Source organism: Toxotes jaculatrix, chromosome 18 (assembly GCF_017976425.1).
Source record: "Toxotes jaculatrix isolate fToxJac2 chromosome 18, fToxJac2.pri, whole genome shotgun sequence".
Taxonomy (NCBI): domain Eukaryota; kingdom Metazoa; phylum Chordata; class Actinopteri; family Toxotidae; genus Toxotes; species Toxotes jaculatrix.
In genome coordinates this window covers 19,316,494-19,388,161 of record NC_054411.1, presented here as the reverse complement: position 1 = coordinate 19,388,161, position 71,668 = coordinate 19,316,494, and the positions used below count along the sequence as shown (strand labels likewise).

Below are 71,668 nucleotides of genomic sequence, written 5' to 3'. Positions count from 1 at the left end.
AGAGACCATACAATATAATCCAGTTTAATGGTTATTTCATCTTTCAGTGCTTTACTGTGCAAATACATGTACAAAGGTTCATATAATAAATATATATCATAAATACACATGGTAATTTAAGCAATTTATACGCAGTTCATGACCACAATAAGCTCAAAGTGGATATTTAGCACAGACATAGATGGTCTGCCAGCTTTTTTAATGCATTTTGAAAAATAGCAGGACTTGAAAAAACAAGGTCAAACACTGTTTTTTTTTTTTTTTTTTTTATAAATAACCGTGCCATGCATTATGTCTATTGTGTTTGTGATTTCTTCAGTTTATTTGATTAAAATTAAACATAGATCTATTTCTTCTCTCAGTCCTTTCTGATTCCCTCTATTTACCTATATTATATAAGTCAAAGGTGTAATAGTGCATGCAGTTTTCCTTTTCTTTTTCGCTTTAATCAGGCAGTATCAGGCCCATCGGAAAAGGTTTTCTTCTTTACAGTGGTCAGAATCTTATTTTCTCCCACCTCCCTAAACACAGGCTGCAGTATTTCACTCCCTTTGTTTTCACATCTACCTCTCTGACCTTACAAAAATGAGAGAAAAAAAAAAAAGGTCCAAGTAATTTGATGCAACTTCCATTTTTCTTTCATTGCAACATATCCTCTTGGCTTAGCATTTTCAACCTTGGTGTCAAAGGCAAAGTATATTACAAACAATATAAACAGAATTAGATGGTTGCACTTGTAAACATATGGATAAAATCACAAAGCAATGGGGCAGATTAGAAATGCAACGACAAAATATAACAAAAACCCTAAAGAAACATTTTTAACCTCAGAAACCGAGCTAAACTACAGTAAATCGATGAATACTGTAAATTAATACAATGAAATGAAGCATATGTTGTTCTTTATATACTGAAGATACATTTTGTGTATAAAATATCAGCTTGTAAAAATAACGATAATTCAAATGAATGTTGTGGACTAAAAGATTCAGTGATTCCCTCTGAAATGTAAAGTACCACACAGCACAAGCACTGCAACACTGTACTAAAGTACAGGGCCTGAGTTAATGTACTTAGTTACAACCCAGAGCTGTATGTTATATACAGGTATGTATGTAATAGTACAGGAACGTGTACGGTCATACTACAATAACATGCTAATTAGATTATTATAGTAGTCGTTTGTAATCATGACAATACTACTACCAGTAATAATAGCAGCCATGCTCACAGTAACAGTGGTTTTAGTCGTGGGCAGTATTCAGTGGCCACAGCGGCAGAAAGCACGCGCGGGGCAGGTAGGTGGAGCTCGTGCGCAGCTGGTGTCACTCATCAAACCAGAGAGTGAGAGAGAGAGAGAAAGAGAGAGAGAGAGAGAGAGAGAGAGGCAGGCCGTCGGGTACAGATCGGAGGTTACCACAGGACACTGCTGCCTGTACCGCTGCTGGACCTCCACAGTAGCAGCGGCGGCGGCAGTGAGAGCTACACAAAGCCGAGCTGGGATATCTCCTCGACCTACCTACCGCCGACAGTTTTACCTCTGGATATTGAGCTTCTCGGACACATGCAAGTTCAGACTCATACATGTCTGCGTTCATGAGTCAGGGCTGTGTTTTAAGCTGGTGGCACCGGAGCGAGCAGGAGCAGCGCGTTTCCACCGACTGGACCTTTCCACTTTTCGGCGTAAGCTACATTCATTCCCAGTATGTGCGGATTTAAGACCAACGGCGCTGGTTGTGACATTAAAGAGACTGTCAGCGACACGGGTCGTTCGCCTGTCTGGATACGATGATTAGCAACCATATGACAGTTACACAATACGTTTTAGCGACTATAAAAACACAGTGAGGGGGCTGCTAATGCTCCCGACGCAGGACCCGTGTTAGCTGTTTACACCGAGGTCGCTGTGAACTCGAACACTAATACACACCACATGTGTGTGTGTTTCTGTATTAGTGTTTAACATTACACGGTTTCGGTTGCCCTCTTTCTTTCTTTCTTTTGAAACATTTTGTGTCACAGACCAACGAGGGCTGTAACTCCACCAGCACCACAGTTAACTGGTGACACTTGTGGCTTTTGAACTGTAAACAGAAAAAAGCGGCGGTGAAGTTTGACAGTAAACTGCCTGAGCTCCTTCCAAGGGCTGAGAGGTCACCTGGACAGGTCATTTCTTCTTCTCCAATCCTCCTCCTCCTCCTCCTCCCTTCAGTCTGTTATGAAGATGTGAACTCCCTCCCGTCCCATTTTCTCCTCCTCCGCCGTTCAGGACGCTTTGGTTTTTTTGTTTTTTTTTTCCCCCTCAATCTGGTACAAAGGGATCAAACGCGAACCCCGTCCCGGGGATGTACGAAAGTGTGGATGTTGTGGGTTTGAGCCCCAGCCCCAGCCGCAGCAGCCCCAGCCCCGGCTCCTTCCTGAGCATGGACTACTACCACAGACCCCCGGGGCTCGTGGCGGAGAAAGGACTCCTGCCCGGCGTAGGAGGACTCCAGCGTCCCTTCGGAGGGTCCCTGATGACCGGCAGGCAGTGGAGCGGATCCTGCCACTGTGAGTATGATGATTTGAAGTGTAAACAAAATAAGATGTCTTGAATCAGTGCTGATGCTTTGATGGGGCAGTCATCGTTATCTTGTCAGTCTGCTGTTAACTAGATGAACACAACACTGCTCTACACAACATGTAGTGTCATGTGTCATTCACTTTCTTTGACTATTATTTCCTTTCCTATTAGATACTGATGGTGTCTTAAATCAAGTGGGAAAATGGTTTCTCTGTCTGTGTGCTTTGAACAAAATAATAACATCAGTTTATGGCTAAAACACCAGAGCTAACTGCTACAAAGACGGATATTAGGTTTCTCGCACTGTATGCATGTCAGAACACTTAGTTTGAGCCTGTGACTTCAGTTCCTCTTTGCTGATGCACTTTGTTTTTATTTGCTATATATTATCATGTGGTTAGCTGTCCCAGTGCTGATTGCCAGTGCTCTAATATCTGACAAATGCTGCTGTTTTGCATCCAGTTGACCAGCTTTTTTTTTTTTTTTTGTTGTTGTTGTTGATGACAGTTAAAGTGCCTTTGTGTCAGGTCATTAATTCAGCTGGATATCTAAGCTGTCTGTGGTTCACAGCTCAAGGGTTTGGTTTATGTTGTGAATGGAGAAATTCAAATGGCCTCAGTAGGTCAGCAGCTGCCAGCACTCATTTCCCAAACTGAGCCGAACCTGCGACCCAGCTCGGTGCTTCTCCCTGGGTGGGAACGGAACGGAGTGTTTACAAGTAGCTGAGACATTTAGTCGCTTAATAAATAACTCAGCCGGCAGTAAATTAATTGGCAGATACTTTGATAATTGATTAATCCATCAAAGGCCGACAACATAACAAGCTAATGAGCGACTGTACCAATGAACTACATGATTCAAGGGGCTGATAAATGAAAGAAAGTAATTGGGATGCATCTGGCAAATAGTGGAGTTTCTGTTAGAAGTAACAGTGGGTCAAAAATAAACCTGACCATGCTATACTATGAGATATATGACAGAAAAATGCCAGATTGCCACTTCAGGACAGTAACCAATGCATAGTAGCAGCCGGGGTCAGAGTTTATGTAACAGGTGGAGTAAATCCGATGCCATGGAGTCTGATCAGAAACCTGCTTCTTTCTGTCGTGTTATTGTTGGACCAAGGGTTTCTCTCGTCTTGCTTTATTGTTCACTTTCTTTCTTGGCCTGTTGACCTCCTGCCGATCTTATTTATTTATTTATTATTTTTCCTTATAATGGTCAACGTTGTGGTTGGTGGTAGCTCTTCCATTTTCCTCCACTTACCTAGAGGCATGGTACACCTGGGAGAGGTTGTCCGTCTGTCACTCTACTGGCTTGGTTATGTGTAAGTGTATTTTTGAGGGCTGATACCAAATCTTAGTTTTCTTTTGCCCTTCATTAAACGGGTCCCTGAAAAATTACTCACCAATATCTCAGTGCTAGTGTGCTACACCCAAACATTACAAGTTCAGGTATTTACAGTGGAGTAACGTTAAACCGCAAAAAAGCGAAAATGGGTATTGTCGTCAGAGGAATAGGTCATAGTGATGTAATGGTCTCAGCGATGCCTCTCTGCGTCTGTCCTTCTGTGACAGGACAGTGAGCCAGACTACAAGCAGCAACCTTTCAGAGATGGTGACATCAGAGTCAAAGCAGCGTGTTTTTATTACTTTATTATTTAATCAGCAACCAGATCAGACAAAATAACGATTCTTCTCTTATTGGAAAAATGATGAAAATCAGATCCGATTATCGGCCTGGATGGTGATTGGCCAAACCCTAAGAAACACGTAAACACAGGACCATCTAGCTGTGAGTTTAGAGCTCTGCTTTAGCCCACGGTCACATGTTAGAGACAGCTGACCTGACAGTCAGACAGTAACCTGAGGGTGATGTCACTGTGACACGGCCTATGCACAACGTAGGTTAGGTCATAAAGAGAGAGAGAGTAAAGTGAACTCTGGTCGGGAAACAGAGGGAAAGAGAGCCACTCTGTGTGTGTTTGTGTGTTTTAGTGTGTGACTGGAATAAAGAGTGTCAAACAGGTTCGCAGGTCAAAGGCTGTACACAGACACAGGCACACACACACACATTCAGCAACTTCTCCAGAGACATGTAAGCACTGGCTAAGGGAGCGTGGTTCATTCTGTGAGAGAGAGTGTGTGTGTGTGTGTGTGTGTGTGTGTGTGTGTGTGTGTGTGTGTGTGTGTGTGTGTGTGTGTGTGTGTATGTGTGTGTGTATGCGTGTGTGTGTGTGTGTGTGTTTGGGTGTGATCCAGAGCAATGACTCACTGACAATTGGGAAGTGACCTACATCTCTCCCACTCTTTATTTCTCATTCTATCTGCCTCTTTCTTTCCTGTGTCAGCTGCCCAGTCATCACTTCTCCGCACTGAATGACCTCCTCTCTCTGTCTGTAGGAGACGCACACACACACACACACACACACACACACACACACACACACACACACACACACACATAATGATACGCATACACACATACACATTCACTCACACTTACAGTTTGTCTGGGAATGTGAGGGTATACTGACCAAGTTTGACCTGAGTGTGCGAAAAAGGGAGGAGGTGAATAGTTGCGTGTCAGTGTTTGTATCTAATTGATATCTTTATATCTAAATGTGTGTGTGTGTGTGTGTGCATGTGATTTCACTGCCATCAGATAAAAGCTAAAAGTGGCAGAGGAAATATAATCATAAGAGACAGGATAAAGAGGAAGGATTAACATCAGGATTTTTACTTTGACTGCTGTTAAATGGTTCCAGTTTCTCATTCTGAGTGTGCACACGGTACTGATATTACAGAAACCTCGATACACCATCAACCAATCAAAACAGCTCTGCACAGCTTCAGTTTGTCATCTTTGTTTTGATGCACTTGGCATTTTTTCTGTTATGTCACTTATTGGCAAAACCATCAAAATTCAACAGAGAGAACGAGTCTTATCTAATAAACCACATACAGTTGGGATGTGGACCTTTTTTTTTTTTTTTAGCCCCAGTACTGATCCAAGTCCTTTCATATGTGGTGTCTGCCAACACTGAGTCTGATCTGATACTTATATTTAGCTAAATGACAGCTGCCCAGTGCACGCTCAGAACTGCAGCCTGAAAATGTGATCAAACTTTCAAATACACTCTGAAAGAAATGTTTTCTCAGTGTACAGCTACAAGCTAACTGATGCAAATATCGATGGTCCTGATTCAAAACTATTACACTGATAAGATTAAATGATTGATATGACATGAATGAAAGGTAGAATGCGACCCCAGAGACCGACATGATCATCTGATGGTTTTACTTGAGAAGAAGAAACACTCAGTGTGTCAGTGGTTGTACAGCAGTGTTACAGAGCGAAGGTCTGCCCTCACCAATTAGAGTACAGACACAGTACAGACTCAGGGTTGCAGAGAGAAAACAAAACAACAGAGTTTCATTTTGACCTGTGACCGCGTTACTCACAGAGTTGACATTAATTAGCAACTGCTGATATGAAGTGCTGCTGGAGACGTTTGTCATAACTGAACATTTTTGCCTACTGCTGTTTATTATAAAGACAGAGAGAAGAGAGGATCTGATAACTGATAAACGTTTTCTCATTTCTGACACACTCATTTTCACTCGCATGTACAGCAAAATGCTGCACTGTAGAGCCTAGTTGTTATAAGGGAGAGGCAACACTAGCAGGCAAACCACAGTAGAATTCAATGAAAAAAACACACCATTGACATTTTATTGGGCTTATTTTAGCAGAAACTGATCCATTAAAATAAGCCTGGATCTGCCCCGATACCAATCCCCAGGATCAGTTCAGGACATCTCTGATATACAGGATTTCCCTCAGGAAATTGTTTAGCAGTGGTGTAAGCCACCCAGATCCTAACATGTGTTGTCTCATGATCAATTTACTTAGTAGATGACGGCATAAATAATAGACGTGTTAATTGAGATTATGACATTCCCTGTCCAAAGTAGTGTCTCTGCTCTTTTTCCCTGAGTTTTTCCCTGATGTCTGTCAAGGTGTAGTTTATTCCAGGTGAGGTGGTCGACCTGCATCAGTCAGGCTGATAATATTGGCTGGCTGATGTATGTTCTATTATTATTATATTAGTTTATCACATATATGTTTTGGTGTGGGTGTGTATGTCTGCTGGTAAGCAACAAAAAATTGCAGTAACATTTAAAAGATATGTGTGTTTAAAAGAAATGGCATAGTTTGAGAGTATGTATAAGTTTTTTTTTTCCTCTCTCTAAAATCTCCTACACAATACTTGAATTTTGGTCACAATTCTTTAAAACAAAAATTTAAGACATGCCCAGATTTGTTTGTGTTATCCATTTATTTGAATAAATTCAACCTATGTATTGTCGTCTTATCAAAACTAAAACCAGTACTGGTCAAGCTCTAATTAGGACTGTTTATCAGACCATTGATTATTTTCCCGCTGAGTCGATTAACTGTAATCACTATAATATCACAAAACAGTGTAAAATGCCTGTCTCAGAATCTGTCTCAGTGGCGCCATCAAACTTTCTGTTCCTGTACATGAAGAAGCCTTGAAGGGTTTTGTCACATACCATTTATATTATATGGTAGTTCCCTCTTTAGCGTCTCTGGTTGTATTAGGCCAGTGTGAGCAAATCAATCAGCGCTCACTGCTTTTTGGCAATATTGGATTTACTGGATTGTTGCGTGAGTGTAATGAAATATGTGGATTTGTCATGTTTTACTTAATGTGATTAGCTAAAACCAGACATTCCCACGTGCTTATTTTATCTATCAATGATGTCTCAATTGGATTGCGCAAAGGGCCCTGTGAAACCTTTTTTTTATTTATTTCTTTAAATAAGGAAAGCTGTTGGGAGACATAAAGCCAATCAAAGGCTCTGACCATAATACAGAGGAGCCCCCTCCTCAATGGATAGATCGTGTCTTTCTGACCTAGGGAGCCCCCCATGTCAGTCATGTTCTTGGATGGATTTGATTGGCACATTTGCTGCAGCAACCTTCTGATCAGTCATTAAAGTAAGATATGTACAAGCTAGATCATGATATATATTAATATTGGTATCATGATATAAAATTACATGTGCTGTGATAAAGGATTTTATCCATATTGCCCACCCCTCGGTGCATGTTTGTCCCCAGAATGGTACTAGACTGTGCCTGTGTTTAATAGTTGGCTTTGTATTCATATTGTGAGACCATCATTAACACTGATAGGAGATGTTGAGCTCAACAGTGTGTCTAATTCATGAAATTCATGTTTAAGAACTTGTTTCTTCCTGTTAATTGTGCAGGGAGAAGGGTTCAGTGTAGTGATTAGAGGCCGGCCTCTAAGCTGAGAGAGAGCACGCTCTCTATTCAGGAACTGCTAGCTGGCAGAAAGCCAGGGCCGCCTGGGGAGGTCATTCAATGTATTTTACATCAGAGTAAGTAAACGGCTTAGTCCAGCGCTGGCTAGCGTTTAACATTGTCACTATTGGATTTGAACTCAACTGACCCAGGCTTTGAAAGGTTTTAACAACGCTTTGGTTTAGGAAAACCCCAAGACTCAAATTAATGTCTGCTTTTACTTTGCTCTTAAAAATTGTGACCATGCGTTATACTCTTTCACCACATTTACCTCTGACCTTTAAATCCTTACTTGTCTTTTTGCAGTGAATCATTTATTTGCTCTAAAAGTCAGGGGCTCACCAAAGCCACTGGGATACATCATCGTGGGACCATCACTATCTGTACAAAACCGTGCGACCGTCCATCCAGCACATGCTGAGACATTTTGTCTTTGTCAAATGCACAACAATTACAGGCGTGACAGTCATTGCTGGCAATGAAACACTGGACCTCAAGCTCTTTCAAAGGTCCAACAAATGTAAACAACTTGCTGCAACATATTGTGTAACTTTGACCTTGAGGATAAGTCAACAGATCACCAGAGTTATTAGGACTGGTCCTCTGGTTGATTGAGAGCGGTCATATGTGGTAAATGCTGCACTGAAGAAGAACTGAATGAGTTAAATGTATTTACTTTAACTGCAGAGTATGGTTTTATGAACTGACACTAGTACAGTTACTGTGAGAGCTGCACATAAGTCACATGACTGTCAAGACTGGTTCTAACTACTGTCACTGCACCATAAATTATGCTCTTATGTATCTAAAATTAAGTTTCTCAAAAACAATATTTACTTAGGTGACTGTCGATTGCAAAAACACCGTGCCTCTTCATGGTGTTCGTCGATGAGATAAAATTATATAAACGCTGTTATCCTTATCTGATTCAGTTTGGAGGATGTCCCCGTCCTGACACATTTAAAGGTGTTAAAATGCTCTTTCCCCTAATCACAGCCGACAGCTGATAGCAGTGCATTTTGTTTGGACATTTTGCAGCCTTGCGTCATGTCCTGCACACTGAAGCAGAAGCAGGAAGCAGTAAGAAGAGATTAACAACACACACACACACACACACACACACATACAGAGAAAAAACAAAGTGAGAGACTCTTGGAAAGAGAGAAGCTTAAAGGAGGTCAGACAGTACTTGCTACTGTTGGCTAGTGTGTCAGTGAGAAAAGAGCAAAAACAAATAGAGGGGAGATGAAGAGAGGGAAAGATGGAGGGATGGTTTGATGACTGAGGAGGAGGAGGAGGATCTCCTCTCTTTATTTCTCTCGGCCTCTCTCCTGCTCTATGTAAACAGAGCAGACCAGTCGAGGGGAGTTGAATCTCCTCCATAGAAGAATGTCTGGTATGGCTACTAAAGCAGGGGGAGGGGAGAAGTCTCTGTGTGTGTGTGTGTGTGTGTGTGTGTGTGTGTGTGTGTGTGTTAGGGTAGAGGTTAGAGGAGGCAGAATGACAGAGTGAGCAGTGGAGGAGTTGCGGATGGTCCTAGTTTCTTAATCTGAAGGATCAGGATCACGGTCTGTCTTTGGCAGGTCTCTGAACAAAAATAAAACAAGCACACGGACAGAATAAGCCTGGTTAGAGAATTAGGAGCCGGATGTGATGGTTTACCTGCTGCTATCTAACCACTAACTACTGCAGTTCATTCCGTTGTCACTGAGATCGTATTCCCCCGTCTCTGATACCTCTGCTAACCTTGTGAAGATTTTCAGGATAGTACACAATGAGACCAATAGGGCTCCTAAAAGTCAACGAGTCCATGGATCAGTCTAGAAAATGAATGGACTGTCTCTCTATTAATAATCTGTCTACATTTTCGTTGATGAGAAAAGAGGAAATGAAATTACATAGCCTGTTTTTTTTGTTTGTTTCAAATAAAGACATAATCCAAATATCCTTTGAATGGCTGTGCTGCACTTTTTTCCTCCTGCTCATCCAAACCATCTTCCCATTGAGTTGACAACATATGGTGAGGAGAAAAAAAACATGATAATACATTCTTTTGAAAAAAAAAACAGAAGAAAAAACATGAAAAAACAAGTTGACATGTGGGGGGCCCACTTCACATACAGTGCTTCCAGGAGGAAAAGGTGGGTGTGTAGTACTGTCAGGAGAGAAACTCTGTGGCTAAAAAAAACACTGGGAAGAAAACCACAGACATGAAGAGACACCTCAAAGCGCACCACCCACACAACTGAAGTAACATTAAGATGTTAAATAATGTTACGCTCCATTTAAAGCCGCGTCAGGCCAATTACTAAAGGCAGTGCTGTAACGTTATCTGTTAGCATCTCGCCACAGTGGGACTTTGCTACATTCAGCCTCACTGAATAGTCAGAAGCCCAGCCAGCTACGCTGGCTAACATGTTTGTTTATATAGTGTTAAACATGCTATCCACGCTAAAGCACACACACAACTTAATTGTCATACGCATTTGTAGTCAGGTCTTGTTGATTTTGCAACTAAACGTAGTCTGTTTGTGACAAAATATGCATTCAATTATATTACATATTAAATATATATATTAAATGTAAACTAAACGATTTGTCTGGAACCTATAAGGACAGGGTGCGTTGCAGGGCTGTTGTACAGGGTTCTGCTGCGATTGTGCAGTGTTTTCTGTTTTCTGGACACTCAGGGTTTGTGATATTAAACTGCAGGTTAACATCAGAGCAGTGACTGGCTCATATTGCTCGAGTTAGATTGCACTGGATCTGCTAATGTTGCATCTTCTCCAGACTCATTGTTTTTAACCCTCTTTCGTGTCTCACTGCGTGGCTTTAATTATTAACATCAGGCCAGACACACACTCTGCAAAGCTGCCTTCTTAATCACGCAACCTGTCAGTTTGTGGCTTATTTTCATCCAAACTTTCTTTTAGCCTACAATCCACTGGATGAAATCTTGTTAGAAAGCAGTTTGCTGAAGCTCATTCATTTTCATGTCTCGATTAAAACCAGGAACTAAAAATATGTCACAAACATCTTTGTCAACTAAACGTCTGATGACTGAAAAAAAGACTAAAATGTCAAGTGTTTCCGTCTGAAACTAGACGAACAGATTCTTTATAAGAAGCTGGCTTTCAGGCAGCTTATTTAGGATGCAGCTAATGGAACGAAGCAGGGCGGTTAGCATCCAGAACATACTCACACTCAGTCCACTGTGATATTAATCACAATATAATAAAAACACAAGGTCTTTTAACAACGTGTATAGTGTCATCAGTCATGGTGTGTGTAAGTGAATGTAAAGTCCAAACAGGACGGTCCACTCTGATGCAGAACAGGCCGGCAGTAGTTTGGTTTTAGTAAATGGTTCCTTTGGGAACTTGTCCGGACTTTTTTTCTACTTTGAGTTGTTAAGTGTTAGTGTTGATGCTGCCATTTATCACTGATAGCTAGCCTATATATATCCATGCACCTGAGCCAACTCTTCTACAGTGTTGTACCATTACCATGTGGTAAAAGAAGGGGTTAATTTTTTGTACAACTCATTGTCAAATGGTAGAGACGTGGATTTCTTAGCAAAAATGGACTTTAATCACAGTCTGACCAAAATGCTAATCTCTCTGTTTTTCCTTCTTGTCTCACCCTGCAGCTATAGAGACCGAGAGCACGAGTTCAGGGGAGGACCTGCTGGTCCCCAGCCCCCCCTCACCTCCGCCTCCACCCCGCATCTACAAGCCCTGCTTTGTATGTCAGGACAAATCTTCAGGATACCACTATGGGGTCAGCGCTTGTGAGGGCTGCAAGGTAGGCAGCTAAGCGTAGGCATTAGGGAGACTTACACCAGTACAGTGTACAAGCTGCAGCTCGAAAACCTGAAAGAAAAATAATTACAAAGAGCATGAGACTATGGAGGATTTGCTTAATGGGTCAGTGAACAGGTCACAACCTTTACACCTCCCCTAGGACCTGTAAGCCTCTTTGCTTCTTCTAATTCCTCTCTCTCTCTCTCTCTCTCACACACACACACACACACACACACAAAGAATCTGCATGCAGTTAGCGTCTGCGTATGGGGTTTTTGTGTGTTTGTGGTCGAGTTTATGTCCTGATGGGCCATGTACCAGCTGCACAACAACAAAACCAAATAAACTGAACACATTTGACTTGTTCCTTCATCGTGGTGATGATAGCTGTGGATGGTGCACTTTCAGTTGTGATGCCGTGTCATCCTTGTTTTCATTGCAAGTTTAAAAAAAACAGCACCTGCACATGTTCGCGATGCCGTGCTGCAGTCTGTTCACCTGCCTCTGCGTTTCATTCACTGCCTCCCATTTCCCTCCGTCAGGGCTTCTTTCGGAGGAGCATCCAGAAGAACATGGTGTACACATGCCACCGAGACAAAGTCTGTGTCATAAACAAGGTGACGAGGAATCGGTGTCAGTCCTGTCGACTGCAGAAATGCCTCGACGTCGGCATGTCCAAGGAGTGTGAGTACAGTAAATAGATGCAGTCCCCTTCTGTGTGTGTGTGTGTGTGTGTGTGTGTGTGTGCACAATAATAGAACAGAGCACAATAAGCGATTTCTATACTTTGAACAGGGTATACAGTCCAAGCTCAGTTCTCCTCCACAGTGACGTGTTTTAACCTTGATATTTGTCTCCCCCTGGTGGTTTGTCATGGGTAATACATGTCCTGCTAAATCACTCAAACATTAACTGATAATAACCAGCCTCCTGAATGTGATAAAAATGAGTGGAGTCCATTTGTTTTCAGTTGCTGTTACATGTAACATGCTCCTGTTTAACTGATCTACTTCTCCAAAGAGAGACAACTCCAGCTTTTGTTGCTCCAGAAACCACAGAAAGCGTCACACACTTAAGTTCACCCCATTTTCTTTGTTTCTGAAGACTGTGTGATGTGTGTGATGTGTTCCACAGGCGCTGTTAAATGACATGATGCTATGTGGCAGTCTGACTGCCAGTCATCCTCAAGTGTAGTAAGGAGAAGGGCAGAGGTGGTGGAGGCAGAGAAATAGCATATGGCTAAACAGAGACGCTTGAAATCTTGTTACAGGCACAAACACAGACACCTTTTACATCTCATTTGAGTTTGCAGGCGTGATTACACAGCTGTTTTCACAGGCTGAGCAGCACTCCCTTTGACAAGTGAAGCATCTTTAAGTGGTGATTTGAAACTTCAGTTTAGAAAAGACTAGAAAGAGCAGCAACTTAGATATTCAGTGTGAATTACTGCTCAATCTTCTAAGATAAATCTTTATTTTCAGTGGTGCGAAATGACCGAACAAAGAAGAAGAAGGAGGAGAAGAGGCAGGGGGAGGCAGAGGTCTATGTTCTGTCAGCAGACACAGAGCAGATGATTGAGCGAGTTCGCCGGGCTCATCAGGACACGTTTCCCTCCCTCTGTCAGCTGGGAAAATACACCACGGTACTCACACAGACACACACAGACACACACCGTTATTATGTTAACCTGTGATGTAACTCAGTGATCGTACAGGTACAGCTCACGGTTTCCTGAAAAATCTGTGTGTCTCTGCCGTTCCCCGCCCGACCCCAATCTACAGAACAACAGCGCAGAGCACCGTGTCTCGCTGGATGTCAGTCTCTGGGACAAGTTCAGCGAACTGTCCACCAAATGCATCATTAAGACGGTGGAGTTCGCGAAGCAGCTGCCGGGCTTCACAACGCTGAGCATCGCTGATCAGATCACCCTGCTCAAAGCCGCCTGCCTCGACATACTGGTGAGCGTCACACCTTTGTCAGTCAGAATTGAACAATTCAGAGATGCTTTCCACACATTTGTGAATCAAAAGTCTTTAACTTTAAATGTTTCCATCACTTTTTTTTCCTAGATTCTGAGGATCTGCACTCGTTACACCCCGGACCAGGACACCATGACTTTCTCTGACGGTTTGACCCTGAACCGCACGCAGATGCACAACGCTGGGTTCGGACCTCTCACAGACCTCGTGTTCTCCTTCGCCAACCAGCTGCTCCCGCTGGAGATGGACGATGCAGAGACGGGATTACTCAGCGCCATCTGCCTGCTCTGTGGAGGTACTGCACCTGATTTCTTAAATGTGCTGCGATGGAAAAATATGTGTAACTTTAAATGTCTGTGTAACATTCTGCCATTCTACCTGGCATGTGTGTGTCCACCAGACCAGGTCCTTGAGCTGCGTGTTTATGCCTGAGTTGATTTTCCGTGGTGAAGTGTGAAATTCACCTGTGAATGTATATAACGCATGTGTGTATCATGACGGGTTTTCCGGGTGTGTGTGCAGATCGTCAGGAGCTGGAGGAACCAGAAAAGGTGGATGTTCTTCAGGAGCCAATGCTAGAAGCCTTGAAGGTCTGACATTGAATTATTATTATAATAATACATTGTTGGTTTCTGCAGCTGCAGATCACTTAGGTGCGTGTTCCTGGCAGCAGGACATTTTTATGTGGGGAGTCAAAATAAAATACAGTGTGTGTTCGTGATAACATGTCACCCAGAGCAACAGTGTGGCTCACTGATGTGGTTTTGGACAATATTGAGCTCTTTGGCACAGAGGAAGAAGATATATCAGGCTTCGATACACACACAGTATTTGTTGTTGTCATATGTAATAGAATTAGAAAAAAAAACACACAAGCTACAAATTCATTTTCATGTATATTTATTTAGCAGTGATGTGGAAACCAGAAGCGAAAGAAAGTTGGATACTAAGTAGAAAGGCATCCAGACAGGAAGCCGGTGTGCCGTTACTCTCAAGCATCAGTGGTTAATGACATTATAGAAACAGTGTGATCACAGAGCGCATTGACAGCTGCTTTTCCTGTGATGAAATGAATTCTTTCCTCCATGTCTTCACTGTGTGTGTAGATCTATGTAAGGAGGCGGAGACCCGATAAACCCTGTATGTTCCCCAAAATACTGATGAAGATCACTGACCTCAGGAGCATCAGTGTGAGAGGTGAGAGACAAACACACACACACACAGATCTTTATTTGTAATATCTCAGTTTCCAGTAAATTACATTATGTTTTGTGAAGAAGCCTCTCTGTTTTCTGCTCTGTTTCCATTATATTTGTTGTTAATGCTGTTTGCTGTCAATGTCATAATACACTCAATATAATGTACTGTACTCATACCATTGTCACAGTGACAGGTTGTACTCATTACTCTGCTGCTCTGAGTTTCTCACTCATTATTCCCACTCGCTTCCACTTTGTCTTTTTTTGTTTTGTTTTTTTAATCACTGTGAAGTTACCCTCAGTGAAACACTTCCTGCAGCCTCTTCCCATGCTACCAGGAAAGCTTTAGAATCAAGTGAAGGCTTTTAACATGAAACATCTGTGCAGGAAGTGCCTAGTTTCACTGATGGTAGATTAACATTGATCAAAAAAATGGCAAAGTAGATTCAACTCAGTTCTTCAGTCTTATTTATTCTATTTTTTTTTTGTTTTTGATTTGTTTTTTGGTTTTGAATACATTTCAATTCAGTTTGAATACTTGATAATGAGAATGAATGGTGGAATATTTACTTCATTGCAGTGGCAGTTTCAGTTGATGAAGGGAGGTCCTTGTTCTGTTGTCCTCAGCTTTGTTTCTCCACCTCTTTGTTTTATAGGAGCAGAGCGAGTGATCACTCTGAAAATGGAGATACCGGGCTCCATGCCTCCTCTCATCCAGGAGATGCTGGAGAACTCTGAGGGTCTGGAGGGGCATGGGGCTGGGGGAGAGAAAGGAGGGGGAGGAGGGAAAGGTAGAGGAGGAGGCAGAGAGGAGGACCAAACAGACCTCGGGAGCTGTCATCCAAGTCCGTCGTCCAAATCGGTCCCTTCTCCCAGCCCGAGCTCCGCACCCAGCTCCCCTTCTTCTCCCTCGCCCTCTACCTGAAGTTCTACACTCAGCACCTCTGCTCCACACAGCGCCACCCCAGTGGCCATGGTGTGGTACTGCAAGAAAAAAAAAAAAAAATCAAACATCCACATGGCAGACACACACACACACACACAGAATGAAAGCAGAAAAAAAAACTGCACAGATAACAGATAATCTGGAGGACAAAAAACAAGTCTGAACCCATAAACTCTCTTGGTCACAGGTTACAATGGGAGGCAGGCTAAATATCTTTATACAAGTGTTGTGTTGAGTGACAGCAGATAACCTGTGATGTGAGGACTGATCAGATGTCAGTTTCATACGTACAGTACAAAAAAATGTGATCTCACTTTTTTTTTTTTTTTAAATCTTTTTATATAATGCAGAAAATGTTCATTATTTGCAGACTGTGTGAACCTAAATGAAGGATTGTCTGTAGAGTCTAGATAAACATGATGAAGAGGATCCCTCTTTATCACACACTTCCTCCCTAATTAAAGTTCTATATAATATGCAGAAGCTATATAGGAGTGAAGTTCCTCCAGAGGAGGACAGAGGCATGGCGATGCTTTTCTCAGGCTTTTGGTTTTATTTTGGAAACATCATCGAGAAGCTGGCAGAGGTGACAAGAAAACAACAGCAGGTAAATGCCAGGTGAGCCGCTAGCGTGTTGCTCATCAGTCGGGCTGATGATGTCAGCGAGTCCAGCCTATCAGGAAGCTTTACAGCGTCACTTTAATGTCCAGACTCCTTGCACGATGTCAGATGTTTATATATATACGTCACTGTTGGGTCCTTTTGAATGTTCACTGAATCCGTGTCGGCCTGTGACGTCCTCAGCCCGACAATATACCTGAAGCGGTCAGCTGGATGTTTCCTCATCACCTTCGCTAACGGCCACCACCATGCCTCTGTCCTTCTGTGGAATCACTTCACTCTCACGTGTTGAATATTAGTGGATTTCCTGGTATATGCAGAATCATTATGTATAGTATATTGTATATAAAAAAAGAAGGCTGTGAAAGAAGTTGCTGGACTGAGACGGACTGATACAAGAAGTTATTTTCCTAAATGTACACTTGTATGTACTGTATTTCCCCAATTCAGCCGTAAACACATCTTCCTTCATCTTCTATTCACCATCACTAACATCGCCCCCCCCCTTCTCCTCACACACACACACACACACACATCAGGGAAAACTAATGATCCTTGAATCAGTTCCCTTCTCTGGAATCAGAAATGTAAACGAGAATTGCAGACGTTCTGTAGCTTGAGGCAAATGTTTCTTTCTCTGTGTTTTACTTTACTCGTAGTTAAAAGGTGTATTTGGGGGCTGTTTTCAGATGCAACTCAAACGACTTCAGCAAACTGTGAAACATGAGAAATTTTCATTCTGAAATAGTACAACGTCTGCCTGCTGGTGGACGCCTTCAACCAAAGCAAACTGTGACAGCAAACACCCTTCACGAGAGTGTTCCCGTCTTATAGTGACCCTCCACTGTAGCAATAGAGGTGTAAAGCACTGCAGAGTTACGTACGGACATCTCCTCATCGCTGATGACAGGTGCTGCCAAGACGTGTCTCGAAACGTACGTAAAGTCGTGTTTGGTTTTTACAGTCCTCCGAGATTTTAACTGTTATCGTATCGCTTACACAGTGCCACTGCCTACTGTCAGGTACAAATCTTTTGAACTTCAGTTTCAGTGTTGTCCTCTTTAATTTATGGTGAGGTAAAACTCACTGAAAAGTATAAAAAGAAATCCCAGGAGTTAAATAAAGATGTATGATTTTCTTCTTCTATCCTGAAATATGTGTGCTCATGGTATCCACTGCAAAATGTGCAGTCTACTTCAGTATTCATGTTATCTCATAGAAGTCACGGTGAATTGTGTTTTGTAGAGCCAGACCTAAACATGTAAGGCTAATTCCAAATCCTTTTGTACATGCATGTTGAATTCAAGGTCAGTCAGTGTGGATCTGGAATGAATATGTATCTAAAATAGGACTCTGACAGGAGGCGTGTGTTCCTCTGTGCCTGATGGGTCTGTATGTAAGGTAAGTGCTTTTTTTTTGCCAATATACTTATCATCATCAGCTTCAGCTTTTTGTAAATGATATATTGTGTCAGAGCACTTAATTTTATTAAAAAAAATAAAAAAAAAATAAATCTGAACTATCACACCAAAAATGTTTACCCCCTCACCGCTGCCGGACTTGATGGGGTGTTTGAGGGGCAACCACAGCAGATATAGTAAAAATGTCCTTTAAAGTGCCCACACAAAGGAGAAAACACACCAAAGTTCTGTAATGGCTGTTTTAGTCCTGGGTAAATCAGGATGAAGTCCCCTCATGGTGCCCTTTCAGTAGAAGAAAATGGCCTGATGCCCTTTAATTTAGCTGCACAAGTGAGAAATGAAGAAGATGCAGTGCAGGGGCTCTGTGAGTTGACGTTGTAATGGGGTGAGCTGGAAGCTGAATTCATGATAAAGCTGTTCTTCCGGTTTAAAATAACACTTGTGTTAAGTCTGTTTAGAGCATAGGCGTAAATTTAAGTACAGTTGGTGGGGTATGTCCCAACCAATAGTTTTACCTTCTCTGGAGTTGGACACCTGAACTGAGTCACCTGACTGCAAACCCACTGAACATGTATGGGGGACACTTGAAGTCTAGAGAAAGCCAAGCATTCAGTGACACCACAGGAAGCTCTTTGGGACATTGTCAGATCATGCTGTGAGAACATGGATCATCAGGTTTTGTACAGACTTGTGGAGTCTGACATGCAGCTGGAGTTCATTCTGACATTAGAGCAAAAGGGGGGGGGGGGGGGGCAAACCAAATACTAAGATATTTTCTCATATTCATGTACAGATAAAACTTTTCAGTCAAAGCATTAAGCTGATATATTCTCTCTCTCTTCTCTCTCTCAGACTGACCCGCTGCACAGAGCACAGAGCTCTGACCCTCCCTGTGATCAGGCTGGTTTTTTAGGTGTAAATTGTCCTTCGACCACTAGATGTCCTCCGCTTCATCATGACAGCTGCTGGATCAACTGGAGCCAGGGATTCTGTTGTTGTCTCTGACACACACACACACACACACACACGCACTCACGCGCGCATGCACAGCCACACGGAGCTTAATGGCCACGCCCCTCTCGTGAATAATTCATCACCTACCGTCGACCGGAGGAGACTCGTGCCACTAGAGCTCTTCAGACGTCAGCTCGTGCTCACCGGAGGAAGGACAAATAATGTTCACAATATCACCATCCGTCTATTGATAAACAGATACTAATATCCGGTAATGAATGGGGGAGTGGGGAGAGTGGGAATCCGCCTCACGCGCAACGACTCCGTTGTTTTCTACCGGAGATTTACGGAGGAGGAATCACCGAGGGTTTGATATTAACCCGACCGTAGCCGACCTATTATCTGCCGGTCAGACATTATTCTTATCGCCGGCGGTCTGAGGGCAAGCAAAGACTCAAGGTAGGCTTACTGTATGTTATCTGTATTGGTGTGTGTGTGTGTGCATGTGTCTGTATGAGTGTATGTGTGAGTGTGTGAGGGAGGGAAGTAGAGATAGATATTGTAGTAAGATGGCTGGTGTGTGCCTGTATATGTGTGTGTGGGTGTGTGTGTGTGTGTATCTCCTGCCTGCACAGCCATAATATACAAAGAAATCAATAACATATATTTAACAGCACTATTAATAATGCTAATAATATTTGTTTCAGATTATTCTTATTCTTAATAATAGTTGCAGTTAATGTTATTGTTTATTTATAATAATTATAATGTGGCCAGATCTAATAATAATCTATTAGACACTGATTTCACCAGCTGAGCTCTGAGTTACTGCAGAAATATTGTAATGACAGTACACAGTGAAACCTCACTTTGAAACCATCCTTAAATCCAACACGTTTACAGTTTGTCTTGAGGACATTACAGGTATCACTGTGTACAAACTGCAGCTGGCACAGTGTTGGATCATTTCACTTGCTGGTGATTGCAAACCAGACACCAGCCCGACCCTGTCGCCGTACTGGAGGTAGCAGAGAAAAGTAGATGATAACAATGCAGCCTGAAATGAGCGGAGCGCAGGTTGCAGGCTGGAATAGATGAACTGTGTGTGTATGCATGGGGTGTGAAAAGGATTTTACTTTTCCTGCCCTCAGCTGTCTCTTATTTCTCATTTCGCCCACATTTTGGGCACATCACAGATTGCCGTTTGGTTGTGGTGGGCTGGCGCCAGCTGGTTGTTAACAGTTGTTTTGGCAAGAAACCGAAATCGTTTGTGTGTGTGGAAATGACAGAATTACCTCCCACAACACTGTCATTGATTCATCTTCATATCTCTGCTGGCACGGAGTGTGTGCGCTGATTGGATTACGAGAGCTCTATCTGTCTATCTAGTACAAAAATAATTAGATACACAGCTGTCTGTCTGCACATCGTTATACACTGGCTCCATGACACTCACAATCCCTGTGATCTGACTGGAAGGTCAGGTGTCCTGCAGCAGCCATACTGCTGAACCGTTGGCTCCTGTCTTCTCTTTTCAGCAGCATGTTATCACTTTCAGAAAAAAAAAAAAACATATATTCAAGAGAAATGCCTAATTATCCTGGGTTGGCATGCAGAGACTGTAGCACACTAGCGGTGGATGTTGTGAGTCCAGCAGACGAGGACGTGGAGCTGGATGACAAAGGGGACATTGGAGGATCGATCGGAGATTCGATATTTTTTGTTTAGTCATTATAGGTAGTTTTAACCTACATGTTAAAATGTGACTCATTTTTAATGGATTTACATTAAGAGGGAGACAGAGGGGTTCAGAAGCTTTGCAGACCACATCCTGTTGTTGATGTTGAAGGCTCTAAAAGAAAAATAATATTTTATTGTTACAGCATGAAAATAAATACTCCAAGTAATATATTTGCATCAGAACAGTTGTTTTTTTTTTATTTTTTATTACAGTTATTTTTGGGGGACCATTTTGCCTTTATTTGATAGTTGACAACTTAGAGAGACAAGAAGCAAGGGCAGAGCGAGAGGAGGTGTGACATGCAGCAAGGGTCACCTGGCCGGGCACTGAGCCACAGATGTTGCAGTTACTTGTTATGCACCTTAAGTATTCATTAAGTGCTGGAGGTAAAGTTGATCTCAACCAGTGGATGGGCCAGGTCCATCTACTGGCTTCTACTTCCTTTGACAGCTCCCCGTCCATGTGCACCTTTTTGTGTTTGTCCATGTGCACCTGAGGTACGATGACTTCTTTCCTCGTCAAGTCCATCTGAAGCCCCAGCTCAAACCTGTTGTAGATTTGACAGGGCTTTTTACTCAACCTGTGCTACTCCAACGTTGCAGTCAGAACCCAGAAATACTCCTTGATGGTCCCCCTCTTGGTGTAGGATACCTTCCCATAGTTGATGATGTCTGGGGACTGAGCAGTAAGGCAGTGGTGGTGCCACATCCTGAAGATGATCAATCACATGTTTCCAAACCCAGTCTTGGATCAGAGCAGTGGAGGTTGTGCATGGCCAGAGCGTGAACCAGACCTGAGGCTTGTTTGTTAAAAATCCATTACTGGCAGAATACAAACAGTACACCACCAAGGTATTTTCAGATTCTGGACATAGACACAACCAGAGGCCACCCCTCCACTGACACAGTGACTCATGCTGGACTTCAGGGCTCTGAACTGCTTTGCTGCCTGATCTGTAGTGGGCCTTCCCCGCTTTGACCTCCTGTATGGCCTGCTCCATGGCCTTCACGGCCCATTTCCTGGTCTTCCTGTTGCTCTTCCTATTTTGCCAGATGTTAAGCATATGAAAAGAATAATTAATATATTTTGTTGTCAGAAATAAATGATTAAATGATTTAAAGGCACATTTCATATTTTGACATGTGTACTGTATATTTACCACATGAAAACCAACAATCTGAGACAAAGCAGAATTTAAATTTCTATATCCATCCTTTCTTTTAATATCTTGACGCTCCTGCGAAGGAAATCAGCTCTGGTTGTTTGCCATATACACACACACACACACATACACACACACCATACCTACCTTTCCTACTTACTGTGTCTTCTGCTGTCTCCTTTCTTCTGTTTCTCCTTCTGTCTCCTTTTGCCTCTTCTTTGCTGTCCAATGTCCTGTGTCCTCTCTGGCTGTCTTTTTGCCTCCATTCTCTATCTTTTCGGACAGGAACATCCAACATCAGAGCACACTCTTCAGTGCCAAAATGATTAGACCTGCAGATGTTCACGGATGCAGATGAAATTTGACCTGTAGATTCTTAAATATGTATAAATGAATTCCACTTACACTTTAGTGGCGGTCACTTTAAAAGGGATTGTAGTGAAAAGACATTAGAAAACACATCGAACAGGATGCATGTGACTGGGGACAGCAGCAGTGAAAGGCAGCTAACTCAGGAAACAGTTCTGCTAGATAGATTTGTAGCTTGCTATTTAAGTGGCTGCATAATTGATCAACATGTCTATCTAGAAAGCGAGGCTTCATCTAGCTCTTCAAGTATAGATCTGCAGTTCTAGTGGTCTCTTTCTTTTTCTCTGAAAGCCACGGACATGTTTGTGCAGAGTGCAGGATCAGATCACTCTGACCAGGTTGTGTCTTTGTCATATTTTGTCTCCGTCCTCGTCTCCCCTCTCCGGCTTCTTTTCCTAGACAGTGGTAGCACAGTTGGGTGTAATCTCATGTTAATCTGCCTAACACTGTAGTAGTCCGTAGTCTGATTAAAAGCCCCCCACCATGTCAGTTTAATAAGATTACTCACACAGCGTCACTAGTGCTAATTAAGAGAATACAAACTGTTGCCATGCTAATTTAATAGGACAATGATATATATATATATAAATTTATTTTTCACATACTTAAATAAATATATTCTTAAACACATTTTTCGGAACCTGCCTGGTGGATTTTCGCTCTCATCCTGAGCCCCACTGCACTAAAAATAAGTGATAGGATATTTATTACTAAGTAGTGTGATAACTCGTGGAATATAATCCATGGTGCCAGTGTGCGGTGCCTCTGTGTGTGTGTGTGTGTGTGTGTGTGTGTGTGTGTGTGTGTGTGAGCACAATTCATCACTCAGACTTCCTGTGGGAGGAACCTGTCTTGGAAATGGACAGTGCATGATTTAATGCCTTGGTATCTTTTTCTATATGGCGAGGGTGAGTGAGTGAGTGTGGACCACCTGACTGGTGTCCTTGATGATCTTTTGATCTTGCCATCGTTCAGCGGCTAACGTATCGATCATAGTGTTTGTGTGTGCCAATAATTTTTGAACCTGTCCTTTAGCACTTTGCAGTCCTTTCCATTCCAGCACTGTCGCAGGCAGCAGCCTGACAGACGTGCCCTCTGCATTCTAGTATCTTATGGATTCTTTTACTTCTTGCTTTTGCTTACTTTTCTCTGGAATGGCTCAGAAAAAGGCGGCTTCAGTTTTCTACACCAGAGAAACAGTTGCTAAGCCTAGAAACGCATGGATGTGCCCGGCCTATGGCAGAGTATCCCGGAGGAGATAATGAGGAAGCGCTGGGGGCTGCAGGGCCGGGAGGCGAAGGCGGCTGAGGAAGGGAAGGTTTCGACTGGCGCTTCCTTCAATAGTAATGGGGAACATGAAGTCCTTGGTCCATCAGATGGACAAACTGACGTCGCTTACAAACAGGGAGACAGTTTTTTGTGAAAGTAGTGTAATGTGCTTCTCAGAGACATGGCTGTGTGAATACATTTCAGACACTGTGGTAGAGTCAGCTGGTTTTCAGTCAATATGGGCGGATGTGATCTACAGCAAGGAAAGGGGAGGAGGACTCGTTCTTTATGTCAACAAACGCTGAGTGTCCTGAACACTGTTAGTCTTCATGTATATTACTTTCCCAGAGAGTTTTTCCAGGTTATTATCGTCTTTGTTTACCTTCCACCTGATGCTACAGTGTCATTTAACTTAAGCATCAGACGAGGTTGTACAGTTGAGGTTGCTCCGCTTATTTCTTGTGTCCCTGCAGCCCCACTTACGTTGCAGCTGGCAGGTGAGTCTGTGAGTTTGTTGTCATTGCAGAGAAAGGTAACAGCTTTTAATAGTCAGTAAACAGTCCTATGTTTGTTGGTATTTTTAGCATCCACAGTGTAGAACTCTTCCACACACTGATATTCAGCTTTTTGTTTCAGCCTAATTCTAGCAGGTCATTACATTTCAATTATTTATTTTTTCACATAGTCAAGCAAAAGTTCCACTTCTGAATAAAAAGTGACGGCTCTAGTCCAGGCTAAGGATCAGGATTTGAGCCAGAGTGCACCATTATGGCATAAAACATAAAAAGTCCCCATCACTACAACCTCCCTGCACACAGCTGCTGTCCCACATAAAAACTTTTGTGAGATAGCTGAGCTACACAAAATGCTGTTTACTGTTACCTAGTCAGTGTGCACTGCAAACGGATGTCTTTCATCAGTTTGGACTCGCCCAAAGATGTTTTTTTTTAGAGAGTGAGAGTGATTTCTAAAAAGTTAGTGAGCTTTGCATCTTTTTCTGGTTTCAGAGGACTAACAGAGTGCTGAGTCTGTGGCTTAGTAAAAAATCTAACAGTAGCTGACTGTACACGTCAGTAGAGTTTTTACAGTGCTGCTTATTGTTCACCTTGGATGGAGCAGTGACCAGAAAATTGCCGGTGAGCCCGTTTTGTGCACCAAAACTTTAGGACAATTTTCATCCAAGTGTCATCCCAACTCATCTACTCTTCTTCCACACACACGAGATGTTTCTGAGTAGTGAAGTCCAAACACTTCCACTTGTAGCCACTGAGGGCCACCAGTGTGAGTCTGCCCTGTGAAGCTTTAAATGACTTCAAAGAGTGTGTAAGTGAAAATCGTTTACAGCATGGAGAAAGGGTAAAAGGTGACCATATCAGTTAGCCCTTTGTTTGTGTAACTACAGGAAGCTCTTTTTTTTTTTTTACGCCACACACACAGACACACACACTCACACTCACACACTCCCTTCCTGTTTGTTAGCAAGCTGGGGGAGTCCTGGGTGATTGCAGGAAGTCAGGATTGGCTTCTCTGGGGAAGAGAGATAAGAGTCTGGTAGAGAGAGAGAGAGAGTGAGAGAGAGAGAACCTGTCGGGGTTCAGTGGAAGGCAAGGCCATCTGCACTCTACTGGTGCTAATAACAAACACACATACAGACACACAACCAAACCTGGTCTCAAGCAAACCAGTCCTGTACATGCTCAGGGTTGTGTGTGTGTGTGTGTGTGTGTGTGTGTGTGTGTGTGTGTGTGTGTGTGTGTGTGTGTGTGTGTGTGTGTGTGTGTGTGTGTGTGTGTGTGCGTGTGTGTGTGTTTGTGTGTAGGTGTGTCTCTGAATAAGTTGTGTGAATGATACCGGTGATTCTCTCTGCTTATAGGAAGCTGGAGCTCTTTGTGTGGTTGTGTTGATGGGAAATCCCTCAGAGGTGTGGAGGAACAGGGGGCTCAGTCAGCCAGTGTAAGTCCCAGGTTGTTGTAAAGGAGGAGCAGGGTGAAGGGCTAAGCATGGTTTATATCATGTGAGAATCCTCATGAGGAACCAGTGAAGCTACTGGAGAACGGGATGTGTGTCTGTTTGCTGCACAAACACAGATACACAAACAGTGGATTTTACCTGAGAACAGGTAGAGCAGGTCTGATCATTTGAACTGAATTTGCATCAGCAAGATTTTGAACAATGGCTCACAGCTACAGTAACCAGTAATTTGCATTCTTGAATTATGTTCCTCCTGATATTAGTACTGTACTGTGCTGATGACTACTATATCTTTGCCATAGACCAAGAACACTAAGACTCCAGCTGTTGTAGTAGCCCTGTGAAGCTGTACTTAGGGACAGTGGTGTGTGCAGGTAACATCAGCATGCTAACATGCTCACAACAACCATGAATGTTCAGCACATATAATAAGTAACATTGTCACCAACACGGTCTAATGTGTTAGCATGCTAACATTTGCTAATTATGTTATTAGCAGGTAAACAAATATGCCAATATGTCTGATCAACACTATATCGTGAGAAGAACAAGTATTAATATCCTGTTTCTGCATCATTTTTGCAGTGAGGTGCAAGAGGAGATATTTAGCGATATAAGTATTTAAGTTACTGAATTAAAACAAAAATAAAATAAATGCATTCAAACAAATGTTTAAATAATGTTTGTATATAATGACAATTGTGGCCTAATTATATAGCATGTCAGTTGGTAATATTAAAAAAACAATGTAGGGCGGTAAATGGGTCGTCCATCTGTGCTCTGTGTGTGTGTGTGTGTGTGTGTGTGTGTGTGTGTGTGTGTGTGTGTGTGTGTGTGTGCGTGCGCATGTGTGTGTGTGTGCGTGTGTGTGTGTGTGTGTGTGTGTGTGTATAGGACTAACTTAGTATAGGAACTTCCAACATGGCTTCTGTAAACTTTGTGTTCCACTGTACGGATTAGCCAACAGTATGGTAATAGTTTGTGTTCGGACTAGCTGTTAGAGAATGTAAGAGGAACATTATGTTATTTGTTAATTATGAAGGTCTAGTTTTTAGCATCAACAGGTAGCTGTGCCCGGCAGTAGCATCGAGCTAAGCACCAGATGTAGGATTATCCAGAGTCATTGTTCTGTATCTGCTGTGTTTCTCTCCAATTTGGACAAAATTCTTCTGTGTTTGTGTGTTAAGACAGAATAAAGTTAGAGGAGGTCAGATGGAGCAGTAACTGACAACAGATGGTGTGTGTGAGAGAGAGAGAGAGAGAGAAAGAGAGGGAGGGAGGGAGGGAGGGAGGGAGGGAGAGAGAGACATGCAAACACCACACTTATCTCTCTTTCTCTCTTTCACACATATGGACAAATACTCACATGAATGAGCTTCTCTCACCACGTCAGCTCTGAGTCACATTTACTGACAGTAGACTGCCATGACTGACTCACATCAGGTTCTTCATTTTCCCGCACTCTCTTTAATCTTCTATGTATTTTTCCATTTCTTTTTTTTTATACAATAAACAAAACTTTTATATTTATTCATATAATGCCTGCATACAGAACAAACCTCCAACTTCAGCTTCAATCAAGTTGAAGCTGAAGTTGATATATTATATAAAGAAACAAACAAACAACAAAAAACATCACCAAAAAGGGAAGGAGAAAACAAAGCACGCAATACTGAGTCAGTAAGTGAATTAAATAAGTACTTGACAGTTTGATAGAGTGTTCATATAAATTTGATCAATTAGATTTTGAACTTGAGAGAGAAAGAAACAGATGGTTATGAAATAACAAATGCACAGTGTATACTATATACACAGTATGCAGATGTTAGACTCTCACACATACACACACTTCTCTAGTTTCTAGTATACTTAAATCGTGGTGTATCCTCATTACCTGCGGTGTTACATTACACTGGTGCAGTGGTTCTCAGACTGTGGGCTGGGTCCCTCTGGGAGGGGCATCAAACCGCTGTGAACGACCAGGGGAAATATATGGAGTGAAACACAAAGTTGAATGAAAATGATTGATGCAGGATCCAAGTTGACAAGTTAATTGTCAACTTGGATCCTTTTCATGAGTTGCTTCCCTTTTGATTGTTAATGATTAATAACAATTGTGGGATGGTTTTTTTTCAGCTTCTGAGGGGAGGAAGTGATTATGTGTAATGTGTGTGTTTTGAGTTTTGAGGTGAGAGGCAGACTGAGCTCAGTGGTTTTTTGTTGGAATTGTTATTCACAGATATGATCAGTAAGAACATAAGAACATTGTCTTTTGCCCATCTGTCGCCCAGTTGGCTGCAGAATGATTTATTGTTGGTGCAGCAGGTCGAGATGGGACTCTATTGTTGTTGTATTGCTGTTCTTTTCCACTGCGGCCGCTTGTTACTTGATTGAATTGTTATTGATTGAACATCATGCAAATAGGCAGCAGCTTGCTGGCGCACACACACACACACATTAAAAATGTATATGGTTATAATAGGCTCTCTTTATGTTTTGGTCCATGATGCAGAGGGCATTGTCACACTGGCGAGCTGGTATCTCCCTGCAGGGTACTGAGTTTATCTCCAGCTAAAACACCTGGTAACCAGGGCAAAGACTGTGTGCTCCATCCTCTTTTATCTAGTGTGGCCTAAGTGTTGCCTGTAGCTCTGCATTTTAATCAGAGCACAGGTAAAATATGTGACTGCGATGTGAACATAATGTGATAGAAATTCTTTAAAAGTTAATTTTTTTTTTTATAACTGTGCTCCTAGAAACAAACGAGCATTATTTTAAAAATCTATTTGTGCAGGATCACGTTTCGGATGAATCAGGCAGCTGTTTCTTTAGCCGACTGTCAGTAATCACTTCTGCATCATCTGCTCTTGTCAGTGTATCTGAGACATGAAACTCTACACATCCCAGACAACAATCCTCTGAGGAAAAACAACAGCGCGGGCTCCTCTGTGACCCACGTGGGTTTAATTATGTTTGATGGTGCAGTAGAATATCATGGTAAACAGTTTGATATTCTGTGTATGTATGCAAACCCACCTGGGTCACAGAAGAACCCGCGCTGTTGTTCATCTTGGAAATTTACTTCACCTTTCAGGACCTGTGACGGAGAACAAGGCAGAGGAACCATCTGCCCTCTGATTGGACTCTGCCTTGTGATTGGATGGTTGTTGTCCTATCAGATTCAGATGTTAAGACAAGGTCAGAATTTGTCTGTGTAACTTCAGTGTCACACTCAGTGTGGGAACTTTGAGCTCTGACTTTAACCCACAGTTTTCAGCTGTGAATGAATCTGTTTATGTTTGAAAAATAAGAATACGGAATAAAAATCTGAGTGTTTGGACACATTTTTTAAAACAATATTTAATTCTGTTTTATAGTTTTATATTATTTATTTTTAGTTCATTGTTTTCTTTACTGATATAGGTTGTTAACATATTATCTCTATCTCAGCGAGACACAAAGGAGTTCTGCTCCGTTTTCTCAGCCACTGTCTAATTTGTCTTCAGTGCATTTACAGAAAAAGACAGCAAACATCTTTTCTAGACACATGGACTGTCGTTTTAAAATATGTGCTGCAGTTGAGTCAAGAGTGTTTGACTGAGTGCGTGTGCACGTGTGCGCGCACATGCGTGTGTCTGGATGCTTGTCATCAAGGATTAACACACTGACACACATTACACACACGTACGCAGGGCTCAGCTAGCCATTGCTTTGTGTACATCACATCTAAGGAATAAGAAGACATCTGGCTGCTGCAACGAAAAGCTTTAGGGGGACTATTTCTCAGACAAGGATTAAGCTTATTCCTAGACTGGCCATGCAGATAGTTGTGGTTTTATGTGGCCAGGTTGTGTGATATCCGCTGTGTGAGTGTGGTTGTACCAGGAATGAATATTTATTCTATGAAATGAATTTTGATTCCGTGTGTTTCTCCAGGAATTAGTTAAAACACAGATATGAAGTGTTGTTTGTTGACAGCAAGGGCTTATCTGACCGGTCAGTCATCCATCCACACAATGTGTAGATCATATGCACACACACACACACACACACACACATGCACAAACACACAGATTCTTGTCTTACTGTAGTTGTGAGGACACTCATTGACATAGTGCATTTCCTAGCCCCTTACTCTATCCCTTAGCTGTCAAAGCTAAATGCCTAACCTCATCCCATCAGTTAGGTAATATAATAATGAATCAGTGAAACCATTTCTGATTGTATTGAAGCAATGCTGTGACATGGTCACATAGTTTAGTTATTAATATTACACAACAGCGTTTGCACTAAAATGTGCTTCAAGGCTAAAACATGAGACGCTACATTTGCTGAAAGAAAGCTGGAAAAGAGCCTGTGACGAGGCCTGGTACCCTCTCCTGGTCTCCTTCATAAAAAAGAAGAATATGTGATTATAACCGATGAGGACAGACCTGGAGGGGTCAGTACTGTGGCGTCTCTGCCATGGTCCTGTAGCTCTGGAAAGGCAAGGAGCTTGCAGAGGTTTAGATATACTTGGTTGATTGGTCTGTTGTCGTGTGTTATGTGTGCTAGAACTTGGGTTGCACTAATAAATTGAATATAAAGCAAAAGATAGAATACCATGCAAAATCTAAAGGTGAAAGTACCACAGCACTGCACTGGGTAGGAGAACGTACAGTACATCTCCGCGATGTAAAGCAAAAGGATCATTTGGTGGACACCTAAACACTAAACGTTACTTTAATTTGTATGTACCGAAACCCCTCAGCAAAGGAAGATTTTTATGAGCAGCTAAAAGTTTCTTCCCAACAAAGAAACAATAGTTGTGGGCGATTTTAATATTAACTGGAACAAAAAAGAAAGAAAAAAACAGAACTCTGATCAATTGTACAACTAATTGAAAAGTCTGCTAGAGTAACCCACTGTTCAAAAACAAGAATTGATTTGTTGTTTATGGATCGACCACAAAGAATCACTAAGATCCATAACCTCTTGACTGGTCCATCAGACCGTAACGCAATCTTTTTTTTTTTTTTTTGTTTTACTCAAGAAAGCTTATGAAAAATGTTTCAAAACCACGTCCTGTTACGACACAGTTCCAAAGAGTCAACAGAGTAAAGTTCTCCTAAATGGAGACATCCAGGGTGGTTGTGATTCATTTGTATTACCAGTAGAACATCCCCATCTTCCCAGTTATTATAGAAATCCAAGCAGCTCAAGTTTATGTCACCACTGACTGATGTACATTTGTTAGAAAACAGGCCTGAACAGGAAGAAGAAACTGGTTCACTTACAGTTTTCCTGCAGCAGTGGAAGGAAATGAAGCCTTGAACAGTAACAATGCTGTGCTGCAGGAAGCAGGACTGTATGTTGCTGTTAGAATGATGAGAGAAAGGCAGTAACAGAGGGAGACAGACTGGTTGGTCAGAGCTTCATCCTACAGCAAGATAATGACCCAAAACTTTAAAAGAACAGAGCCAGACGCAGGCTTCACATGATGAAGACCAGCACAGTCTGCAGACTTAAACGACATGGAACTGGTTTGGGATGAATTGGACAGAATTTGTGTGAACTTCTGCAACCGTGTTTGATTTCCATTGTAGAGAGAAAGTCAGGAGTGAGTCCAGCTGCTGGATGAGTCAAAAAATTTAGATTCAATTAAGTTCAACAAGAAGATCCAGTGGTTTCTTGTTTTTTAAAATCTTCAGCTGCTTATTTGTTCTTTGCTTTAGTTTCAGAAACACTGAGACATTGAATTATGTAAATTTAATTAACAGCTGGAAAAATGAATTGTTGTAAAACCTCTCGACTGGTACTGTACATTTTCATTTTGTCACCTCTGTTGAGTGAACACACTTCATACCCATAACTGGAAGAACTGCAGTGAAGTATTGAATGGGGAATAACAGCTTGTGTCTTGTTATTTGTCTTACATTGCATGAAGACAATGTTGCCAGATGCCATGTCAGGGAAATTGTAGCTGCCTCTTGTCATTCGGTAACATAGACAGCACACGGGGGAAGGTAAAGTTTCCGGAACTTTATTTGTCCTCCATGCTTTCGTCTTTTGTTTTGAAATCCCTCTTTGGACATTTATTACAAGGTGCTCTGAGGACACGTGGTGCAGACTGAGACAGGAGAAAAGTAAGAACCAGCTGCTGTGATGGCTGCTGGTCGACAGAGGGGGACAGAGGTCACCGGTTGCTCACGCTGCTTGAAATGTGAACACCTGTGTTTCAGTGACAGGACAGTCTTCTCCGTTATATACTTCACTCAGATCATCCTCTTTGAATATGCTCCTTAACTCACTCGCTTTTTGTAACAGTAACTCAGACTCAGTCAAAAGACATTTCTCTCAGTGATTTGTGTGTGTGTGTGTAGGAGAACAGTAATTTTCTGCTCTGACGGGCGACTCTGCCAGTGAGTAATTAACTTAATTAAAGAGAGAGAGAGGGAGAGAGGTGAAGTTTGGAATTTGGTTTTCAGCTAATCTCTCTCTTCTTATTTAGCGCACCGTGTATTTGATCTATGCAGAAATTCCCTTGTCTGGAACTTTGATCAGGTGAAGGAGTATCTGTAAACTTAAAATGAAAATAAAATCTGGACTCACATTAGGAAAAACCTTTGGAATCTGAATTATTAAGGAGAAACATACCTCAAACTAAAACCTTTAATTACGTTACTTGGGATTTCTTAAATCATTTCCGTGCTTGTTTCATTCATTTAGCCTAACCTTAAACCTAAACCCAAACCAAAACCAGGTCTTAACGCTAAAATAAAACTGCTTACCTGCATTTTGTGCTCAGGTGGGAGACAAGTCCCCATAACATGGGTGTGTGACATGATGACTGTCCCCACAATAGGATTAACACTACTACACACAAACGTACACTAATCTACTTTAGATCTTCTTTATGATCTTCTTAAAGACAGATGGATTTTCCATCTCCTTTGATTTGGAGGACTCCGTCACTTAACACGATTTGAGATGTATTTCAGAAAACTACTTTTTAGAACAGGATTAAGTATTTTAGGTTAAGGACCAGCCCTGCCTGGCACCATACTGGATCTAAATTCAGCCAAGTTTAGCCTTTAGTTTTGTATATTTATCTTAGTTTACTATTTATCTATCTTACTAGAGATGAGTATTTCTTTCACACACAACACAATGCTGGAAACATTATTTAGCTAGCCATAGAGACTGGTCCTTGGCTGTTGCTTTATGCTTAATGCCATTTAAATACTGTGTGGAAAACTCACTCTGTGAAATCTAAGCCTTGTTAAAAGCCTGTGAGTGCAGACTGGCTGTGTGTTTAAAGCCTTGTCAGTAGGTTGGTAGTGAGAGGTCTGCGGGTGTTGTGGATGCAAAAGAAAAACAATGTTTAAATGGAAACACTACAAAATACAAATTGCCAGACAGGTTTTGTGCCATGTAGTATTTTATGTACTGAAATGTGCGTGTGTGCGTGTGTGTGTTGACCTCTGCCTGTGTGAATAAGAAACAAGGAAGTGACTGTGCTGTTTGAATCTGCCATTTGTTCACTGCTCTGACGGATTGTTTCATTTTCTCAGCTCACACACGCACACACACACACATACAAGCACATGTTTTCTCTCACATTCAAATTAAAATCAGCTGCATTATGTGACAGAGGAGTAGGTCAACAGAGAAGCAGAGAACATCTGTTACAAAATTGTAATAAAATATCTTCTAGCTGCACCAGTGCGTGGGTTTGTGTCAGATATGCTGCTAAACAGGAACAGTTATATGACTGAGTCAAAACGTTTGGAAGTTCAGCATTAATTCAACAACATGCTGTGCCTTTCCTGAGTCTCTCTGATGCTACGTTGAAGATGCAGACGGAGTGTTTGAAGGTTTTACTGTAAGTGTTACGTGGAGGCTCTGTGTCTGATTAAATCACCTGCTGGTCAGTTGCTGTTACAGTGACCCACACATATAAATTCCTGTAGTCAGCACACACACACACACACACACGCACACACACACACACACACACACGCACGCACACACACACACACATAGAGGCGTACACTACCAGCACCAACAGGGTTATATCCTGATACGCATTTTCATTAATGGATCGCTTAGCAACGGCAGATGGTTGCCTAGCAACAACATGACAAGTGAGCAAGTTGGGTGTGTTCAGAAGTCACACTACAGTAAGAAGTAAGAAGAGACAGGAAGTAAGTGTGTGTGTGTGTGTGTGTGTGTGTGTTATAATTCTGCTGCCAGTCAGATGAATGAGATATTCTGCAGAGTCAGCTGTTTATCTGCAGAACACTCATAAAGTGTGTGAATTTAATGTTTTAGTTATTACGAAAGGCCTGGTCACATCAGAAAGTTGCACTGTGAAATGAATCTGTGGATCTGGAAGCATGGTGATGTATGGACTGCTTGCTAGTTGGTGGACGACTGTAGCTGACTAACTGCTTATAAGGCCTGCCAGCTGGGTTCATGCTCGCACTAGTGAATCAAGAGCTCTCTGAGCTTCTTTCTGTTTTCTCTGGGCTGTTTACTACCCCTGGCATTTTGTTTTCAGAATTGTGCATCGTTTCATTTAATTAAGAGTTTTACTGAAGAGGGGAAAAAACCTCGTTTAGCAAGCTCATTAGCTCAGTCGCTAATGGAGCACTAATTTCACTAAGTTAATTCAGAAGCCATGTTTGCCTCCTGCCTCATAACCATCTGTATACCATGCTTTCTTTATTGTGGAGCAGTTTATACTACAAGTTAAACAGAAGTCATTGGTGCAACACAGCTAATAAGCCACAATAGCTTCCTCCATTTTCTGCCTCTCCGTTCTCTCAACAGTCAGTTACTAATGGTCTATAGTGCAAATATTCGGGGCCAAGCTCGCTGAAGTTGAACAAATCCACTTATTGCAGTGAGTCCATTGGAATTTATTATTTTTACAGTGAGATTTAGCTGTTTTAAATGCTGGTGTAACCGGGCCTTTTGAATAATATAAGTGAATGAATAATTTAAATTCATTATTGCTGACACAAGCGCTCTTCAAGAAAATTTCTAACTTTGGCGTTGCAGAATTATGCCAGAAGGATAAAATAATCATCAAGAATTCTGCATATAATCTCTTTAACAGTTAATAAAAAAAATTCTGTACAAGGTCATTAATTTGTAGTTATATTAACAATACCAAAAAATATAGCACATTAGGGAGGAGGTTAATGGTGGAGGGAGCAGTAAACACCACTGTCGCTGAGTATCAGCAGAGTAATAATAAGAATTGTCAGGTTATAATTGCTGCACTCCTGCATTGCAAGGTGATTGGTACCAGTCAGCTGGAAAGGGAATTACAAGCTCTAACAGTCCACTGACTTTCTCTCTGTCTTTCTTTCCTCAGGGTGTGTCGACAGGAAGTCTGTGTGTGACCTGTTGTCGTGAGCAATCATGTTCCGCAACAGCCTGAAGATGCTGCTGGGAGGCAAAAGCCGCAAGAGCAACAACAGTGGTCAGTTCCTCTGTGTGTCATCATATGTCATATCATATTTCTTCATTTATTTTGTCTACCCTATCTTGTGACACGTTCACAGGGTGTGCCTCTAGCCTGGCTGTACAAATACAGTCATGTTAGAAGCTCCTGGTGTGATTTATTTAAAGAGAAAATGTATCTCTGTTCTTCTTTACCATGATTTCATATAGCAACCTCTTTCCGTCTCCAAACTCTCTCTGACTTCCTCTCTCTCTTTTTCAACAGGTGGCAGTGGCATTGAGTCAGAGGGGTCAGAGGTCAGGATGATGGAGGGATTCACTCGTTCGCTTCCCTCCTCTCCCCTCCTCAACCTTCGGCTGGCCAAAAGAGCTGGTAGGGTCTGCTGTCTGCTTCACCTCAGAAGACATTCAGTCACATACAATATAATAACAATCTGTTGTAACTCAAATTCGGCAGCATGCCAGTGTCGTAACATATTCTGTGTCTGTAGAAAAGTCTGTTCACAGTTGGTCTGTTGTCACACATTCATACAATCAGTATAGGCTGTGTTCAGAGCAACATTGACACTGGAGTGTGTAGACTGGGTTTATTGCTCAAACTGGACTCTATGACTCTATAGTACAGAGGCAGCTTTAAAGGCCCTGAAAATATATTTTCTCAATCTGCTGCTCACTGTTGGTGATGAGGCTCTGTGAGATATGATGTCATAGTTTGAGCAGGTTTTGGTGGTGTGAAAACTGTCAATCAAACTTTAGCGTGGACCAAACAACTGCACCGAAGACAGCTTGAATAGGACAGTCTCGGTCCGCTTCCAAGCAGAGTCTGGTTTCATTTGTGGCACAAACAAAACAGCCACAGGGTTTGTTTGTTTTGTTTTTTTTTACTAGATGTATGAAAACCACATATAAACCACAATTAAATACAACCTATGCATTGAAATGTTCAGGCAGCGATCTGTAGGCTATAAACCACCTATATATTCAGCATGTGAGCAGTTCATTGCAGTTCATGAAGTCCATTTTATAGCATATGCCATATCCTACAGTGATTTCCCCACCTTGATCCGTGTAGCATTGATAATGATCAGTGTGTTTCCTGTTTCAGTCTGTATAATGTTTGCAGTTCTTATTCATTTACAAAAAGTAACAGTGTATAATTGTTTGCCTTGGGCTGGACACATTTAACCAAACGGTTAAAGTTTTCACAAAGTTTTCACCAGTAAACACACTTTAAAAATGTATAACAGTTTGAACACAGCCTCCTTTTATTTCAATCCCGAGAGGCTCGTTGAAAGGAGGTTTCAAATAGTTAATTTATTTGTTGTGGTGGTCACAATAAGAAAAGATGAAGAGATATGAGAGGATTTGTTGGTGGTCAGCTCCTATTGTGGCGTCATCATTTTATGGGCTAGTCACACCATAAGCCACACAGGAGTATCCCCCTGATGGAGTCTAGGCTCTGGTTGAAAGGGAGGAGAGTATCAAGGAGAAACCATAACTAGCATTAGTTTCTCTTGTTCTTTCTTTCTCTCTCTCACACACACACACACACACACACACACACACACACACACACACACACACACACACACAGCTGTGACCTGTTACACTGTGTCTGGCAGCAGCAAGGGGGTTGACCTTTGACCCTACATTTGATCGTCCCTAGGTACCTTAGTGAGAGAGAAAATGCAGAAATGTAACCCAACCCCCTGCCAACCTCTCCTCTCCCTCTCCCGCTCCTCCTCTTCCTCCTCCTCAGGGTTGATTTGACACACTTCTTCTAAACATTACCATGTGGAGTCTCTCTCTGACTCTCTCTCTCTCTCTTTTTCTCTCTGTCTCTATCGCTCACTTTCTGTCAAAACAAAAAAAAAAAAAAGATCATGAGCCGAGGCAGCTTCTTAAAGTCAGTACACCACTCGCGCATACACACACAAGCTCAGTTTTCAGTTTATTTCTCTTCACTGCTTTTCCTCTGCTCTGTGTTTCTAGGCTCCCTCCCTCTCTCTCTCAGTCCTCCCTCGTCTTCCTCCTCCTCCCTCTTGTATTCCTCCCTCTGAATCCTGTCATTTCTGCTCTAGAAACTCAGTTGCAGTAACCTCATATTTGGCAAAAAATGAGTTATGACCCGATTCTGACTTTTTGACTCTGATTTACTAAACTATCAATAAAACTAAGAAGCTATGATATCATACAGATGTGAAAACAGATTTAAAAATTTAGGAAAAATGAGCTAAAAACCAAACTGCAATAACTGCAGGTTACTCACACTATGTGACATAGCCTTAACTAAAGCTGAAGCTAAATCTACTTGTTCCACTGTTTAATGAACTGACTTCTTGGTGAACTCAGATTGAAATAAAATGAGGCAGTAGCTAGCAACACTACAAAGAGCTGCCTGCTGTGTTCAAAACTGGCTCTTTAAAGTGTAAACAGCTGTAATTCAGTTGTAAATGGTATATGAATTTATTATATTGATTTCAGTATGAATATTAACAGTCGTCAGACAAACAGGTGAGTCATGTTAGCTTTGTGCTTATTACTGCTGTCTTATAGCCAGATGGTTCTGGGTTCCTTGCAAAACAAAGACACATTTCATTCCTATAAGATTGTTTTGATAATTCTGAGTTATATAAAACTCTCTCCAAGTCTTAACCCTAACCCTATGTCTTTCCCCCTTGCTTTACCATTGAAGAGGTTTCTTTTGATTTAAAATAACTCAGATTTTTAGATTTAGAAAGGAATTATAAAAAAGATGAACAACATTCAGTCATCTTCAGAATCATACCGTGGATGATAATCCTCTCTAGACATCTAAACATCATTTAACTGATGTTTAATTCTGACTCCTTACTCGGTACTTTTCTCTCAACATTTTTCACATTTTCGGGACTAAAGTGGATTACAGTCTTCCTTCACTGTGGTTTGTGTTCAGACGCTGTTCTTTGAAAAGGAGCTTCACTTTAATTACAGCATGTCTTTGCTCTGCCAAGCGTCGTCCAAGTCTTTCTCTTTTTCTGGCCGTGCTTTTCTTCTTCCATGCGATAGAAGACTGGACTGTCTTTCTAAACTTTGCCCGCACTTCTCGACATGTACTCTCTCCATTCAGCTCCTCCTGCAGTCCTTCCCTTTCTCTCCTGTGTGTGTGTGTGTGTGTGTGTGTGTTTTTGTTTTTTTGGGGGGGGGTTGGTGGAGGAAGAGGAGGTTTTGATTTGCAGTGCAGTCAGACGAGGGAGGTCGCCTTTCCGACCAGATATGGAGGCTCTGCAGTTGAAAGAAAAACTCTTCTAACACTTGGGAACTTTATTTGTTGCACTTCTAACTAAGGAGGACACCATCTACTCTTTCCTCTTCATACTTTACTTGTTGTTCTCTTTCTTTGCTCAGTTTTGAGGAGGGTCTACCTGTGAATGAAAAGGAGTGCTTTTTTTTTTTTTTGTCTCAAAAGGACGGTAACCAGTGGAATACTTTGTCCAGATCTGCTGTGTGAGATGCGGTAAAGTTTTAAAGTGTGCACGTTGTGGTTTTACTGCTGGAGGTAACAAGATACCTTTAATGAACATATGAGGAGTTTGGCTGTTACCGCAGTGTTCATATCTTTTACTGAAGTTGGAGTACCTCTAGTTTTTTTTTTCCTTTTCCTGGAGAGTCTCTTTCTCCTCTTATCTCTTCACTCCTACCTCCTTCATCTTTCTGTCGCTCTCTCTTTTGTGTACTCTGGAGAAGGAGGAGCTCAGGACCAAAGAGGACTTGGGAGTGATGTTATAATGTGCATTAAGTAAAAGCAGCGCGACGGCAATTGACTCAGTTGACTCCGCCCTCTACATGGAAGCACTATGAACCAATCAGAACCTTGCTGCCAGCTAGCTATGGACTGCACAGCGACTATTTTGAAACCATGTGTCTGCTCCAAAACCAAGTGGTGTCGGCATGAGCGGTCCACCACCCGTCGCCCGTGGAGACTGCCGCACGGCTGCAGTTGCGGCAGAGACATCATAGAGGCGGATGTCGTCAGCCACGCCTCCTCCCTCCTGCAGCGCTTGCTGTTTCTTGTCTGCTGTTGTCTATCCCACGAGGACAGCCCCGAGCTGTGCCGGGATTGGGTGGCTCATCCCATCAGTGGAGCACAGAGAGGAGGAAGAGAGGAGGAAGGTGAGAGTGAGGGACTCTTTCAGTGTCGCTGTATTTCAACAGACAGACAAGTGTCTACCAGGGACAAAATGAACTGTCCTCGTGTCCGTGTTAGGGGCCCAGGGTATTTTTATATTTACTCGTGAGAACAAATCTTGAATTTTGAGTTTTATCAGTGAAATGAGGAAACTGAACCGATATTTTTGCGGGGGTGGGGGGGTACAAGTGACCCATACCCACACGAGCTGGGTGCTATAGGATGAATATGATTAATAACTTTCATTTGCATGATGTGTAAAACAAAAAAAACCAAACAGCAGTTTGCATATGGTATACATTCAGACAGTGTCACACTACACAACACTACTGAAAAGTCATAACAGTATTAAGATGAGCCCACTACTATCAGTCAAAGCTTTTTAGAAAATTAATGCTACCTTTTCATGCTTTTTTATTTACTGTCCACAGACAGTAAATACATACATACATACAACATACAACATACATTACAACATATTCCAGCTGTGCTATGAAAGGATACTGACACTGAATAAATATGGGACAGATTCACCTTCCATTCTATTTGGTTGTTGGTTGCCGCCCAGTTCAAATGTGAGGTACCTGGATAGAATATGTGAAGATCTCGATACAGTGACAGATGAATATGAGGATGTGTTCCTTCTTAGTGACCTTAATATTGACTGGTTTTCTGAGGATTGTCCAGTGTGTAAGAAGCTGGTTCCTATGGTGAATGTCTGCGGTCTTACCCAGGTTGTGACTCAGCCTACAAGAATTTTGAAAATCGTGGATGGTTGTAATACTTCAGCCTGCATTGATCACATTTTCATTAACATACATGAGCGGTGTTGACAGGGAGTAACAATGGCAGGAGGTTTCAGTGACCATAGCTTGATCGCTTCATCAAGAGAAACTAAAAGGATCTAAGTAGGTACAGAGGACCGTTTGAAATATAACATGCTGTGCAGTTCCATCTGAAGCAGCAGCTGTTTCGAATGGCCACAGATGAAGGTGGGGTGAAAAAGCTGCTGTCGCACACAGAGATGTGATGTGTGATGATTATTCATCTGTGGCGATAAAGGCGGACAGTCGTTCCTCAGAGGCTTTCAGAGTGCTGCACTCAGGAAAGATGGAGGAAGGAGCTGAGTGAAGAATGACTCCCCACACCTGGTGAATCAGTGTGTGAAGTTAGTGTGATTGTGGTGTTGTTGGTTTCAAAGAGTTACAGAAATTGTCAGATTCGGCCCCCTCCTCTAATTGCAGCATCGGAAAGATGTTTGAACATCCAGCAAGCACTGCAGTTGTATCATATGGACTTCATCACATTAAAGGAGGAAACTGCAGTAAATAGGGGCGAAACTCAGGATCTAATTAATCTCTGTATCACATCAGCTGTGAGGTGCAAAGCTCAGCTTGTTCATGTGTTGTTACACAGAAGTTGTGGGTTCAAGTCCTGACTTTAACTCTCATATTTTCTACTACTACAAGTTTACAATAGAACTGTGTCCTCAGGAAAGGGCAGGAACAAGGAGAAGAGAATAGAAGGAAAGAAGGAAGGAAGGAAGGAAGGAAGGAAGAAACAAATGAAGGAGGGAGGAAGGAAGGAAGGAAGGAAGGAAGGAAGGAAGAACGACAGAGAGAAAGGAAGGAAGGAAGAAAGAGAGAGAAAGGAAGGAAGACAAAGAAATGACAACATAAGGGAAGGGGGAGACATAAAAGAAGACAAAAAGAACTAGGAAACAAAGAAATGGAGAAAGGAAAACAAAGAAAGACAAGATGCAAGGGTGGAAGAGAGATGGAAAGGAAGGAAGGGAGGAAGAGAGAAAGGAAAAAGGAGGAAAGAAGAGCAGAGGATGGAAATGAGAGGGGAAGGAATCTGAAGTTATAGCAGTTAATGGTACAGAAATGGAAAAGTCTGTGCTGTCTGTATCTGATCTTTCCATTTTATTTTTCTTCTTCTAAAAACGACTCACACACCCTGTCATTGACTGACCACACACACATGCATGTATGTGCGTGCACACACACACACACACACACACACACACACACACACACACACTCTTCCTGGTTTGCTTTGTGTTTGGTTGGTTTTATTTTCAGTCTGCGATGCTTCTCCAGTAGTTAGTCCAACAGTCCGCAATTTATAGCTTTAATTACAGTCTGTCAGGGAGAGAGAGACGGAGTATGAGCTTTCATGCTGTGGCTTACATTCTTCTGCGTATGCGTGTGTATTGTATATGTGTGTGTGTGTGTCTACTCTTGGCATATTTAGGTCATGATAGTGAATATATTAATATGGACACACACACACACACAGTCTTCCCAGTGGGCTTTGTGTTGGAGTTCATGGCTTTTGTGTGAATGCGTTTTAAGTTCTCTTATGATGTGTTCTATTTTCATAATCTCTTCTCACTGGACAGATTTTTACCCATTTTTTTTTTTCCTTCCTGATTGGACAAATCCAATTTCATATTATGTAGGAGGAGGGGCCTCAGACCACCGGGACAATAGAGCAGACTGAGGGAACAATAAATGCTGGATGACTTCCTTGGTTCTTCCAGTGGTCGTTTGTTTCTGTCAGTGTTGCTGATTTCATTTTTGAGAATCAATTTGCATTTAACATGCTGATACTTGACAGCAAAGCTTTCCTGGGCCATAGTGGCAAAGCTGATGTTAAAGGGACTGTTTGCTTGTTTGCTTTTGTTTCCAAGTATTTATGGAGAAAATACCACTGTCATGGATGGATAAATATGAAGCTGCTGCCAGGAGCTGGTCAGCTGTCTACCAGCATTTCTACAGCTCACACTTGTTTACTTTTGTCTGTTTCCAGGAAATTATTGCGCCCAGCTAAGAAATAATCCAGCACATAATACCCACTAAAACCACAATTTGTCGTTTTATGTCCGGCCACCATGGTATGTGGGACATTATGTCGTCATGCTGGCATCTGTGGCTCTGTAAACACGCGTTTCATGTCATGAGAACGATACATAATAGAAGCTTCAAACCTACACCACAGATACCCCATGGTGAGCAGACGATCTGATCTTAGTATAGCATGTTAGCATTTGCTGTTAGTAGTAAACACAAAATACAGCTGATTTGGATTTGCAGCTGATTTGGATGATACAGCTGATTTGGATTTGCAGGTAAAACCTTTGAACAAATTAAAATTCTCACCTGAAGATAGTGCTTTATGGAAAGTGAATGGAAAATGCTGATATATCAAACATGTTAGCAAACTTGTCTTTACACAACCAAACATCTCAGCATAGAAATGCAAAACTTATGCTCAGGGTACATAAGAAATAGTGTTGCCTTTATATTTCCCCATCAGGAAGCACTGACAAGTTCATTTTTCTTCTCTGAAAATTCATTGGGCTCTAAAATGTATTATAATGCCAAAAAAAAAAGATTGCATTGTGCCATTTTTAAAATCGACACCTTGGAAAAAAGTTTCATTATTACTGTGGAAACCTGCTGATGTATTATTCCTGCTGGCTTCACATGCACATGAATACCAGGGAAAGAGTTACTGATCCAGTGCTTTGAGACTTTCCAATTTTTAATGAAGCTAATGGCTCAGGTGTTGATAATATAACGAGTCATGATGGAGAGGAGTGTAGCTTCATTAACCATTAGCACCTGTTGCTTTTGCATTGACTGTGTATAGAAAAATGTCTTTTTTTGGGTCAGTGTGCATCACATGACCTTGTAAAGTGTGTCCTCAAGGCCAAGCTCACCTCACTGTTCCTGGAGGGATTTTTTTGGGAAAGCGAAAAAAATAAACTCAAGCTGTAAATGATTGAGACAAATTTAAAGCTTAATGGACAATTAAAAACATAATGGACCTCTTCTCACCTTTAACTCTCCAGGTGAGGAAGAGGAGTTAGGACCTCCACCCTCAGTAGACGAGGCTGCTGATGCTCTGATGACCAGGCTGGGCTTCCTGCTGGGGGACAAGATAATCGGTGGAGACCCAGGGTCCCCTTACCACGCCCAGGATGATGGACAGGTAAGCAACTCGCCCACAGATGCACACTTACACACTGTAAGGCTCTGTCGCAAATTCAAATTTCTGAAGTGAATTCAAACACATTGTGTACACATGTATTCAATGTATAAAAATGAGCGATGACAGTGATGAATGCTCTTATACATGTCTTTAAACTAAGGAAGGAAGTGACAAAAATTAGTGGAGTACCCTCAGAATAAATCAAGTATAAATGTTGTATCCTGCCTATTGCATACACAGTTTGGCAGTTTAGTCTTGTTAGTTGTCTCTTTTACTTTTAATGTTCCTTCTTCTAATGTGTTATTTTCATCTTATACATTTGTACATAAGAAAGTATGGACACAATGTGTTGTCTTTCCCACAGAGGATCTCTCCATCCTCCAGTCTGGCCAGTGGCAGCACGTCCCCCTGTTCCACACTGCAGCCTCCTGTTGGAGGAGAGGGCAGCAGCACCAAGCATGCCTCCTCCAACCACGCCTCTGTCACCTCCCCCACCTCAACACTGGAAAGCAGAGACAGCGGCATCATAGGTGAGACACTGTAGATACAGTTTTTAAAGAAAACCCTGCACTGCTAGACTATTAACGTCTGTCTTCCCCTCACTCTGTCTTTCAGCCACATTGACCAGCTATTCTGCAGAGTCGGCAGCAGAGCAGGACAGCAGCGCCAAATATCCTGGCAATGGTTATCATGGGAGCAGCCACAACCTCTGGCAGCAGGGGGGGCGGCCGGTGATGGCCTCCTCCTCCTCTTCCTGTATGGCAGCAACAGGAAACGCGAATGACGGCTTTCTTTACAGGGTGGATGACAACATGGCCGCCTCCACTTACAGCCTCAACAAACTCCACCCGGACCGAGGCCCCGGCGCTGCCCGCTCTTCTGGCTCCACCCACTCCATACCCCTCTACCTCATGCCCCGCCCTAATTCAGTTGCTGGTAAAATGGCAAATGCATGATGTATGGTGTGTTTATTTGTAGATCTAGTTTTGTGAGGACCAAAATAGGGGTTAAGGCTTGGTTTTAGGGTTCAGGTTAGACCTGGGTTTTGGTTAGGGTCAGGGTTAGGCATTCAGTTCACATGGTTAAGGTTAGGGTTAGGGGCTAGGGGATGCATTATGTCAAAGAATGTCCTCACAAAGATATAAGTACAGGTATGTGTGTGTGTGCGCATGAATGGAGTGGTTTCCAGTCCTGCAGTGCGCTCCCACACACTCCTTCCTGTTAGGAAAGAAACATCAGTCTTTCTCAGCAATAGAGAGCTCACTAACAATTACATGTCCACTCTGGGTTTAAAACAGGACTAACAAACAGAGGCAGCCTAATAGCTAACATTTACACATTAGTCACATACTAACTGCACTCAGTTTTCATTTCACCCTCATTCCCAACACACGTGCTGAGTGTTGCTAGTTTTTCCATTCTTTTACCACCACTGCAGTTAAGGATAACATGAGGCGACTTTATGAATATTAAATCTTTTTCGACTCAGTGAGATTATGATTGCAAATGGAAAGTATGCCTGCAGTGGATTGAAAGTTCTAACTGGATCCACAAACCACCAGGAAACAAGGGTTGTAGTCAGCTGTCCTGTTTACTTATCCAGAGAATGAAGAGAATGTGGATTTTCATGGTTCTGAACAAAGAAAGAAACGCATGACAATATCTTGCCCAAACAAATCCTAAACCTGCTCTTTAAATCATGTTAAATACTTCCACATTAGTACAATGTATATCTGCGCCAAACTGTACAAACTCATAGATCTCAACATCATAAATAGGTCTGATTTTTTTTTTATATCAAGGTCCAAATATTATTTCTAAAGTAATTGACCAAAGTGCTGAAAAAGTCCCTGTCTCTGTGTCCACTGGGAGGTTGCCAGGCAAACAGTGGAAACAACAGGAAGCCAGCTTCCAGTCAGGGGTCATAATTTAGCTTCCACTCACCATTGGTATTGCAGGGAACACATTTTTAAGAACTTTGATTGGATGATTCCTTTGGCCTTTTGATCAAATGAAGTTTTCATCGTCTGCACTTTTTTTTTTAATTCTCTCTCTGTAGCAACTAGTTCTGCCCACCTTGAGGACCTAGCCTATCTGGATGAGCAGCAGAGACACATCCCTTCAAGGACGTCTCTCAGAATGCCCAGACAGAATTCTGGGAGTCGTAATCAGCCGGACCACAGAGGTAAACACACACATACTCTCGATCGCACACAGATACACACAGCTATTTTAACAAGCTGTATTATAATGCTCTGCTCATCCCCTCTCTCCCTGCAGTTCGTTTCACTCCCTCTCTCAACCTGAAGCCCCTGCACTTTGAGGTTCCCGGCCTCTCGTCTGATTGGCTGTTCACCGGCAGGGAGTGGCTCTTTCAGGAAGTGGATGCCTGTCTCTGCAGGGATGACCCGTCAACCAGTCGGGGCGTGGTGATCATCGGCAACATGGGCTTTGGCAAAACGGCCATCATCGCCCGTCTGGTGGCGCTCAGCTGTCATGGAAACCGAATGTGGCCAACCGCTGCCGGGAGCCAGACCATTCCTAAGCGTAAGCAGAGAGAGACAGAGAAGAAAAGAGAAAACCACTTTTTACTGTACAGAATTATACCAGTCAAGTTTTCTGTTTGTAAAAAAATATATTCAGAAGTAAAACATGTAGAACTACTCTTCTGTCTATAACTATTTTTAGTATTTAGACATTAATGAGCTTCATCCATAAATAGCTTTTCACCCGTTTTTTAGAGTTGCACAGTTTTTATTCAGACACAGTTTAGACAACATTATTGATCAAATCTAAATCATGTCTTGTTATTTGATGAATTTATGTATGTGGTTGAATGTTGGTTCTTTATATTTACTATATATTTTGTTGCAAACTAAACTTAGAAAACAAAGGAAAATGAAGCAGTCTGGAGGATTTTAACTGTGTTGGTCCCGCCCACTTCCTTTACGAATCCCAAATACAAATGTTTCTGTGACGTAAATACATATAGATGAAGACACACATAGTAATTTTCCATTACATCTGTAGCTCACAGTGACTGTACCGGTCCTGTCTAATGGATTTGGACAGTTTATGTCAAAGATGCCAAAAAATTAACACGTTGACCACTTTCCAAGAATATATGTGTTCATGCCCATAAAATTAGATTTCAGTCCCAGATACAGGAAGAGGTTCTAAAAGAACAAAAACCCCAGTGTTATTTTAGAATTTCTTTTAATGCTTGCTGTGTATAATACAGTATGCATTGTACTTGGTAGGCATTTGGAGGGGACATAATAGATTCTTGGCAGGAGCCCATATCACATGCTTGCCAGAGGACCCCCAGTGAGTTATTTCAGCCATGAAGACAACCTCATTCATTCTGTAAGAAACAGCTGAGTCATCATGCTGAACCCAATAAAATCAGCCAGCCTCACAGTCAACAACCAGACACACAGCCGAGCCAACGTCCACAAAAAAAAAACACAAAACCAGAAGCTACAGAGAAAGAGAGAGAGATGGTTTGCATGTTTACATCTTTGCTGACATTTAAAATGAAGAAAATCTCTGAGATTCCTTCCTGCGTCATCAATGCAGATGTAGCACCTGTTTCTTTCTCCAACGATTCCCTGGGAAGAGGAGGAGGAAGAGGAGATGACGGAGGAGGAGGAGGAGGAGGAGGAAGCTGCCCAGGAACCCCAGAGATGAGGAGGAGGCAGGAGGAGGTGCTGAGGAAGCTTGCAGCACAGGTTGGATCCCCACTTTACTTAACATAGATCTGCTGTATCACATGGCTAGATTACTCAACTCTTTGTACACCTGAAACTTAAAAGGCCAGTAATAGATTCCACAATAACAAACGCGAGGTCTTTCTAAAAATCCATGCGTCATTCAAACAGTTCTTCCTGTCTGTCTTTGCAGGTAGTCTCATATCACTTCTGTCAGGCAGATAACTGTCACACCTGTCTGGTTCCCGAGTTTGTCCACAACATGGCCGCGATGTTAAGTGAGGCCCCTCAGCTGCTGGCCTATCGGGAGCTGCTGCACCGGTCGCCACAGCTACAGAGCACGCTCAGTCTGCGCTCCTGCATCCAGGATCCGAGCTCCGCCCTCCAGAGAGGAATACTGGAACCACTGGATGCTCTCTACAGAGGTACGTACAGATTCTACAGTATTCGGCTGGCTTCTGTTCTGTTACGCCAGGGATGATATTCAATCTGTGATGGTCCACATTGTTGTGTTACAGAGAGGAAGTTGCATGTGGAAAGGGCGGGGCTTATTATACTGATTGACGGGTTAAACGAGGCAGAATTCCACCGACCGGACTACGGTGACACACTGACTTCCTTCCTGTCCCAAAACATCCAAAAATTTCCTTCCTGGTTGAAGGTCATTACCACTGTCAGGACCAGTCAGCAGGTGAATACACACCCCCTCCACACACACACATGCACACACACAAGAAAATCATACTTCAGAATACGAAACGGGGGACTTTTTTGAATTCAGGAAAATTTTAGACTTTCAGACAGTTGTAATCTTATAATAAAATGTAAACATAAATCAGTCATCAGAAGTGTAAAAAATTGATGAAACTATGTGTTTATTTCCTCTAATGTGAGCTTCAGATGTCAGCTTTACTAGTTTACTACGTATGTATAGTAGAAAAGTATCACATCTAAGGACAAAGAGCTCATCAACTAACTCTGTTACATAAGTTTATGGTGTTACTGGTTAAGTTAAAAAAATGCCTCATTCACAACTGACACTTGCATTTTCCCACTGTGTGGTGTCTGGTTCTAGATGATATCAGACAAATCACTAGTATAGTTATACTATAGTATAGTATAGTTATAGTTATAGTATAGTATAGTTATAGTTATACTATACTATAATAGTTTTTCCATTGCAAACAAAAACATAAGAGAAAAAGATTTGCCATTACATAGTGCACATAATTCTGTTCAAAATTATGGGTGTTTATGATGTGTATATATGTTTTTAAGGAATTAAAGATATTGTAAAGGTCTGCTAAAACAGCTGCTACCTGACATGGAGTGAATTAATCAGGAATTATGAATGTTGAACTTTCCAAGAAGGAATGGAGGGTTGGTGGAATCATCTAATAAAAGAGTTTCCAGTATTTCAATCCACAAACAAGACCACAGATTCCTGAAGTGGCGTATGTGTCAGACAGAAAGAGTCCTCATCCTACAAGCCACAGCATTTGAAGTGAAAACATATTTTTGTATTGAAAATAAGAACGAGTGGAAACTGAACAGCCAAGCAGGGTTATTTTTAGCTCACAGATGAATAGAAAAGAGTCTGATTGTACATTTTTCCTGTCATATACTAGGACCCTGCATTAAGTGCATGTTTAAGACCCCTTCTCTAGGGTTCTTGTTGTAAATCGAGTCGGCTGGAACAATAAAAAGTCAGCCAGAAACAGCTTTTTTTTCAACCAACGTAATAAGCTGTCTAGCTACAGCTGATAAAATCTGTCAGTGACAGCTGTTATCTCAACTCGCAGAATTGAAAGTTGGTGGCTGGAAACAACAAGTATTCTATTTTATTTTCTCCCTCTGTCTGCATTGTTTAAAAAACTACAGAGAATTGTGATGGTAAATCTGCCACTGTAAACTGCAGACGTGCCATGCAAGCATAGCAAGCTTGGCAGGTGTCGCAAAAATGGCTAACGGGGCTGGACGCAGGGAGTGTTCAGTTAGCAAAGGGTGAAGCCTGCTTTAAATAACATCTGTCTGAAGCAAATATACCAACGGTGCTGCCAGACCACAGAGAGCTAAACACAATGTGGGAGCGGCTGCACTGACAAAACTTGTTTCTTTGAACAAAACAAAAAAAATTTGTTTCTCTCTCTATTTGTTCAATCAGGACACCACCCGCTCTCTCCCTTTTCACCGCATCTCTCTAGACAAGATGGAGGAGAACAGTGCCATAGACCAGGACCTGCAGGTAACACAGGCTTCCTGTCTGCCTGCCTGCCTGTCTGTCTGTCTGCCTGTCTGCCTGTCTGTCTGCCTGTCTGTCTGTCTGTCTGCCTGTCTGTCTGTCTGCCTGCCTGTCTGTCTGTCTGTCCGCCTGTCTGTCTGTCTGCCTGTCTGCCTGTCTGTCTGCCTGTCTGCCTGTCTGCCTGTCTGTCTGTCTGCCTGTCTGTCTGCCTGTCTGTCTGTCTGCCTGTCTGTCTGTCTGTCTGCCTGTCTGCCTGTCTGTCTGTCTGTCTGTCTGCCTGTTCATCCATATGTCTGTCTGTTTTTCCTCAGGGTTACCTGATGCAGCGTATCCACAGCAGTGCTGAGATCCAGAGCAACGTGTCGCTGAGCAATGGTCGCCTTGACAACGCGGCGCTCGCCAAATTGATCAGCCACCTGAAGAGTCTGAGCAAAGGCTCATACCTCTACCTGAAACTGACCCTGGACCTGATAGAGGGAGGATACCTGGTCCTAAAGAGCTCCAGCTTCAAGGTGAGTAAGAAGTGAGGGAGGAAGGGGGAAAGAAGAATGGAGTGAACGGCAAATCATAATTTACTACTTAGTTAAATGTGTAATTAGCCATTTAATTGTGTCCCACTATAGTGACTGAATTACTTGTTTAATTAGTTAGACTTCAGCTGCTACACAGTAAACAGAAGGACTTTAAATGTGTGTGTGTATGTGTGTGTGTAGGTGGTTCCTGTGAGTCTAGCAGAGGTCTACTTGCTGCAGCTCAACATGCGCTTTCCCACCCAGTCGTCTTTTCAGAGAGTTCTGCCGCTGCTCAACATTACTGTGGCATCACTGCACCCACTGACCGACCAGCAGGTACACACCATCACTGTGCCATACTGAGTGTGTGCACGCGTGCGTGTGTGTGCGTGTGTGTGTGTGTAAATTTGTGCCCTCAGAATAAACAGATCCCTAAAGAAGAAGCTGTGACATTCTCATCTACTGCAGCTGTATGTTGTGTTTAGTGCTAATTAGCTAAACTTTAATGGTGAACATGGTTAAACATTGTATCTGCAAAGCATCAGCATGTCAGGATTGGCACTGTAAGCATATCAGCATTAGGTCAAAGCACAGTACAGCCTCACAGAGCTGCTAGCATGGCTGTAGCCTCTTAGTCTTGTTAGCTTATCTTGACACACTGAAAATGAAACAATAAACGTGAAATGTGACCCTCTCCTGTTCCCCTTCAGCTGTTTGAGGTGGTGAACGCGTGCGCTCTGACCGGAGGAACGCTGCAGTGGGCCGAGTTCGTGCAGCGGCTGGAGCAGCTCTCGTCTTTTCTGCTGAGGCGGAGCGACGGCAGCTGGATGCTGAACCACGCCTCCTTCAGGGAGTGGCTGGTTTGGAGGGAGGAGGGGCAGGACGACAGGTTCCTCTGTGACCCCAGGTACACTGACGAGCAGCAGGAAAGAAAAGAGTGAAAAAGACAGAGAAAGAAAGAGATTTTCACCGAGCTGTGTCTGTGTCTCTGTCTGTCCATCTGTTGGTGTCTGTCAGGAGTGGGCACACTCTCCTGGCCTTCTGGCTCTGCAGACAGGACGGGAAGTTAAATCGACAGCAGACGCTGGAGCTGGGACATCACATCTTGAAGGCTCACATCTACAAGGTTAGCTCACACACACACACACACACACACAAACAAAAGGCCCCATTTTAATCGCACAAGCACAACAACCCAACACAAAGTGGCAGGTCTTTGGTTCAAGGACTGGCAGGAGAACCCTCAGACAATGAATCAGTATCTCCATGAAATCAGGTTGGTTCCTGGATGGTGCAGAGTGACAGGACCTGAATACACAACAGATCCAATTTACAGCCAGAGACAGATGGTGTGCAGATGGGGTTTTTTAACAGTTCATCAGAAACATAATAATAGAGGAAAACGATGAAACCGTTAATACGACTCATCAGTCAGACACTACTTCAGTCAGAATTCTGACTGGTAAATGGTAACATCATATCATAACTGATATTTTACCATTATATGGTAACACCATGATGCTGTAGCATGGGCAGGGGGGCAGCTTGACTCACATCCAGCCTTTGGTTTCACACTATACCATTTACTGATATAGCTGGCCAGCTATCAAACAACTAAACATGGATGTGAATAATACACAATTTATATATTACAAAATCAACTTTTCAGTTGTTTTATGAGGAAAGAGGTGTTCTAGTATGGTTCCAGCACCCCCTCCCCTAGAGATGGAGCTAGTTTTAACATACAGTTAGGTACCTGTGCCTAGTGGTTTCCAGTCTAGGGGTCAGGTCCCTCCAAACAGTCACAAGATAAATCTGAGGGGTCGTGAGACGGCAAAAGAAGAAAACAAAATTCTTCTGCACTTCATTTTGTTGGATTTCTTTCTAAACTTTGATTTTTGTGAAATAATGGATTATCTGACCTTGTTGAGTCTTAAACAGACTTAGACAGGTGACAGACAGGTATACTATATATATCTGTCTGTATATATATAGCTGTTAGACAAATGTAGAGCTGTAAAAAGTACAATATTCTTGTCTGAAATATGGTAAAGTAGAAGTATGAAGTTGCGTACAGATGAAGGTACTTTAATTGTTCTTACATCACTTGATAAAGTTACATATTAAGTTCTTTTACATTATTGAAAGAGATGTTTAAGGTCAGCTGTGCTGGTCAGTGCATCACCATGAAAACAGTCTGAAGTGTGTGTGTGTGTGTGGCTCACTTTGTTTCTGTGGCACCTGTTGTCTCTCCAGGGTCTGAGTAAGAAGCTTGGGGTTTCCTCCTCAGTTCTGCAGGGGCTGTGGCTATCCTACAGCACGGGGAACCTGAGCCCTGCTCTCTCATGTCTACGCAACCTCTACACCCCCAACATCAAGGTAACACACTGCACACACACCTACACAGGCACATATACACACTCGCCAATGCAGGTGGGCTGTAACTTTCCTCTCTACCTGTCCAGGTGAGCAGGTTGCTGATAATGGGCGGGGCCGATGTGAATTACCGCAGTGATGTTCTGAACAACGCCCCCCTGCTGTGTGTCCACGCCCACCTGGGCCACAATGACGCCGTGGCACTGCTGCTCGATCACGGAGCTCAGGTAAAAAAAAAAAAAAAGTTGAAGTTTCAGGAGTTTCGGTATGTGACTTTGAGGAAACGCTGTGGTGGGTTTTAACTGGAAGATTGTGCCAGTTTAATGCAACCAAACTCGAGGCTTTTGTGATGTATTTCTAGGTGGACGCTCAGTCGCAGGACGGTTTGACTGCACTGGGATTCGCTGCTGCGGCTGGACACCTGGACATCGTCATCATGCTGAGTCAGCACAGAGCTAAGGTAGCCTCTTACCTGTGGGCCGCGGCATTTTATGTCTCACAGAATTTAAAGCCACTTTGAGTAGATATCACTTCTTCAGAATGGATGTTTTTAACTAAGGCTGTCTGTGGTAATCTGACCAGCTAGTGTTCATTAAATTGTAGTTCTGCAACACAATTACTGTACTGGATACAGCACATTTAAAAATCTGTTTTCAATGGCAGAATATTTTTTATACATTAAATATCTACAAGTCAGATACAGGTTTTAACCCAGTTTTAACCACTTTTGTGTGCTTGTGTGTGTGTGTTGAGATGAGGCTTTGTACTGTTTACCAGTTTGCTTGTTGCGTGTTTGCGCGTTTGGCAGTTTTCCAGGTGCACAGGACTCTTCTAAGGTCACTCTTTCTCTTGTTGTGTATTCAGGTGGGCCACGTGGACAGCTCAGGTCAGTGTGTGCTGGTGCACGCGGCTCAGCGAGGCCACCTCAAGGTGCTGCACTACCTGCTGAAGCAAGCAGACTGGAGCTGCACTTCCTGTTGTAGCCAGAGGGTGGTGAGCAAGAGCCAGGCAGTGCAGCAGGCTCTGATTGCAGCAGCCAGCATGGGCCACACAGAGGTTAACCACACACACACACAAACGCACACCTTTACAATATTGTGTGTCACTGATTCATGAAACTATGTTTGTAACATTTTTTGTTGCGTGTGTGTGTGTGTGTAGATAGTGTCATACCTACTGGACCTTCCAGAGGAAGATGAGAAAGAGGAGCAGAGACCTCAGATCAACACATTTGATTGTGCCTGGGGAGAGACAGGTACTACAACAAAAACTGATAACGACAATACTCCAGGTCCTGCTGCAGTGCTGTAATGCTGCTATCATCAAAATACAGCATATGATGATACAGTATCACTTCTAATACCACAAGATCCTGTCCTACACAGATGCATTACTACAGTACTAGTACTGTAGTACTGCTATACTGATACTAATAGTCCAGGATTCCTAGAGCTTAACTCACAGTCAACTGAATCGAAGCCGATCTGGGCTGCATGAGTGCTACCACATAGTAAATAAGAGAGAGTTTGACTGTAAACAGTGAGTGGCTGCTGTGCTACACATCACTGACCTCTAGTGGAGGAAACTGTGCTCTACAGTACGAATCACCTCAACGCAACAACCTCAGTTTACCAGGAGCCTGTACCACAAGCGAGATTAGTGGGTTATCTGGTTGTCTGTGGACTTAACCCAGATTTTGTGGTAGCAGAAAGCTGGGTTAAGTCTGTACTTTTAACAGGGATTGATCACCATGGTAACCTATGCCAGACCACTAACCTGCTCCAGAGCAGGTGCCACCCGGCCTGACTACTGGACCAATCAGATCACTGGAATAACAGAGCGATCATTCCCACAGGATCTCAGATGGACAAGCACTAACTTCACTAACGAAGTGCGACAGCTCTAGTTTTAAAACAGCTTTCTAACAAATGGAAGGAGAGTTTATGACACTAAATACATAATGATGATTAGAGCTGCAAAGATGTTTTCATTCCTCATTCAGTGCTTTTGCACTGCAGCTCAGAATAACATGAGGCCACCTCTATTGTCTGTTACAAGACAAATAATCCACTCACTGTAAATTAGTTCCCATAATTAGAAATGCAACATTTCAGTTAGATGGACCTCATCAGGAGTTAATTACTTTTCTTTCTGCTTTGGCAGCACAAACAATACCACACTCGTTTTACCTTTTTTCTGTAGATCACATATTCATAATCATCATCAGACAGAAAAAATACTCACTCCATACTAAAGACATACAGTAGATAATAATTTCCAAATGAATTTATTTATCCTTAGACGTACTTTAATGTTTGGAAATGCATCTATCAGCAGATTTTTCCCACGAGTATCACAGTTTCATCTCATTTCATTTCAGCTCTGCCTCATTCACATGAACATACTTGTATCAGGATAAGAAAAGTGTTTGGCACAGTACTATACATGTCAAGCCAAGGCTGTCACCATCACAAGACAGTGGAGGGATCACTGGTCAGAGGTGGAACGGACCGACAGACAGACTCCCATAAAGATACAATAAAATAACTAAATTGAAAAAAAGTTAAAATAGGACGGGGGAAGAAAGATGGGAAAAATGTTTTAAAAAAATATGTAGAAGGAAAATAAAATGAGTAAATAAAAACACAAAATAATTTTTAAAAGTTTTCCATTCTTAAAAAAATAATTTACCTGAACTCAACCAGTCATCTAATCTTCAACCTCTTAAATGTCTTACAGGCAGAAGCCAGTTTTCATTCAGATACAGAGGACTGTAGTTTATGAAGCTCTTCCTCTAATTTCTGTGTGTGTGTGTGTGTGTGTGTGTCAGCTCTAACAGCAGCAGCAGGAAGTGGCCGCCTGTCTGTGTGCAGGCTGTTGTTGGACCAGGGAGCTGCTGTTGAGCAAGGCAACAGGCGGGGTGTGGCTCCACTCTTCAGTGCTGTGAGACGGGGCCACTGGCAGGTACAACACACACACAGTAAACATGTTTATTTTGATTCCCGCTGAGTGATGAGTGTTGAGTGTCTGTCTCCCTCTGTGTCTCTTGGTCAGGTGGTGGAGCTGTTACTGAGTCACGGGGTGGAGGTGAACACGGTCGACCAGCAGGGTCGAACGGCTCTGATGACGGCAGCGTCAGAGGGACATATGCCCACCGCCCAGCTGCTGCTGGATCATGGTAACTCACCTTACCCTACACTAACAACAACAACAATGGCTGCGACAGCACAATGAAACCATGAACTGTTTTTATTTTCACCCAAGAAACTTTCCCCAGTTCTTCATTATATTTCTGTAAAAAGCCTCTTTGTCTTTTGATCTGTTCCACTTTCAATTTGCTGTTAATGCAGTTTCAACACTTCAGTTCTACAGTTCAGTATCTATCTTGTCTTATCACACTCACTGCTCTAATTTTCTCTTCTCTGACATAAATACTGCACCATTGCAATGGAGAAATTGCAGCTTGAAGCATTCTCAGCCTCAGAAGTTTGAATAAGGATCTAGGCTTGAACTAAATTCTTTTGGCTCAGCTGGATTATATTTGTTCTCAAAACACAGGATTTTTTTTGGGGAAAAAACTATAAAATGAATTAATGGACGTATGTCTAAGAAGTTATTTAGGGTTATCCTTAAATAGAGATGGAAAATGTTTGAGTATGTTGTGCATACTTACCAAATACCAGATACTTGGTATTTGTGGTGATGTATCACATGATAAATCAGGGAACTTTGAAGGGAAGTTACCTAAAAAAAACACTGGACGAACAAGGTATTCATTTAATTGTTGAATGCTAGGTATTGTTTTAGCCCCGATCCTGATTTAAATAATCTTACTTGTGAATTTTTAGTGTAAATAACTGGAATTTCTTGATTTATTCACACACATTTTAATCAGATAGGGACCCAAGTCTCGACCTCTGACCCCAGTGTAATCCATAGTAATTTACACTGAGATGAATCTCTGTGTCTCTCGCTCTCTCTCTGTTTCCAGGAGCCTCTCTGGACCAGACCGACAGGGAGGGGTTGACGGCGCTGAGCTGGGCGTGTCTGAAAGGCCAGCTTCCACTGGTCAAAGAGCTGGTGGAGAGAGGAGCAGCCACAACTCATGCTGACCGCAGTGGACGGACGCCCCTGGATCTGGCTGCTTTTCGGGGCGACCCAGAAGTGGTGTGTAAAACAGATGCAGTCGTCACTGCATTTGCTGCATTTTAGAAATATTTCCTGTACCTGCTTTACCTGTCCTGCAGAGTCCACACAGGACAGTGTAATATACTCATGTCCATATTCTGAGTTAGACCCGTGTGTGTCCTTGTCTACATTAGGTGCAATACCTGGTGGAACACGGTGCGTCGGTGGAGCATGTGGATTGCAGCGGGATGCGTCCTCTGGACCGAGCGGTCGGCTGCAGAAACACTTCAGCGGTCATCGCTCTGCTCAAAAAGGGAGCCAAGATAGGTAGAAACACGACTCAGTGCTGCGATCCTTGTGGATCGTGTTGTTTTCTTTCATCTATCTTTTATGTGGATCTCTTAATGTTTTGAGAGGATATAATGAATGATATTGTTTTACTTCCACTTACTCACATACGCTACATCATGTTAGTGTACCCTGCATTCTTGTGACCTGAAAGGTGCTCAACTCAAAACTGTGTGTGTGTGTGTGTGTGTCTGTGTGTGTGTGTGTGTGTGTGTGTGTGTGTGTGTGTGTGTGTGTGTGTGTGTGTGTGTGTGTGTGTGTGTCTGTGTGTGTGCGTGTGCGTGTGTGTGTGCAGGACCAGCGACCTGGGCCATGGCAACCTCTAAACCAGACATCTTAATGGTTCTGCTCAGTAAATTGATCCAAGAGGGAGACAAACTATACAAGGTAACACACGTGATCACATGGCAATTTAATCACAAACCAGACACACACACATTTATTTGATATTGTAGGTAAATAGCGTGTCCCTGTGTGTGTCCCTGTGTGTGTGTGTGTCCCTGTGTGAATTTGTAGCAAGGTAAAGTGAGGGAAGCTGCTCACTCGTATCAGTCAGCGCTCCAGAAGTTTCCAGGAGACGAGCTGAAGACATTCAGACAGCTGAGAGTGTGTGTGCTGCTCAACCTGTCACGCTGCCGCCGCAAGATGAATGTACGTCTCTTTATCTTTCTCTCTCTCTCCTGAACACACTTATACACACACACACACACACTTTGGAGAAAAACAGACCACAGCATGATTTGTAATCCATGGTCTTAATACGACTCTTAATTCAGTGTTTTTTTCCCCATTCAGGATTTCAGCCTTGCTGAGGAGTTTGCTACCAAAGCACTGGAATTAAAAGTGAAATCCTACGAGGCCTTTTATGCCAGAGCCCGGGCCAAACGCAGCCGCAGGTGATTATAGCAACAGAAGGACATGGAATAAACCAGCCCGAACCAAATAATGAACTCTTAAATTTATTATATATAAATCTTTTTTTTTTCAGTTATAATTCACAGTGCCAAATAACCACATAAAGAACCAACGTAAAACTAACTAACTAAGGTGCAGAGTAAAAAGAAGGCCTCGTGCTTTCAGCATCCACCAGCATTGTTAAGTAAGGGAACGGACTGTTTTACTGTTCTTCCCCTGACATGTAGTGTCAGAGCAGTAAAGGCATTTGCCACCTGAGTCTGAGCTCTTTGACATATTTTCAGACGTTGGGAGCTCTGCAGCCTCCGGTTTCGCATCACCCGTCCTCACCTCCTGTGAAAGAGAAAATAGTCCTTGTTGGTGCATAATAGTATTTTACTGTAATTGTTGTTTGTCTGTCGTGAACAATGAAGACCATGAGCATCGCTCCCTTGTCAAGGAACCTGGAGATATGCCAGGAGGCAGCAACTACCAGAAGAAGACAAGTGTGCCTTTGACTGCTTGCTTGTCAGGGTCCCAGCTCCAGATTTTTAATAAGGGTTCACTCTCTTCTCCTGACACTACACCTGAGATAACCACGAGGCTGTACTCTGACCTGTAGCTGGCATTGTGTTTACATGCTAATTAGCCACAAGCACCACATGTCTAGGGGATTTAAGTTATGTCACCCTCTGAAATCTTCTGTCTGTCTCTTCTTTCGCTCTCTGTCACCATTCAGACAGTTCCACGCAGCCTTGGAGGACCTGATTGAGGCCAGCCGCCTGTGTCCATCCAACCGGGAGATCCAGCGTTTGCTGTCCCGGGTCAGGGAAGAGTGTCGGCAGGTTGCCCGACAACAGGACTCTCCCCCTCCTTCATCACACCCTGCTTATCTACAGAATGTGTCCATCAACGAGGCCAAGAGCAGAGATTCAGGATGTGTGCAGACGCAGGACAGGGAGGGGCTTACTGAGGAAGAGGAGGAGGAAGAGAGGGAAGAGGAGAGGTGTTACAGGGAAGGAGATCCTCCTCCTCACTCCTCCTCCTTCCACTCTCCACCTGTGGTTCAAAGCCTTGACACCCACTGCCACCCTGGGGTGCCATCACCTTCCTCCCTCTCCCCCACTCACCTGTATCATCACCTCTCCAGTCCCATCCACTCCCCCTCTTCCTCTTCACCCTCTCACACGGCTCCTCCTCCTCCTTCCTCCTCTTATCACCACTTCAGCCCTCCTCCCTCCCCAATGCAGCATCAGCAGCAAGCCATCACAATGTCGGAAAGTGTCCCTGCAATGTCAGGGACTGGAGGTCTGCACCACTATCCCCAGTCCATCTCAGCCCTCCTCCACTCAGACCAGAAACAGGGTGTGCAGCAGCATCACTATCTGTCTGACCAGAGATCCTTCCAGAAGCAGAACCCTGTCCAGGGCCAGTGGCTCCAACCAGCCAAAGTCCAGGTTATCAGAACCAGTCAGCCCAGTTCCCAGTCCCACTCCAGTCTGGTTTTGGGGGGTTCTGCTTACTCGCAGTTTGCCAGTCTGCCCCAAGAACTGGCCGAACTGGGGGAAGGAATTTGCCCCAGTCCCCCCGATGACAGGCCTAGTCTGCAGGTCCAGGCTGGCCTGAATTCTGGAGCTTCATATCCACTAGATGATGTGGACGTTGACTTGGCTCGCCATTCGAGACCTGCATCTTCCTATGGGAGAGGAGCAGGAGGGGAGTGGGCAGGGAAAAACCGATTTGCCCAGGGCCGTCAGTTCAGCCGCAACCAATCCAAAGCAGCGTACTACCCCATGGAAGTTACAGAGGCTACGACTGGACCCCCTGATAGCCTTCCATCAGTGCATGATTATCAGTACCTCCACCAGGGCGGGCTACGACGCCCAGTTAGCGCCCACCCGACCTCGTCCTCGTCCTCTTCCCCCAGGCCTCTCGTCCAGAATGCCAGCGTCCGCTTCTCCTCCAGCAGCGGCAGCCTCTCTGGCGGGCAGCCAGCCAATCATGGCTCAGGCTTCAGGACCTCAGCCTCCACCCAGCACATGGATTTACCTTCAGATCTGGTCTCTATGGGAGGGGTTGCCGGTTACCATGATGACCTCTCTCTGATGTCCTCTCCCCAGTCAGAGATGTTCATGTTAGGAGGCGGGACTTATCCTGGAGAGGTGGGCCGGTCGTCTAGGAGCACTCCTTTCATGGGCGTCATTGATAAGACAGTGAGGGTGCACCAGCAGTATCAGCAACAAGCTCCTTCTAGTTCCTCATCCTGTCTCAGCCCCTCTCGCTCCTGGGCTGTGTCCTCAGTGGACACGGTGGTCACCTCGCCTAGCAAAACCCCCACCAACCAAGGAGGCTTCAGTCAACCGCAGCCCTCCTCCATTGCCTACCACAACCGTAGCAACAACAATGCCCACAACGGCCACCTCCTGCACGACAACCAGCTCGACTACTATGAGGTGGTGGCAGGCGGTGGTCCTCGGGATGAAGGCTCGGTGCAGGTTGCCAGTCACAATCCCTCTTACCTGGACGTGAAGGTGGCCCGAACACTGCCAGTGATTCATAGCTGCTCAGACAGACCCGCAGAGAGGAAGTCAGGACCTATGTCTCCTGTCAAACCAAAAAGACCCTTTGTCGAGTCCAACGTGTAGAGAAAATGTTAAGTCAGACACAAAGGAGGAGGATTAATGAAGTGAAGGTCAGCGTACCTGTATATTCGAAGATTCACTGAGGCTATGGAATTATTAAGGTCCGACTATGCTTGAAACGCACTTAGTTGTTTTACGTGTCGTTCGTACGACGTGTAGTTTGTACGACATTCAGAGGGGATGCAATAATATTTGTTGGTTGTATACACTCTGTTATACTTCTGAAAAGTGATTGATGTAGTTTGTGTTCTTTGTTTGACGCACAAAGAGACGGAGGAAAAGCCAGTTTGGTGTTTTCACCCGGTCAGTCGCTGCGTGAAGAAGAGCACGCTTGTCGAAATGACAAGCGCTTCGTGTGAAGCACAGGGACTCCTTTACTGTGCAAAAGTACAATATGGAAAACATCAGGTTTGTCTGTGAAGCAGCCAGAGATGAAGAAAAGAAGCGAGGACGAAGGCGAGGAGGGAAAAATTAAAGTTGTGAAGATCTTGATCTTTAGTTCTGAAACAAGTGACGGCTCCTGGCATCACAAAGCACAACGAGGAGGAAGAGGAGGAGGATGAGGAGGAGGAAGATTGGGGAAATAAAATAAAGAAACACAAAAAAAGACATGTCACTGAAAAATCCGCCCCCCTCCTTCCCTGGTCATCTCTGTCTTACAGTACATGTCCAAACTGATGTCTCTGGATACCCATGTTACACTGCTCCAGACATGGTGACATCCAGCCAGAAGGAGAGAGAGAGGGACACACACAGAAGCACCACTATTACCTTTATGTGCTGTCGACGCCTTTAATGAAGATTTTCATTTCCAGTTTGAAGCATTTAAATGATACAGTGACTGGAAACCTGGATCCATCCAGGCTCTGCGTGCGCGTGCCAGGCAGATGCTGGTCAGTGAGCCAGTCCTAAGCCATAGTTAGTTTGAGAAACTAGGATGATGCTTTCATTGAATGAGCACTGACTTGCTGTTTATAAAACAAAAGTAAGTGATATTTATCTTTTTTAAGTTATGTCTGTGTTAAAGTGTCTAAATGTCGTTTCCTTTAAAACTCCGTGTCCCTTCGATCTCTGCCTTTTGATCTTTTTGACGGTTTTTTCACTCAGAGCATAGAAAGTGAAACCTTCTTTTCAAGGAGACAAAAAAAAAAAAAAAAAAAAAAACCAAGAGCAGCATTTCATCTTCATGAACCAGTTCAGCTGTGCTCAGTTCCAGTTCCTGCTCGTGGATGACGGAATCACTCTACAATCAACAGCCTGGAAAAATGCCTTCTAAGATTTTTGGATGTTTTTACTTAAGGTAGATATTTTTATTTTTGTTGTTTGTTTTTTTTTTCTATGAAGGCCTTTTGTATTCTGTAGTCCTGTCGGTCTTAATTTATGCAAACCACATGTTTGATGAACCATTTATACTCATTGCCATGGATACTTAGTGCTTACATACATGTCCCATGAGCTGGCAGTTGGCGCCTCCTATTGTCAGTAGTTCAGTTAAAATAAATAAATAAATTTAAAAAAAGCCATTTGGCTGTTCACTAAACCCCTCCCCTAAACAGTGATTGTCCAATCACAGCTTAGCAACGGTAACGAGGCACAGCCTGTCCAGGTCTGCAAATCTCTGTCATGTTAGAGTGGTGTGTAATGGAGCTGTAGGAAAATTTATCCTTTGCATTGAAAAGTTTTGATGTCTAAGTTTAAGAAAAGAAAAACACAAAATAAAATTTAAAAAATGGATTATGTGCATCTTATTAAAAAAGAAACACGTGCATCATAAGAAGTGAACATCCAACAACAGACAGCTCAAATTTATTTATGATGACTGATGATGGGTTTTTTTTTTATTGATAATGTTTTCATCGTTTGTCTCAGATCTGTAGCACAGTATCACGGATGCAGCCATCAGGTGGATTTTAAGTCAAGATTCTTTAAAACAGTTTTCTGTGTTAAATCAAGGACCCATTGTTTCAAAAATTCAAATTGAATATCTGCTGTGAGAAAACCTGACAGGGGGAGGGAGTTAACTAATAATCTAACCGTCAATCCCAGGTCAGTTTTCCACAGAGTGACTGGAAAACAGACGGTTTTTAGTCCCAGAAAATGGGACTAAAGTTTTAAGTTTTTAAAAATGTATTTTCTGCACACCAATGCCTGTTTTTGTACGTTTCATCTAATGTTTCTAATGAATCAGCAACTTGTTGTCAGAGTTGCTGGTGCTGATGTAACCTGTGACCTCTGACCTCTCTGTCAGTCTCACTGACCACTGCCCTCTTTTCTTACTGCTCAGGAGTCTCCAGCTGTGAGAAGATGTGGTAAATGCTTAAATCGCTCTGCTTCACGTGACATTTTCACACTCTGACTGCTGGACATTGTTTAGAATAACGAAGTACATCGTCAGCAAGTCGATCGGATGTTCAAAATTATATCGTCAGTGTTGCTTTAAATCCTCGATATTAAACATTTAAAATGTGGTTTTATTCCGCTCATGTGAAATTATTGACTGCTGAGAATTAAATCTGAATGAAAGGCAGATATGTAAGTGTCTTCCTTGGGGGAGTGGTGGATACCTTTTGTCCAACTTTTTCTACCGACAAAGTTGGACAAAGTGTAACCTGTAAATGGACAAATGTTCCCGGGGGATTCTCTCTGCTCTTCTGCTGGTCCAATAAACTGTCAGTCACACCCTGGAAGAAACTCTGGGACGTGACCACAGAATGACTCAGCAAACATTCAGACAGAATCCCTCAATAAAAGATTAAATTAAAGTTACTTTAACTCTCAGTTATTGCCTCAGGGACAGTAAGTTAAGACGTCTGCAATGCTCCAGCAATTATTGAGAGTGAACACTACCTAGCTTGTTTGCTTGTTAACTACATCCATTTATGTTGTAATCACATTAAAAAAGAATCTCTGTGAAACCAGTATGGACTGGAGGAACATCTACAGTGATAAAGAACTATTGCAGTATACATTTGAGCAGGTTTGAAAAAAAAATGTTACCTGATGCAACGTATCCCTTAACCCTACAATAACTTTGCTACTTGGAGGGCAGCAGAAACAAGTTGTGAACTTGTAGTTATTCATTTACACCTCTAGTTAAAGTAAGCACAATATTTGTTGTCTTTTAGCTCTACTTTTGGTCTGAGGGAACCACCTGGCTCTCTAGTGGCTAAAGGTTTATCTGTCTGGGACAGTGACTTCCTTAGTTTGCCCCTAATTTTAGCAATCTTATCTTACAATGTCTTAGTGTTGTTAGTTATCTATTTTACATGTAAAATATTAACCTTCTAATCAGACTCTATACTGTTTCCCACATGTAGAGTCTGTTTCCTGGACCCAGATCATAAACCCACAGTATATCAGAGGAGAAAAACGCAGCTGGACCAAAAAAAAATGCAGTAATTTCACACACATTCTTTTATTTATTTCAGGTTGTCACAGTGAAATTTATATTTCCTATTGAAAAATTACAACGCCGAGAGGTACATAAAAACAAACGACACCTACTGATGGAAATCGGCCAGTTTTTTGTAAAAGCTTTGCATGAGGCACTAGGGCTGATTCCTGAAGTCAAGGCAAAAAGCAAAAACACTGTAGCTGCATTTTTAAAATATGAAGACATGAATTGAACATCTTGAACATCAAGTCAAAGTGTAACAACTAGCTAAACTCTAATAACATTTAATAACACACTGAATACGCACTGAACCATGTCCATTTAAATACAAACAGCTTACTAGTGGACAAAAATATTTTGATAACTCATTATGTTTAGGGGACAAACTGTACTGACTTGGTTTCTCATAACTTGGATCTGGGACAGGTCTACATAGTGTAGGACGTGGTAAAAAGACTTTATACGAGTGCACTTGATGGTGACTCAAAAAGTAGTGTGATGTAAGTCATTTTCACAAAGGTAAACCTTGTACGAGACCTCTTATGACTTTTAAAAGTTTACAGCTTTTTTTTTTTCATTATGGAGTATTGACAACAACATCCATCAGTAAATAAAACCATGGATGATCACTTGGTACAGGACCAGGTTTTACAGCTTTACAGATCCATTCATTTTTTTGTCTATTTATTTATTTGTAATTCTGCTCAAGCAATAATTATAAAATAGTACAAAATCAAGATGGCACATAGGTAGTCCCAAATAAAATGCTTGGTTCAAGGAGATGGTCTAATGTGAACGCTCTGTGTAACAGAGCCAACTAGGTCCTGATCGTGTTTTTAGCCCCAGTCTAAGTCCTTCAACATGGAGCATCTGCTGATACCAAGTCTGATCTAGAGTTAAGCAGCTGCAACTTAATTCAACGGAAAGAAATGTGAAAGAAATGATACACATAGTAAAAATAATAATATACATAGCAGCAGAAGATATGAAGTGTTGATTAAAATATATCTACCACATGGAAATAACACATGTAAAGTACTACATTTTGTAACATCTTATTTTTCAAGTGCTACTTGATTCAAATACTAAATGTCATCGTTTTAAACTGTTAATTTTCTAAGCTTAAATTATTGATCTGATATGAATGAAAGTTAAACTGATGCAATCAACTAGATTTTTTTTTTTTACTACAGATCCATTAAAGAAAATGTCTGGATCAGCCCTGATATCAGGTTCTGGGTTGGGTGGGACTCTCTGACCCAGGTTAGGGTTTGGTTGTTTTCAAATGCAATTCATTGAAATGTCCCTCATTCTCTCCTAGTGTCCAGTTGGGAGGGAGCCAGGGACAGAGTGCAGCCACTGGCTGCATTAACCTGGTGGAACGGTAACGGTAACGGTAACACGTGACAATAAAGCTCCAGGTAAAGTTTGGTTCACACGGTTGGCAGCACTGGTCAGGTTCAGTCAAGTCAAGAGTTAAAGATACAAACATGAGTTGGGTTTGGGCCTCAGTTTTAGGACAGAGCAGGACTGTAGTGGGACGCCACAGTGTCTGAGCTGGCTGAGAAAAGCTTAAGCTGCATTTATATGTATGTATTAAAGAATCAAACACCATGCACGTAGCTGCTGTAGCTATGGAGATGCATATGCTACTTACTACCTTTTTGTATTCATATCCAAATAAATAAGTAATTTTGCCTGTAAGGCTGATCTGTTCAGTAATCTGTGAGTCAGGCTGGTAAACTAACAGGACAAAGAGAGAATCATAAAAGCTTCCTATCCATGATTTTTATTGACTTCATTGAACCAAACCAGTACTAAACATGATCTTTTCTGACCACGTTCACAGCAGTTTGTGTGTGAACTTTGTAACCAGGTATTAACAGACTGGTAGCACAGCTGGTCTGTAGGCAGGACACTGTTTGGAGGCATGTCAGGCTGTCAGAGTAAGGCTCAGGGCATGGTGGGTGACCCGCCCTCAGTCAGGGTCTTGAAGTGGACAGACAGAGACTCTTCCTCTGGGTTGGGTGGGCGTCTGTACTCTTCCCTGGTGATCAAGAAGCCCAGTGTCACCCCAAAGCACACCAGCAGGATCCCCAAAATGTTGGCCAGCACTCCTTCTGAGGCAAACAGGGAGTAGGTTGGCCTGGGTCCAGAGAGAGAGAGAGAGAGAGAGAGAGAGAGAGAGAGAGAGAGAGAGAGAGAGAGAGAGGGATTCAGGAGGTGGAGACAAAGTACAAAATATAAACATAGATGAGACTGAAAAAGATAGAGAGGTAGAAAGTGATGAACACTGACATAAATAACACCAATCAGTTTAATGTAGAATAGACTGGGATACAACTAGATTATGGACCCAGGAAGTCACCACCATCCTATTTGTTTTTATAAAATTTAAATAAAGCTGATGGCATTTTTGACATTGCTGAATAGTTGAGTTAGCAGAGTTAAAATTTTCCTGATATTAACCTCCCTTTTTTATATTATTGATAGATGGACGGAGACATTGGCAGGTACAGTCAGAGATGGACATACATGATGCTGAACAGGAGTTTCTCCGTGATGCCGAGCAGACAGCTGCCTATGGCCATGACCAGCAGAACCAGACCACAGAACACGTGGACGGGGAGGTACGTGGCTCGTAACCATGACGACGCAACCGGAAACAGGAAGAACAGCAAACCCATCACCCACTAGGTTAAATAGGGGGGGGTTAACAATTAGTGTTACTGTTTTAATCCTCATCACACTTGAGCTACACTTTCACCAAGCACTTTATTAGGAACACCTCTGCACCTGCTTATTATCCAATCAGCCAATCACGTGGCAGCAGTCAAATGCATGAACTTAATGTTCACATCAAACATCAGAAGAATAAGGAAAGAATGTGATCTCAGCGAAACTGCTGATCTCCTGGGATTTTCACAACTAACAGTCTCTACCACTCTCTACCACTGTACTACCCAGTGTTAGTATAATGTTCCTAATAATGTGCTTGGTGAGTCTACATATAGAGTGTGTGTGTGTGTGTGTGTGTCTGAGTGTGTACCTGTACGCAGAACAGGACTAAGGTAGCCATGCCGCACCAGCTGTGTAGAGAGTACATGTCTGGAATCTTTGCTGCTCTGTGGAAGTCAAACACAGCTACAAAACCTAAACACATAAACACACAGTGAGTTACACACAGGCATGAGGAAACATCTCTGTGTCAGTCCCTCTCTCTCTCTCTCTCTCTCTCTCTCTCTCTCTCTCTCTCTCTCTCTCTCTCTCTCTCTCAGTGGTATTAACTTCTCTTTCACACATACACATCTCTCTGTTTCTCACCTATGATGCTGATGATAAGGGCAAGCAGGTGAATGATACCGTGAAGCAGTTTTACATTCCTCTTCTCCTCGTTACGAAAAACTCTGTAGACCAGGATGGCTGGAGAGAGGGAGAGAGAGAAAGAGAGAGGGAAGTTTGTGAAATAGTGAAATAAATGTATTAAATTAAAGTAGTTCAAAAGTAATACAATTACTTTAATAAAATTATTAAAGAAATTGTATTATCGTGTTTTTCCTCGGAAAATGCACACTGTCTGCACTAAGTCTGTGAAGACATCATGCATTGTGATCTTTCTACTAAGGACACAGGTTGTATCAGCCAATCAAAAGCGGGGAACCAAATTTCAAAACACCCAAGACAATTACTGTATCAATAACTGATAAACCATCCTTGTCAAACAAGCAGAAAAAAAGTATAAAACCTCTTTAAAAGACACTGTAGCAACATATTAAATGGGAATTAAATAATCCAATTTTAACAAATCTCTATTACATATAAATACAAACATCTGAGAAAAACATTAAGTGATGATTACAGCAGATGAGAGTTGTAAGATGTGCTAACAGACAGCATACTGAGGATGAACATGATGCAGACACTGACTCTGCAGCTGTGTTTCCTTTTACTGGAGCAGAACTACACAATTGCTAATTGTGTTGAGTTTAAATCCTTTCTTTTGGCCACCTGAGCCAGCTGCTTTGCACCATTTCCACTAAGCAGCTTCTCAGTTTTTAGAGTGAGCATGAAGTGTGACTCATGTGAGCCTTTGATAAAAGTTATTTTCTGATTAAGAGTGGCTACAGATTATAGAGGAAAAGACTGTGTTGGTGAATGTATCCACCATTAGTGTAGATGTGGCCTCAGGCAACAGGGGCAGATAACACCGTGAATCAGCACTGAGGGGTCTGTGGTCGTAGTGTGAGTGTGTCTGTCTGTGTGAAGACCCCCCAGGGTGTTTCGATCTCTTATTAAGCACCCTTCTCAGCCGCCCAAACCCCCCCCCCCCCCCACCCCCTCCAATCTAATGTCCAGCTGACCTTTGCTTTTATTGCTCTAATGTAATCCAGTGCTGTAACAGACAGCTGTCCTGCTGAACCGGTTGAACTAATATGGTTACACTCATTAGCAAAAGTACCCAGGGCTGCAGAGACTAAAGCAAGGACGAGGAGGAGAAACAGCTGCGTCTCACTCTGTCTTTATTTCAGAGACCACAGGTATCACCAGGACCTGGTGCTGTGTGAGCCGGGAGCATGAGCGCACATTGGACAACCTGGACAGCAATTTGTCCAAAAAAAAAATTTGCTTTGTTGTCTTACAACAGAAACATTAAAACATGTAAATGAGAACAGCTTCATTGGGAATTTGGTTGAATGAAATTACTGTAAATGTGAGAACAGTGAGTAGGAGAGAAGTGAACACACAGAGGACTGAAAGTGGCTTACACTAGGCAAAATGCAAATACGACATGATGACGTCATGAATGTGCTCCGTCATCTAGTGACACTTAGTGACTTTCTGAGCAGATGATGCTCAGTTCGCTGACTGGAGTTTTCTGTGTCTTTGGTTCAATTCCCTGATGGGCAACTCCGTCAAAGCTTCACTGGAAATATCACCAGGAAAACCAAAACAGAATTGGCTCGTTCAGTGATCAAAACCATTCTCCTCTCTGTATAAATCAGTCTTTCTGGGCGGGGGAGGAGGGGATGTCGGCTGTCTGTGTAGTGTTAGCTTAATGCATCAGGCCAACAACACAGTGCCTGAGGCTAAGACACACAACACACACACACTATCAGGCCGACTGAAATACAGTATCTACACATTGCTGGCCTTCTTCCTGTTAAACTCAGTTTACAGAATATTATCTCAAAATGACTTACCGTTACCATGACTACAACATTGCTGGAAGACCAGCTGTTTTGTTGTTGTTTTTCTTTTTGTGTGTTTTTCTTTTTTTGAATTAAAAGGTTTAAGCAACTGCGCCTCAACAGCACCTCTGTCACAACAGATCTTCCTCAACCTGATCAATGATGAGTGTGGACTCACCGTCGCCGTGCAGGAAGACCAGCCCCAGCACCATGCACAGAGGGTGTATGTTGAACTCCCGCACTGAGCCATCCCAAGCGAAGCCCCCGCGGTAGTGACCCATCCACACTCCGGTCAGCACCACCGATGCCAGACCCAGCACCTGTGACGCTCCCACCAGCCATGCAAACGAAGAGCGAACGGGACGTGGAACGGAATCATCCATGATCTGGGAGAGAGAAACAGGAAGATTACTGAGTGTTATATCAGCTGAGGGCTGTATCCTTTGTTGGACTAAATTACAATGAATTAAATTAGAAAGCTGTGGTAGAGAAAAAGATCAACTAAGTGCTGCTCTGCATTACTGTTTCATCCTTAGTAGTCTATCTTGTTCAGGGGGCCCTGTGTAAAAGGCAGTGTCAGCGTGGGGCCCAAGAACAAACTTTTACCCAGGGGTCCCCCAACAGCTTAATCTGGCCATGTTGAATGGGATTCACAGCACAAAGGCTCATGAATATATAACGCAGGAATTGTCCCTATCAACACAGCAAAGCCAAGGAAAGGTTATTACTAACCCATGAAAAAAGGAAAAAAAGTTAACATTACTGAGGTTCAGAGACAATTACATGAAAGCTTCTTTAATGAGATTACTGCACAATTATGTGATAAACCCACAGGCTCAACAAGCTCATCAGGATGGCTGGCTTCTTTCCTCCAGTGGAACTTGATTCTCTGATGGAAGTGTGAGAGAGGAGGTGGCTGCATCAAGCTAATGAATATCTAGTGCAATACCTTTCATGTCTTTCTGGATGAACACAGCAATAGATGTGACACCGTGGCACTAAGGTACGCCACTCAGAAAATCCTCCCTCACACTTATTGCTGGACACTTGCACTGTCATCATATTGCATCATCATTAAGGGTACTGAAAGCAGCGTATCACCAGAAGCTAACAGCAAAAAGCAAAGCCTATCAATCACTTAGGCAACATCACTGTCTCAGTACAAACAAGTAATTTATATTGCTGGATCCTTATTATTGATGCAGTAACATGTAAGCTGCATTTTAATGTTAACTTCAATATACACTGTTGGATAGTTTAATCCGTAACAGTGTGTGAGATATTTTATAAAGGCATCATATCCTTTATATGTAAAATCTTAATTTTAACTATAGCTGTCAGATAAATGTACTGTAGTCAAAAGTAGAATAAACTGACATGTAGTGCAATGTAAGCAAATTAGAATAAAATAGACATATATGTCAGAGATGAGTTATTATATCTTTACTTGAGCTCTGCACCCAACTGGGCTGGCTGTAAAGGGAAATTACCGAATAAAACATTTAGCAAAAAATAAATAAATAAAATAAATAAATAAATAATAAAAATAAGGCACGGAAAGTCAAGAGGAGTAAATAATTTCACAATAAAATCTTCCTGTCTTGCATGAATAACAGTAAACTGGCCACGCAGCACAGAGCTCCTTCACAATAAAACCCACTTCTGCTCTTTTTTTTTTTTTTAATCACATTTTCTATCAGCCGAAGAGTCAAACAAAAATAAACAGGTGGTAAAGACAGGAACAGGAAGTGTCGCACCGATCTGACGGGAGTTGTATGAGGACAAGAGTAGAAATTAACGGATATCCCATGGATTTCCTCCCTGCTCGCCTCATTATCGCGGCTGAGAGTCATTATTATAACCTCAACAAAGTTAATGATCACTCCCACAGTCAGGATTCCCGGTTCAGACACATCTTAATGCTATTACCCCACGGGCACAGCGCCACCAACCACAGGGATGTTGCACAAAATTACAGGAAAATTATAGGCTACTGTAATGCTTCATCGCCGATGGCGAGCTGTCACCTGTTACCTGGGCACTGTGTTCGGATTTAACGTGACTGTGCAGTATATTTTACTCTGAGGATATGATTTAATTTGTGCTCAGATGATGGCATTAAGTTGAAAAAGGCTGGGAAAATAAACAGGAATAATACAAAGCGGAGGGGTGGGTGTTAAATACTTACTGCGCTGTAGGCTCCGCTCTGCTGAGGAAGTCCTGGAGTCTGGACTTAGAGATCCGCCTTCCTCCTCCCCTCTGACCGAGAGCGTGTGGGTGTGTGTGTGTGTGTGTGTGTGTGTGTTTTGGATGCCCTTCTACACAAGCCCAACCCATGTGAAGGCAGGACTGTGTAGAGGAAATAACAAAATACAGCACCATGCTACCACTAGGAGCAGCATCATGATCATGATCATGATCATTATTATTATTATTATTAGTAGTAGTAGTATTGTTGTTGTTGTTGTTATAAGCAGTAGTAGTAGTGGTGGTGGTGGTGTTAGCATTATGTTGCTACATCTTATATGAAATTATATTCTTACAATAAAACAGAGCTATATATTAATAGCTATATGCAACTGAATTGAATTGGACTGCTGATGTAGGCTAACGTCACAGTAACATCAGTAGAGAGGGGTGGGGGATTGCGTGGATTGATGACTAACAGCTCCAGTGTAGAGGTTTGTTGCCTTGACAACAGAAGAGAAAGGGGATGGAGGAGATGTGGAGAGGAAAAGGAGAAGGAGGAGGAGGAGGAGGAGGATGGGAGTGTCTGTCAGTGAATCACAGCTGCTCATTAGAGGAGAAGCATCCAAACAGGGACAGTTAGCAACTGAGTTAATGCACCTATAACACTAGGCTACTTATACAACACCTAATACCATTAAAGCTGCCATTGGGCAACTACTGCCAGAACTACCACTGCTATAGCTACTGCCAGTCATACTGGTGTGTTAGACATGCATGTTGTCATTATGTTCACTTGCATTTTTCTTTGACCCCTGGTGAGTAATTTCTATGGCTTGTTGGATGAGACGTTGAGACCGGTTCAGTTGTTTAGTTCAGTTGAGTTCTGCACTTTTGACAAGTCACTCACACCTGTGACAAATAGTTCCTTTCTATCGTCAGCACTGACAGTATGTGTATTACATCTGCAGTCTCCAGTTTTTGACACACTGTGTGATTTTACACAGGGATCACACAGTTGGCACCTTCATTAATTATTTTAATCTTTTGACAAAACTACATCTAAGTGT

General features: G+C 42.6%; 3 protein-coding genes across 3 annotated transcripts; 2 read left to right on the top strand and 1 right to left on the bottom strand.

Annotated features, from left to right (window-relative positions):
- The first annotated feature begins 1,408 nt into the window (after positions 1-1,408).
- On the top strand, positions 1,409-15,928 carry rarab (retinoic acid receptor, alpha b). Its single transcript, XM_041061736.1, has 9 exons — positions 1,409-2,550; positions 11,571-11,725; positions 12,267-12,408; positions 13,206-13,366; positions 13,506-13,682; positions 13,794-13,998; positions 14,226-14,293; positions 14,810-14,900; positions 15,559-15,928. The coding sequence occupies exons 1-9, from the start codon at positions 2,346-2,348 to the stop codon at positions 15,825-15,827; spliced, it is 1,473 nt and encodes a 490-aa protein (XP_040917670.1). The 5' UTR covers positions 1,409-2,345; the 3' UTR covers positions 15,828-15,928.
- A 3,115-nt stretch (positions 15,929-19,043) lies between these two features.
- Positions 19,044-62,348, top strand: tanc2a (tetratricopeptide repeat, ankyrin repeat and coiled-coil containing 2a). Its single transcript, XM_041061735.1, has 29 exons — positions 19,044-19,303; positions 34,721-34,828; positions 35,075-35,182; positions 42,837-42,976; positions 43,341-43,506; positions 43,592-43,912; positions 45,036-45,161; positions 45,257-45,523; positions 46,556-46,707; positions 46,880-47,111; positions 47,205-47,377; positions 48,851-48,931; positions 49,240-49,440; positions 49,642-49,776; positions 50,151-50,347; positions 50,458-50,566; positions 51,697-51,819; positions 51,906-52,043; positions 52,178-52,276; positions 52,681-52,872; positions 52,978-53,071; positions 54,647-54,780; positions 54,871-54,994; positions 55,808-55,983; positions 56,139-56,271; positions 56,588-56,679; positions 56,809-56,943; positions 57,088-57,188; positions 57,926-62,348. The coding sequence occupies exons 2-29, from the start codon at positions 34,768-34,770 to the stop codon at positions 59,829-59,831; spliced, it is 5,916 nt and encodes a 1,971-aa protein (XP_040917669.1). The 5' UTR covers positions 19,044-19,303; positions 34,721-34,767; the 3' UTR covers positions 59,832-62,348.
- An 885-nt stretch (positions 62,349-63,233) lies between these two features.
- On the bottom strand, positions 63,234-70,682 carry LOC121199082 (transmembrane ascorbate-dependent reductase CYB561). The gene is made up of 6 exons (XM_041063547.1): positions 70,600-70,682; positions 68,590-68,797; positions 66,547-66,645; positions 66,272-66,375; positions 65,758-65,915; positions 63,234-65,368 (listed from the first exon to the last, which is right to left on the bottom strand). Exons 2-6 carry the CDS (start codon positions 68,792-68,794, stop codon positions 65,176-65,178), a joined length of 759 nt encoding a protein of 252 aa, XP_040919481.1. The 5' UTR covers positions 68,795-68,797; positions 70,600-70,682; the 3' UTR covers positions 63,234-65,175.
- Positions 70,683-71,668: the final 986 nt, after the last annotated feature.

Coding starts and splice junctions, on each gene's coding strand:
- LOC121199082 (XM_041063547.1), bottom strand. CDS start 68,794: ATGGATGATTCCGTTCCACGTCCCGTTCGCTCTTCGTTTGCATGGCTG. Junction 66,646..68,589: donor GGTCTTCCTGCACGGCGACG/GTGAGTCCACAC, acceptor CCCTCTCTCCAG/CCATCCTGGTCTACAGAGTT. Junction 65,369..65,757: donor AAACTCCTGTTCAGCATCAT/GTATGTCCATCT, acceptor CTCTGGACCCAG/GCCAACCTACTCCCTGTTTG.
- tanc2a (XM_041061735.1), top strand. CDS start 34,768: ATGTTCCGCAACAGCCTGAAGATGCTGCTGGGAGGCAAAAGCCGCAAG. Junction 49,441..49,641: donor TAAAGAGCTCCAGCTTCAAG/GTGAGTAAGAAG, acceptor GTGTGTGTGTAG/GTGGTTCCTGTGAGTCTAGC. Junction 50,348..50,457: donor AGGTTCCTCTGTGACCCCAG/GTACACTGACGA, acceptor GGTGTCTGTCAG/GAGTGGGCACACTCTCCTGG.
- rarab (XM_041061736.1), top strand. CDS start 2,346: ATGTACGAAAGTGTGGATGTTGTGGGTTTGAGCCCCAGCCCCAGCCGC. Junction 12,409..13,205: donor CGTCGGCATGTCCAAGGAGT/GTGAGTACAGTA, acceptor CTTTATTTTCAG/TGGTGCGAAATGACCGAACA. Junction 13,683..13,793: donor CCGCCTGCCTCGACATACTG/GTGAGCGTCACA, acceptor TTTTTTTCCTAG/ATTCTGAGGATCTGCACTCG.